The 72,089-nt window shown below is 35.2% G+C and overlaps 3 protein-coding genes and 2 pseudogenes across 4 annotated transcripts; 2 read left to right on the top strand and 3 right to left on the bottom strand.

Moving 5' to 3' along the window:
- The window catches only part of LOC126689849 (uncharacterized), a 4,025-nt pseudogene extending 786 nt beyond the window's left edge, over positions 1-3,239 (bottom strand).
- A 4,858-nt stretch (positions 3,240-8,097) lies between these two features.
- LOC126732739 (uncharacterized) lies at positions 8,098-22,999 on the top strand. Its single transcript, XM_050435735.1, has 12 exons — positions 8,098-8,531; positions 8,721-8,822; positions 15,617-15,697; positions 16,744-16,853; positions 16,980-17,115; positions 17,319-17,417; positions 18,291-18,396; positions 18,485-18,936; positions 19,011-19,187; positions 20,621-20,818; positions 21,813-22,139; positions 22,642-22,999. The coding sequence occupies exons 1-12, from the start codon at positions 8,259-8,261 to the stop codon at positions 22,732-22,734; spliced, it is 2,154 nt and encodes a 717-aa protein (XP_050291692.1). The 5' UTR covers positions 8,098-8,258; the 3' UTR covers positions 22,735-22,999.
- An 863-nt stretch (positions 23,000-23,862) lies between these two features.
- Positions 23,863-28,474, bottom strand: LOC126732740 (patatin-like protein 1). Of its 2 annotated transcripts, XM_050435736.1 has the most exons (7): positions 27,857-28,474; positions 27,540-27,721; positions 27,224-27,410; positions 26,337-26,498; positions 25,938-26,240; positions 24,342-24,517; positions 23,863-24,093 (listed from the first exon to the last, which is right to left on the bottom strand). In XM_050435736.1, the coding sequence occupies exons 1-7, from the start codon at positions 28,001-28,003 to the stop codon at positions 24,021-24,023; spliced, it is 1,230 nt and encodes a 409-aa protein (XP_050291693.1). In that variant the 5' UTR covers positions 28,004-28,474; the 3' UTR covers positions 23,863-24,020. The 2 variants fall into 2 exon arrangements, with proteins under 2 accessions (XP_050291693.1, XP_050291694.1); XM_050435737.1 differs by lacking the exon at positions 27,224-27,410 and having other exon boundaries at positions 27,545-27,721.
- A 28,740-nt stretch (positions 28,475-57,214) lies between these two features.
- LOC126689848 (uncharacterized) lies at positions 57,215-63,247 on the top strand. The gene is made up of 7 exons (XM_050385020.1): positions 57,215-57,238; positions 57,325-57,426; positions 59,125-59,234; positions 59,366-59,501; positions 60,675-60,773; positions 62,426-62,531; positions 62,624-63,247. Exons 1-7 carry the CDS (start codon positions 57,215-57,217, stop codon positions 62,890-62,892), a joined length of 846 nt encoding a protein of 281 aa, XP_050240977.1. The 3' UTR covers positions 62,893-63,247.
- A 1,831-nt stretch (positions 63,248-65,078) lies between these two features.
- On the bottom strand, positions 65,079-69,631 carry LOC126732741 (patatin-like protein 1; annotated as a pseudogene).
- Positions 69,632-72,089: the final 2,458 nt, after the last annotated feature.

Raw genomic sequence — 72,089 nt, 5'->3', positions numbered from 1 at the left:
AATTCCATCACCAATGCGTGTTATGTACTCTGAAAACTGTTGATCGTTAATAGATCTCATGTTTTGAGTTAAATGTAAGATCTTGATATATCTCCATAATGGGGAGTTGACTATACATGCATCTATCAACTCTGCCTTTGTGCCTTTGGGAATAACAGGAAGTACTTGACGAAAATCTCCTCCCAGTATTAGCACCTTTCCACCAAAAGGTGAATTAATTTCCATAAGATCCTGCAATGTTCTATCTAATGCTTCAAGTGCACGTCGATTCACCATAGGAGCTTCATCCCAACTAAGCACTACCGCACGTCTAATGAGTTCAGCCAAATCAGATTGTTTACTTATAGAGCAAGTTGATGACGCTTCAGGAATTAAAGGTATTTTAAATCTTGAATGTGCTGTTCTTCCACTAGGTAGTAATGTTGCTGCAATACCAGATGTTGCTGTGGCAATTGCGATATGACCATCACTTCTTAAAGATGCTAGTAATGCGCGATACAAAAACGTTTTTCCAGTTCCTCCTGGACCATCCACAAAGAATGCCATTGTTTGTTTAACTCATCCATTATTGTGTTATAAGCAATTTTTTGATCGTTATTCAACTTGTCCACTAATGTCAATTCTTCATCATCCATAGGAATGGTAAGCTCATCTTGTATGATTCTAGGCATGGATGAACTTTCATCAGATGTTGCCGTTATTGTCGACAAATCAAATTCTGTGATACGTCTGCCATGTTGCAATAGTAATAGTTTTAAATCATTTAGAAGCCTATTTGTACGAACTACATCCGTTGTGATAGATGATGATGGATAATCGTCAACCATATGCAGGTAGAACTCATTCCACAAATCTCGTACTCCAGTTGGATCACAGAATACCAATATAGTTGCAAACAATCTTCTCAAAGCTAATGGCATTCTAATGTTTGCCGCCTCAAGCATACATTGTCGTATGCTATTATCATTCTCTAATAAGCCCCTCTGTTCAGCTGCTTGCTTAAAAGTTGAGTAGGTTATCCCATTCACAGTCAACAAATCTTGAAATCCTGTTGGACCTTTCACATGGTTCAAAATGACACGCAAATAAAATCTTTCTCCCTCTGATGGTGAAACAGTATATATCCTGCCAATTACCTTTTTATGAGATATTCTCCGTCTCCAACTTTTACTATTCCTATTCCAACAATAATGCTCAGGGAATTCTCTATATAAGTATTGTCTTGCATCTGCATCAATGGTATTCATAGTAAAAAATTCAGTGAGCATTGTTTTTTTGTTTTGTTCCAAAATATTTTCAATAGGTTGTTGCCTTCGAAACCTCACTTGATGTTGGTTTTGTAAATGAATTTGTAACCGTTCCACAGAAGGGTACATTCGATACATTGAAAAAGTGAATATCTTCCAGAATGCTTCTGAAGCACATATCCATCTTGCATCGACATATTGTTGTACCTCATCATAATTTGGCTCTGGCCTCACTTCAACAGATACACGATCAGGACCCTTATACACATATTTGTATAAGTACTTCACACTTTTTATGCTAGAACATATCTCTAAATTAATGTGACAATTATATTTTAGAAGTAACCAAGGATTATACGGAACAACCCAACTATTGTCAACCATCACATTTCGTTGATTGTTCAAAGGCACTGGGTTATTTGTGTCACGTCTTCTGTAGACAGGATATGAGTCATTACCTTGGTAAGTCTCTCGAGAGAAAGGCTTTGGGTAGGATTTTTTACACTTCCCATTTTTCATGCAAGGTGATCTTTGATTTTGTGTTCCACAGGGACCATGTATCATATGTCTGAGTACTGCACTATGCAATTGAGGCTCATCATCCTTAGAAGGTATTTCAGCTCGTACAATGCGATCATAATCATCTGGGCTATGTAACTTATCATTGTCATCTAAAATTAGAAGCATGTGGACATGTGGTAAACCCCTTTTTTGAAATTCAAAGACATGCACATGAGCAACAACTCTTCCAAGAACCCTTTTGTTAATGATATCATCCTTAAACTCTTCAAATTTTGCTTTAAAAATCCTTGCCAATAAATCTGGTCGATCTTGCGAATTTTGTCCTGGTAAAAGCTCATTTCTTATTTCCTCCCATCCTGGATTGCACGTCATTGTGATGAATAAATCTGGTTTTCCAAACTTTTGAACCAAATTCATAGCATCTTGAAAGCGTTGAATCATATCGCGTGGACTTCCCACAAATGATGATGGTAGAATGGTCCTATGCCCCACATTTCCTATTATTAGATGTGCAATTAACATTAGTACTATTAAGATGAAATTTCCATTCATTGGTAAATAAATTGTGCATAAAATTAAATGGCACAACATAAATGTACATTACCAGCATAATTTTCTCCTGCTTGGAAAGCATCTTGTAGGCCTTGGTATTGTTCTGCCCAAAGAGCTTCTTGATTTTGTCGTATCCATCTAAGCTTATGCGATTCTATCTTCACATGCATATCAACACCATATTGTTGCAAAAGACGCCCTCCATGTAAGAGTGTTGACATAGGTCCTGGGCGAATCTTTTACAATAGAAATTGAAGAGAAACAAAATATTATTTGCATATTGTAGTTAGATACATATTAAGTAATTAGAGCAGAAGAGTTAAAAGTATAAACCTGAAACCTATATGCATAAAATTCACGACATGTGAGCGCATTATTATTTGCACAGGTGGTATTAATATCCCATCCATACGTTCCAAATGGAAATAGCAATGGATATTGTAGTGGATCATAATATCTTGCTACATCTGGAATAGTAATAGGCTGTCCAGATATCGTTTCTACCAATATATTCCTTCCATATAATTGTCCAGCTTCATCACCTCCTACGACAACAGCTGCGACTTGAGAAGCTATGGGAAGGCAATATTGAGGTTGATTTGGATGTTGTTCTTTGATTATGAGTTTACATTGATGTAAATCTTCCCTCTGAGCTAGTTGACGAAACTCCTTAACAAATGGATTTTCTCGGTCTAAAATAGTTCTTACATGTTGGACAATATGTGCACGAAGGTCTCGTGATTCACTCAGTCTATGCTCAATTTCATTGTCCGTGTCATAGATGTATAATTGTAAATAACGCGGCCTATCATTTGTTGGCAAAAGACTACCAATTTTGTGATATATGGAACCTTGGGCTCGAAAAGTATAAATTCCGCGACTTGTTGATGCCATACTGTCATCTACATGAACACCCATTGAGGTGAATGCAAAATTGTGATTGTAAGACCGTATAAATTGCCTAAAATGTTGACCTTGTTTAGATTGCTCACAAAATAAATCCATCAATGGTTCTGAGATTGGTAAGCTGGGAAAAGATATTTTTCCTTTCATACAGCACATCGTGGAAGACTCGCTGCAAAAAAGTCGTGCGTTACAAAATGGACATATCTTTGGCGCTGGTAGGCTGAATCTTATCTCTTCCCTACATTCATAAAAGTCTCTTGCACAATTGTATCTACCTTGCATGTTTGCTTGAACATGCACATTAATCTGACATGTGTTGGCACCTAAGAAAATTGTATAAATAAAATGTTTAAATACATGTCATGACATGTAAACTTTATTAATAGACTGTAATGAGCTTACCATAATTAATGTCAAGATTCAAGTCACTTGGTTCAGCCTCAATGTCATTTGGCATTATATTTGGATCTTCTAGAATGAAGCATATATTTAAATTCATCAATAAGTTAATAATATTGTTGATCTTGACATTAAAAATATTGTAACATTATATGCAAAATTATGGTTAAAAATGGTTGGGTATTGAAGAAAATTGTATAAAATATTTAAATACATGAGATGATGTTAGACTGTAATGAATATACCATCATTAATGTCAGGATTCATATTACTTGGTCCAGCCTCAAAGTCATTTGGCATTATATTTGGATAATCTGGAATGGAAGTAAATATAAGATGAGCAGTGAGTTAGTAATATTGTTTATCTTGATATTAAAAATATTGTAATGATATATGCAAGATAAAGATTGGGAATGGTTGGATACATTAACATTACCATGAGAGTGGCGTATGACATTAGTAGGGTTTGAAATAGTTCAAGCCTCTCGTCGTATGGTAGTTAATCTATTTCTCCGAGACATTTGAAAATGTGTTTGCTCAGTTGGTTCATCTGTAACAATATTATTATTATATGTATATATATAAAGGTTAGAATAACTCTAACTCTAATAGAGTGGGACCAATGAGATCTCAAAAAGGCCATCCTCAAATAAAAATTAAAAAAAAAAAAAAGATTAATCTGATTAGCTAAATTCTCACCACTACTAAGTTGGGCTTCATTTTGCGCAATTGATATATTGCGAGCCAAACGACGAATATGTGTAAGCCGATTTATGCCTACCACTTGCACAGGGTCTTCATTTAAATTTATTTGATTTGTCTCTAAATCAGTTTGATCGTGCTCAATGCCTGTTGTTCCATGTTCTCTATTATTTATAGGATGCGCTTGTGTATTTTCGGAACTCATATCTAGTTAATACAAATTGGATTAAAAATAAAATCAATGCTTCCCATTAGTGAATTAATAGACAACCAAAGTGACATATTTCTTAGTACTTTATAAAAATCCGATGGTACATAACAAAAATATTATATGGATTCGCAACAAAAAAATAAAAATAAAAAAGATAGCCAAAACATTTTTTTTTTTTTTTCACATAGGAAAGACATCCATTAACGATTTAAAATTTAAAATAATCAACTTCTACACAAATACAAACTTCCACCACCACCACACACACGTTCTCCCATTTGAATTGGGCAATTCAAGCTGTACTCTTAGTCTTAACTTCTAATCCTTATAATTTCTTTTATTTTTCTAAAGTTTTTTAATAAAATAAAACTTTTAAAATTGTTTAGAAATTTGTCTTACTCGGTTACTCCTTAACTAAAATTTAAAATTTTAGATAAGTAACAACTTAAAAATCTTAAGTTTTAGCTTATGTAAAATATCTTTCTCATTAAAAAAAAAAAAATTAAAACAAAAACTTATCTAAAATTTAAGAGTTTTAACTGTTCATAAACACATCTGCTGATATTAGCAAAAAAAAAAAAAAAAAAAAAAATCCTTACACCTACACGTTGAAGGCTTAATAAAAATTGGTTAGGATAATCAATTAACACTTTTTAAAATATCACTTCTAAAGTTTTTTAATAAAATAAAACTTTTAAAATTGTTTAGAAATTTGTCTTACTCGGTTACTCCTTAACTAAAATTTAAAATTTTAGATAAGTAACAACTTAAAAATCTTAAGTTTTAGCTTATCTAAAATATCTTTCTCATTAAAAAAAAAATTAAAACAAAAACTTATCTAAAATTTAAGAGTTTTAACTGTTCATAAACATATTTGCTGATATTAGCAAAAAAAAAAGAAAAAAAATCCTTACACCTACACGTTGAAGGCTTAATAAAAATTGGTTAGGATAATCAATTAACACTTTTTAAAATATCACCCGGAATACATGGTTCTTACTCGGTTACTCCTTTTAAAATTTTAGATAAGTAAAAACTTAAAAATCTTAGATTTTAACTTATCTAAAATTTATTTCTAAAAAAAAAAAAAAAAAAAAGTTATCTAAAATTGAAGACTTTTAACTGTTCATAAATACATCTGCTGGTATTAGCCAAAAAAAAAAAAAAAATTCCTTACACCTACACGACTAAGAAGAAAAAAAACCCTATATCACACAAAATTTCAGTTGTCATATAATTTGCTAAACCTAAATACTACAATTCTTTCTACTCAGACATGTAAAGGCACCAATGTTAATTTAGAAATAATTTTGTAACTTATGTTGGATGTAACGGTTAGTGAGTCTATCTAAATCGGTGGAGCAAAAAAAAAAAAAAAATTTCCTTACACCTACACGACTAAGAAGAAAAAAAACTCTATATCACACAAAATTTCAGTTGTCATATAATTTGCTAAACCTGAATACTACAGTTCTTTCTACTCAGACATGTAAAGGCACCAATGTTAATTTAGAAATAATTTTGTAATCTTACGTTGGATGTAACGGTTAGTGAGTCTATCTAAATCGGTGGAGAATTGCAATAAGTATTTAACGAACGAATTACCTAAATCTTGTAGAGAAGCGTGAAAGTTCAATTTGAGAGCAGAGCGAATCACAAAACTAAGCAAAGAAAAATAAATTAATTGATTAATTAAACAAAAGAAAAATCTTACCATTCGTAAAATCTTCTTCAGTTTGTCGCCTCCGGTTCCTTAGTTCGTTCTTGTTGAAGGACAGAATTTTGAAAAGTTCCACGGCACTAATAAAAAGTAAATCAATTAAACCATACGCATGCTCCTTTTATATAAAGATGTAGCCACCTGATAGAAACTATATTTCAATTAGGAGTAGGAATGGTAATGATTGAGAAGAGTTTTTGTTGATGTGCAAAAAAAAATTCTATTTCAAACCGGAATAATAGGAGTAGACGTGGGTTCAACTGAGAAGTTCTTTTTTTTAGGAGAAGTTCTGAAAAAATTCTTTTTTTATTTTTTTTTACGTGGGGTGATAGATTTTGCTTATTGTATTGGAGGGGTAGTTATTTTCTTACAAACGTCCTGACAATTTTTATCACCTTTTTTTTTTTTTTTTTTTTTTTTTTTTTTTTTTTTTTTTACGTGGGATAATGTTTGCTTATTTTATTGGAGGGGTAGTTATTTTCTTACAAACATGAGTAGTGGGAAGTTATTTTTTTGAGGAGAAAAGTGGGGAAGATTTATTGTACACGTTTCTTTATTTTTTTGACATCACTGTTTTTTTTTTTTTTGACAACACGTGGGGAGTTTTTTATGCTATTGAATAGAAGCAGGAGTTTATTAATGTACTATTTTAACCCTATTTTTAAGTTTTAGATAGGGGTATTTTTGACAATTTAAAAAGCAATAACTAACTTTCGTTGGCCAATTTACTATTTTAACCCCATTTTTAAATTGTTGATTAATTAATTTAGGGGTATTTTTGACCGGGAAAAAAACAATAACTAACTTTCTGAATCCTCTTAATATATACAAATATATATAGATAGAAGATAGATTATAGATTATTATTATTATTATATAATAAATAAATGTATGATCAATGGCTCAACCAATAACATAAAACATACAATATATAGGGAAGATTATCCATTTATCACGCCCACACTTTTTAAAACCTAAATTTTAGTATATAATCAATAAATATAAGATCATTGGTTCAATAACATAATATACTCTCCCAATATTTAGGTCCTTTTGGATATATACTACTATAAGTTTCTTTAAAAAACTTTCTCCCCTCTCCTCATTTGTATGTTAAAAATACATAGTATTCTAAAAAAAAAAAAAAAAAAAAATTCTAAAACCTAACTTTTATTACACAATAAATAAATATATGATCAATTGCTCGACCAATAATACAAAACATGCCATTCTTCCGTTTGAAACTATTTATAAAAAGGAAAAGGCTTTATAAAAAGAAGCTATTATTCAAAAATTAATTAATTATGGTCTCAATTAGTGCCAAACAATGAATAGTGATTCTTTTTAAAATAAGAAACAATATGATACACCAATTATATATATATATATATATATCCAATAAAAGCTTTATAATCAATCGAAATCTCGTGATGTTTTCAATATAGAAGTTGAAATACTTTTTTCCTCAATTATCGGATTATTAAAAAAATATCATCTCACACGTTAGAAAGAGCTTACACAAAAACCAATTATCAACAATCCAGGAAAAAAAAAGAAAAAAAAAAAGAAAAGAAAAGAAGAGAGAAGATAATCAACGATCAATTATTAATGAACAATTATTATTCGATAGTTGCACTTCCACGTCGCCGTCATTGAAATAGAAATTTCACACAGCAGGTGGTTTGCCCAAAGCTTCACATCCAATTTAAAAACACCTGTCACCTATATAAAGTCCAGTTTCCTTTCCATTTTTTATTATTTAATATTTATGTTTTTACCTCACATTTCAGATTTCACATATATTAATCACAAATGACAAATAAATAATATAATATTATAGCCGCCTTTCTGGCTTTCTTTCTCTCCGAGAATTTTATATCCTCACGGAACCGAACAGAAAGATTTTTAATTTTCTCCCTCACTCTCGCGCATACTCTCAATTCTCACAAATTTTCCCGAGAAAATTTGCAGAAGAAAAATAAAAAGAAAAGCGAGCGATATGGATTCGACGCCGGTGAATTGGGAAGCCCTGGACGCTCTAGTAATCGATTTCGCCAAATCAGAGAAGCTCATCGAAGACTCATTCTCTTCCTCTCCACCTCCTCCTCCTTCTTCTTCGATTTCCTCTTCGTCTTACCATTCGAGATTGATCATCTGGAGGATTAGACGGTCGTTGGAGGCCGGTGACATTGATATCGCCATGGATCTCCTACGCTCCCACGCGCCTTTCATTCTCGATGATCATCGCCTTCTCTTCCGCTTACACAAACAGGTGAGTGTCTTATGCTCCGCTTGGTTGCCGAGAAAATGCTGGAGGCATATATACAATTTGAATTCTATTTAATATTCTTGTTTGTTTCCTTGCTTTTCCGGGCAACCAAACGCTGCGTTTTGTTTATCTGTTTTAAATATTTGATTAAATTTCTGAATTTTGTTTGGTTTGGCCAAAATTTTGGTGAAGAAATTCATAGAGCTGTTGAGGAAAGGGACCGTCGAAGATCGCGACTCTGCAATTGCTTGTCTGAGGACAGCTCTCGCGCCTTGTGCTCTTGATGCCTATCCGGTAATTTCAATTCCATTGTTTTTTGCATTCTCTATTTTTCTTTCAATTTCATTATATATACGGTAATTCTTATTTCCTAGTGTAGGAATTGTGTTAGCCATGAATGCATATATCAAACTTGCTTTGGGAATAGGAAAGGGATGTGTAAATAAACTAGGTCTGATTCAAAATTGAGCTTCCTAAATGGCACTTCCCTCTTCCATAAAGAATGGAATGGAGAGTGAGGACTATGTGGAACACTAGCTGTTCTTTTTTTCTTTTGTGGATGATAAGTACACAAGAGAACACTATTTTTGAGACTGGCACTTCCCATGCCACTGATACCGGCCTTTCCTAAGTTCAATCTCAGATTTTGGAAAAATACAAATAATTCCAAACTGCAAGAGTAGCATTCCCCAATGTTGGTGCAAGCATGAGGCACACTTAGGTGCAAAGGTTTTTTTAATGGATTTTTTTTTTTTTTTTTTTTTTTTTAAAGTAAAGTACACACCTAATTGATGTAAAGTTCACATTAACATTTTCACAACGAATTCTAGGTGATAAGTTATTACTGATTTTAATCTGGGTCCACCACTAACATCAATTTTTTACTCACTAATAACAACTTGCCAAGTAAGATTTGTTGTGAAAATGTTGTGGACATAGTATTACTCAATTTGAAAAAAATTATTGATAGACAATATGAGTATTAAGTGATCAACTAATGATATATAGTTTTCTTGTGCTTTACAAGATATACATAACCATGATCAAAATAAAGTGCATGGTTAAATAAAAAAAACCAATGCAATGCAATCCTAAATCACTAGCCTCATCATCCTCATTAATTATAGGACTATCATCATTAAGATCACACCTTCATCATATTACCCATATGTACTTCATCTAAATTAAAAGTCTCTTTGATATAGGATAAATCCAAATCGGAAGCAATACCAAAATTGAAGAACTGAAAAAATAAAAATAAAAATAAAAATATCCTAGGAATGAGCACATAGGCTTGGATTCATCACCATGCAAGAAAAAAAAATCATGAATTAACACTTGGGGTTGGCTGAAATCAATAACAGACCATTGAGAGAATTTCAATGGAAATTTTATTGATCAAGTAGACGGTTTCGTTGGAGTACACAGTTAGCCCTAATTTTAGTTGATTTAGGAAAGCCCAATTATTGAATTAGAAAAATATACTTGAGCCTAGTAAATTAAATAAAATACTAATAACCTGATGAACTAATATACTTAAAATAAAATCCAATGTACAAGTAGTAAACATACAAGTTACTTATAAAATTAAACAAAAATTAATTAAAATAATTTTTCTTCGCGCTGCTTGCATCATTGTCCTTTGGTTGGGAAAAAAAAAACTTGTCCTTGAGTTTTGAAGTGTCGAATGATAAGAACTCTCGCATGTCGTATTTGTACTACCTCTTGAAGTACCTTTAGCAATACTAAGAACAAAGTAGCTTTCTGTTTCACCATATCTTTAAATTTTTTTGGACTGATAAAATGAATGGGTGGAATCAATGTTGCAAACAATATAGATTTGTCTTGATCTATAGGAACCACCATTGTATCGAGCATTTCCACTTCATGCACTATGGAAGGTTGATGAGTAGCAGATGCATCAAAGTTATTTTTCACATTTGCACCCTCTAATTCTTTGCTCTCTTGTTGAATTTTCCCTTTATCAAGTAGTAGGAAATCTTTCTTAGCAGTGGTAAGCATTATGCTTGACTTTTCAACAGGCTTTATCAAGTTTTTTTACCCATGGTTTAGTTATTTCAGCTTGCTGTTTAGACTTTGTGGTATGCTCTTCTTGCTGCACTGGTGATATAGAAACATCTGTTGACAATATGTATGGAAGACCATGAGGTTTAATATGGTGTGCTAGTGCAACTTGTTCTTTCACTTAAGTTGCTAGTTTTTGTTCCATGATAATAAAAAAACTGTGTGCCTGATTCTGGTACACGTTAAATTTGGCTCTGGTACCAAACTTTGGTGTAGGACAACCAAAAGTAAAATAAATTCTAGGAATCAACACCTAGCCTTACCTGGAAGCAGCACTATAAGTAAGAAGAAACAAAATTTAGGAATCAGCACTTTTGGTTAGTTGGAACCTAAGAAGCATGGGTACATTTTCAGGTATGGTACAATATGGGATACTGTGATATGACAATTTCTGGAAACATAGGATACAATACAGTGGGGATACTTGTTTTAATTAAAATTAAAATATATTTTTATTTATATTTGTTATATTGTTAAGCATATATCAATTTAAGCGCAATAATGGATAATAAATTGAATCCATGACTATTAAATGATGTTTATAATACAAACCAAGATCCAAAAGAGTAAATAAAATATAACTAGAATTCAACATTGAACCAGTATATATAAAATATAAATTAAAATCCTCATAAATTTGGGCTCTCTCTCACTATCGGGGTGTTGGGTTACGACCATATCTGGGCCGTATCAAGGACTATCATGGGTGTATCCTGGACGTATTGACACTAAAAAAAAAAAAAAAATTTGGGACACACATGCAGAGGTATCTGGTATGGATGCATATTAGATACCAGTACTTGAGCAAAAATGGAGTATCTCTGTATCTGTGCTTCCTAGGTTGGTATTAGCAACAGACCATTGTGAAAATTTCAACGAAATTTTTTTTAATCAAGCAAACAGTCTTCCTTGGATCATAATTGCATGCTTATTATAGACTACTATAACTCAACCCTAATTCTATTTTGTTGATTTGGGAAAACCCAATCACTGAATTACAAAAGTACTTGATTTTGAGAAAGTAAATAAAATACGAATAACCTAATTATTTAATAATACCTAAATAAAATCCAATGGGAAAATTGTAAAAGTACAATTGCTTTTTAAAATTAAATAAGACTAAATTAAAATAAAATTGTCTCCACATTCTTTGCATCACTTTCTCTCATTAGGAGTATGTTGTGAACAAGAACATGAACCTATTGCCCTATTAGTTACCTCACTCTTGATTTCATGTTGAATCTTTCTTCCTCAACTTCAGCAGCTCTAAGACTCTGGTCCACTCTGTGTGGTGAGATAGCTTGGTCACTAGATATTTTTAATGTCTTCTTGAATTTGTGACTAGGGATTGAAAGGTAGGCTTATGTGTATTCTATTAGACCATAAGATTGGTTTTTCTATAGCAAATCAAGGGCCTATATCAATAACATTAAGATACATTAGGATCTAACAGTTAAATTTACTGAGTGATTTATTTTTAATAAATAAATTTAAAAAAGCGCTTTTTTGTGCTTTGGGCTTATTAGAAAAGCTCACTAAAGTGCCCTTTTCCAAAGACGCTTGCTTGTGCAAAAAGTGCATTTGACTTGGGTTTTGCACTTTAAGTATACTTCAACACACTTTTACCAACACTAGTAATCCTTGCAACTCTCTTTCTACCAAGCAATGAAGTAAAAGATAATCCATTGATTTTTCCATTTACCCTAAACTTGGGGCACTAATTTGGGCCAAATTAGCTCTCTCTCAAATTATTATCTGGCTGTATTGAGGAAAAAATTGACCTCAGGAGGCACAAATTTACTGTATTACCCTTACAAGGGAACCTTTATGTTCTACCCCTTAAGGACCTTATGGTAGGACTTTGCCTTACTTGAGTTCCTAATAGTGCAGTGCCATTTTAAAACATCCCCCAATTGAACCCATGAATATATGCACTTTAGAAAAATTTGGAAGAAGATAGATGTTTCAAATGGTGCCAGTAGGCTTTATTATTAAGAAATGGAAGTTAGCATGCTTGGAGTCAGCACTCATTTCTTAGAATTTTATTGGGAGCATTAATGCCAATATATATATATGGGTTGAGTTCAAGTTACACTTGATGTAACTCTAAATAATGTTACACCTTTGTTTGTTTTTTGGGATGTTATATATAGAGTCTCATTTAGAGGTATTGGTGAGGATAAGATGTGTTGGACACGAGTAAGGACTTTGAGGTAAGCAGTTATTATCAGGCTTTGTTGGGGGTATGTACTCAATCCTTCCCTTGGAGAAGTATTTGGAAGCAGAATGTTCTTTCCAGAGTCGCGTTTTTTGTTTGGACTACAGCTTTAGGAACTATCTTGACTATTGATAATTTACGTAAGAAGAAGGTGTTGATTCTAGATTGGTGTTATATGTGCAAAAGTAATAGAGAATCGGTAAACCATCTTTTATAACATTGTCCTATTGTTTATGAGTTGTGGTCTATGGTGTTCACCTTGTTTGGTATCTATTGGGCAATGCCAAATACTGTGGTTGAGTTCCTTGCATGTTGGCAAGGAAATTTTAGTCGTCATCGTACTAGTGTTATTTGGATGGCTGTCCCTTATTGTTTAATGTGTTGCATTTGGCAGGAGAGAAACAACCGGTGTTTTGAAGATTCTGAAAGGACTATAGCTGATTTAAAATTTTCCTTACTTATCAAAAAAAAAAAAAAAACTTGTTATGGAATTTATATTTTGGAAATCTTACCATTGAATTACATGTTCTATATGTTCTTAATACTCATGTCAATTGGATATTATTTACCATTCGATCTATAAACTCATTTTTTATGTATTATTTTAAACTACAAAAACTTGAATATAAACAATTGATTGACATGGCTATTAATCTTTTATCATCTTGAAATTTTGCAAGCATGGAGAATATACAAATATAATGTAATTTAACAGTGGATTTGTCAAAATTCGCATCCAATTAAAAAATATTGAGTGGTGTAACATTGCTTAAAGTTACACCAGGTGTAACTTGAATCTAACCTTATATATATATAAATGCCCATTGGTCTGAAACTTTGTAGGCATATTACTTGCAAACATTCATAAAGTGGAATTATTTGGTGGGAGAGGAATGCTCGGGCTTTTGAGGGTTATGAAAGATCTATTTATTACTAAAGTTTTTATTCCTCAATACTTTGTTTGAGTGGATAAATGCTTCTGGGCTGTTTTCCTTTACTGCTTTGCTTGAGTTGCTAGATCAATGTACTTAATAGCATTTAATTTTGGAGTATTGTTTTACGCTCCCTATGTACATGGGTGGTGCCCTTTTAGTCTTTTCTTTTAATGAAATTTTACTTATAAAAACAAAAATCATGTGAAGTGGAACTTGAAATCATATGAAATGTTGCAAGCTTATTGTTTTTTTCAATTCCTCCCATTGGTTGAGGCGTCTTTTCTTTCTTACTCTCTCTGTCTCTGTCTCTGTTCATTTTCTTTTGTTGCATCATTTGGAATTTACAACTGTATTTGAGCACATTTAATTTCTCTATTCTTTAAATAAGAGGGTTGTCATCATAGAGGATGATTAGTTGAATTGCTACCTTTTATCATGTGATTGGAAGATCACTCCTTCAACCTGTCACTGGGTCTTATGAGGAATCCAATATGACCTTCTGGATATCTAAATTGCTAGCTTTCATTCATTGTCACCTAATGTATCTGTAAGGGCATTGAAAAAGCAATCAGAGTAGATTCCATCTTCAAGGCTATTTTAGATTAGTGAATTATATCTTTAACCCACTGTGGTTACATATGTTGTAGACCCTACAAAAAAATTCTGAAAGCTCAAACTATTTGGTTTTAGGATTTTCCTTCTTGTTGAAGATTGATTTTAAAATGTTGTTTTGACCACGTAAACTTTATGAACTTTGTGTTGTTAGTAGCTCTAATACATGAAATTGGATTGTAGTTTATTATGTGTCATAAGTATGTTATTATGACTAAGAAGTTGGCTCATGTTTTTAGCGTACACTAATCTACCAAATTAGAATAATTATTTAACCTTATAGGTTGAGGTGCTATTTTAGAACTTTACCCAGTTTTTGTATTGGCTTTGCCCCTTGTTTCCAGCTCTGCTTCTTCAGCCAATATGCCTACATTGAAGCACCCTCTTGGAGTTGAATAATTTTTTAGCCTTGTTTGTTGGTTTTTGGAAAAGAAACCAAAGAGCAAGAGTTCTCAATATCTTGGATCAATAATTCATAAAGATGGAGAGACTGAAGAAGATATGAATCATAGGATGAAATCAGGTGGATGGAGTAGAGAAGTGCACTACAAGAATTGCGTGATAGTAGAATATCTATTTAGTTAAAGGGAAAATTTTATAAAACATCTTCCCCAATGTACTCGGGTTAGCTACTTTTTAAATAAAAGTATTCGTTACCTATCAATTTTTTTTTTTTAATAAAACATCTGTAAAGATCAGCTATTCTCTATGGTATTTTAATGTTGGGCTGTTAAGGAGAAACATTTATATAAATTAAGTGTAACTGAAATCAGAATGTTAATATAAATAAGTGGAAATACAAGGAAATATAAGGTTTGAAATGATGAAATTTGCTTAAAGTTGGGAATGTCCCCTATATATGAATGGATAAGGGGGATTTGCTTAAGATGGTTTGTTTCATGTGAAAGTTAGAAATTAATGCACTAGTGAGGAAGAGTGAGTTGAATCAAGTTGAGGGAATGAAAAACGGTAGAGGAAGGCCTACAACAACATTAGTAGAAGTAGGAAAAAAGGACATGTCAATTTAGGAGGTAACAAAGAGTTTGACTTTCTGTAGAATAGATTAGTCTATTGAGGATCTAAAGCTGACCAAATATTTTGAGACTAAGCTTGGGTTGTTGTTTGCTGTGGTTTGGATTTATTTTTTTATAACAAATTTTTTGGAACCTATTAAGTTGAATTTAATAGTTCTCTTGTTTAGTAGTGAATTCTGACAGAGGTCTGTATTTGTATTTAAGGAAGCATATGAGGAGTTCAAACATGTTCTTCTGGCCTTTATATATGACAAAGCTGATCAAACTTCTCCAGTGGCAAATGAGGTGCGATGTATTTGATATTTTTATGGATTTCTTTTACTTTTTGTTGTTTTTGTAGACAGTTGTAACTCTTTGATTTATCTGTTATTTGTTTATATTTGTGTTAGCCCTTATTTATCAAAGATCAATTGGTTGAGTCACCTATTAATCACATGATATTGTAATTCATATCAATTCTGTTTTTTCTTCCCTCTTCCAAAAATAAATATCCACCAAAAATGTGGATACAGTGTGACTTGCGATGCGTTCAACAATCTTGAAAGCTTTACAATAATAATGGTGTTCTAGAATTTGTTGCATGTAAAATGTTTATAAATAGTGATTGCATATTTGTTTTTCTCGCCAACTTGTCAAGTACCAAGATGAGAGATTGTTTAGAATATCATGGTAATAAGTGAAGAAAAAGGTACTTTTGTGCAGTTGGTTCTTTGGTTTCAATTGTTCTTTATTTTTGCTGCTAAGTCTACCTAGACTTGCGGAAGAATTTAATTTTTGAATTGTAGATTTTGTTATTTGCTTTATGATTCCACAATTTAGTGTGGGTGGTTGTTAAAGTGATTCTGTGTTTGCTGGTCTTTTCTCTTCCGCAAAAATGATAGGGATCTTAGATAATAATAATGAATGTTAAGTGAGCATATGATGTTCTTTTTCCTTAGCAATTCCTTGGATTCCTTGAATTTGGTTAATGTGATTCTTTATGACGTTTTGAAGCAAATACTTAACCAAACTTATGTGCGATGTGGAAGGCACAAGGTTTTTTTCCATACATTTGCTGCATCAATTTGTGGCTTGTATTTGTATCTTTGTGTACATATCCCATAAGTTATTTAATTTTAGGCATGATTGCTTTTGCTTCAACATTACTAAATACTCAATACTATTCTTTCTCTTCCAATTAATTTCTAGACGACGTTTATAATCATATGATGTTTTAGTTGAGAGTTGAAGTTTGGTATTGCCATTAAAAGTGTACATTATATTCATATATTAAGCTTTTAATAGACAGTATATGTGTTAGATGTATAAACTTTCATCCTTTATTTTTTCAGTGGTCAGAGAGGAAGAGATTTGACATTGCGGGATTGATGTCATCTGTCTTAAGAGCTCATTTACATGCATATGATCCAGTCTTTTCCATGACATTGAGATATTTGATAAGGTTATCATTGAGCTTTATTCTTAATTCACTTTCACTTTATTACTATTATTTCCTCAGATGCATGTGTTCTTGTGATGCATGTGGTAGATTGACTCTCTATTTTTCAATTTTCTCTGTGTTATGCAGCATACACAAAGTATATTGCTTTCGTCAAGGAATTGTATCACCCATTTCAGATCTTACTCAGAGGTTGCTTCTTGAGGAACGTGATCCCCCTGCAACCCCACATGAGAGTCTGTATGAAGCACCTCCTTTTGATGAGGTGAGGTTTTGAAATTACAGCTAATTGTCCTTGGTTCCAAATCACAGCTATTTGTCCATAGATGTTAGATAGAGGTAAAATGTGGATTATCTTATAATGTTAGCATCTTAATGGGCTGACACATTGAGAACAGTATTGAGTTTGCATGTTTGATTTTATTATTATTAAGTTTGTTTATTTGCATGTTTGATTTTAAAAACCAGGTGGACATTCAAGCTCTCGCACATGCTGTAGAGCTCACAAGACAGGGGGCAATTGATAGCTTGAGATTTTCGAAGGGTGATTTATTTCTGGCATTTCAGGTTATCTAATATTAGTCTATCTAGACTTTATTTCATCATATCCTGAATTTCATCTATCTTTTACTACCCTGATCCTGAGGCTTAATAATGTCTTTTACCCACAATAGAATGGCTAATTGATTTCACTAAGAGGTTGTTGACTCCCAATGTTTGTACTTGTGGCTCTCTTTGGAGCACCCTGTGAGGAGGCATGGGAGAGGCATATATATTATGATCTAATACTAGTTGTGCATTTTGAGAATTAAATCAAACTTTTCCATCATCAGTTTTTACCATGTTTCCTCTCTCTCTCTCTCTCTCTCTCTTGTTTATTAATAATTGAGTCATCTACAGTGGTGTTCCTAATTCGCCTAGCCTTTATTCAAAGGTTGAGCCAATAGAAACCTAGTAGTCAAGCTCCCTAGGAGATATCTGTAAAGCTTCTTCTTTTGAAATTCCTTTCCTAGAGATCACGTTCAATCCTATCCCAGCATTACCCTTAGTTTTACCAGTAATTTTAAGATGAGCATCTTAACATTTCTAAAATTGACCTACCAATGCTAAAATTGTATATATTTGTTTAATACCTGGAAAAGGACACATATACCATCCGAGCAACCAAAGAAGAAGAAACAAAAAGGGCAAGCTGGAAATGTTTATTTCATCTACTCATATCTATTTGAGTTGTATGTTTGCTGTTCCTCTGCATTTAAATCTTTAACGCAAACATTTTTTGTTTTATATCATTTTAAACAATGTGCTTTCTTTATGCTCTTTAAATCAATTAGTAGACTTATAGGTTTCTTGTTGGGAGGTGGGACTACCTTATTTTTGATTGGGAGGCTGGTCTATGTTGAGCCTGAAAGATGTTATTATTGTCTCTTTTTGTTGCAGAATGAATTATGTACGATGAGTTTGGATGTTTCCATGCTTGATGAGCTTGTTTGTGAGTATTGTGTTTATAGGGGAATTGTGGATTCTAGCCTGGCATCCACTTCAGGTAAAAATCAAATTTTTCTGCTTTTTTATTCTTATTCTTTTTCCAATACTCTGATTATTTCCTACCAACCTATTCATCATGATTTCAGCATCAGACATGCAAACAGTTTCCGAACCTAAAGTTAATCAACCAGAGCCTGGGTATTGTTCATCAAGAAATTGTTCTCTTGAAGCGGATTCTGGTGCCAATAAACATTCCGACGGTGAGACCTCCATTAATAATACTCACATGGATGCTTCTCCTGAAAATAATGCTGATGTGAGTAGTAGGCAAGGAGTGGATGTTGAATTACGGTATGCTTGTGAGCCAACGCGCAACCATGAAGACTGTAGCACCAGTGGGTTGCATCAGCCTGAAAATCCAAGAGTTCTGCAGAGACATAGAACCCATGGAACTGGAGAAAGGAGTAAACGCAAGCGTTGGAGGGGAAGACATGATGACCAAGGTTTAATATATGGTGTTCCTTTTGACCTATGCAGCAAGCAAGAACTTAGCACGACTACCCTGTTTTCCAGCACATATATCTCAAATGAACAAGAGGTACTTGCGTGATAATTTTTCTTATTCCTTGTGTTAAGTGTTAAGTTTATTATTGACAGAATACTGTTCTGTAGGGCTCAGGGAGACCCTCCATGTTAGATATTAGTAGCAGGGAGGATAAGTACGATATTGTGCTATGGATGAAGGAACTAGCTAGCAAGGGAATGGCTGCAGAGGTTGTGGAAGAAGTTAATGCTATGGATCCAAACTTTTTTGAGCAAAATCCTATGCTGTTGTTCCAACTTAAGCAGGTTAGTGGATAACATATGACCTATGGCTTCTATGAAAGAAATATTTTCCATTAATATAAAGTTTAGGCTAAAGTTGATTTTACACCCTCCAAGTTTGTGGTAATTATCATTTTAGTCCCTGAAGTTTCAATTTTTTCAATTTCTTCTGCCAAGTTTGCCACTGTTGTCAATGTGGCCATTGCAATTAGAAAATTTTCTGATAGTGACATTAAAAGGATGTAGTTTTAATTTTGTATGATTTCTATTCATTACAAAATGTTTTCCAAAATTTATAATATTTAGGAAATGAAATAAAAAAAATTATTTTTTAGCCCATTCAAACCTAGCCCCTCTTCTCTTCCTTGCCGCTCCGCTGTTACTGCTCTTCTCTTCCCTATTGCCACCTAAAGCAACATGCTGCTCCACCTTCACCCAAGCTCGTTGCCCTAAAACAATTGGATCCTTTGATCAAAGGCTCCTCTTTTATCATCCTTGAAGCCAAAACCCATTTGGGGCTTTCCTTGAACACTTTTTCCCAGCCGTCCTTTCCTTCGCATCTCAACCCCAAGGCCAGACCAAGCAATACCAACCCATTTTTTCACTCCTCCCCTTAAGACTCCCAAATGGTTTTGACTTTCCCAACACTACTGCCCCTTGTGACTACCTTTTCATCACGATCCATCCCTTCTCTACCACACTAACCAAACAACTGACCCCACTCCATGAACCCACCTCACACTGCGGATTTGTGTATGTGAGTGGCTTTATGTATGTGTTGTGGCTTCAATTGGTGCAGAAAATGGGTTATGGTTATATCATTTGTGGATCTTGTGGCTTTGATTGGTGTGTGGATCTTAGGAGTTTTGGGGGATTATGGCTGTGTGCTATGGGTGGTGTTTTGACCATGGGTGTTAATGTTGGGTACTATTGGTGGTGTTGGAGTTTTAGATATCAGGTCTTTGGGGGATGGGTTTGGTCACGGGAAGAGGGGTTGCTTTGGCATGGGGATGGTTAACTGGGAAGGGGGTGATTTTCTGTTGCTTTGGGGTGGTTCATGGAATGAGTTGGGGTGATTTTTGTTTTTTTTTTTTTGGGTACAATCAATAGTTGTATCTAATGCACAAAACTCACACTTTTGCAAGGTCTTAGAGATGATTGGTAGACAGCTTTACCCCTAATTGCTTTGAGAAAATCCAGTGCACAAAGCTCACATAATATAGATGGAATGGCCACAATGATAATGATTGTAAACTTAGAGGACCAAATTGATAAAATTTAAACTTGGAAGTCCAAATGACAATTGATCCAAACTTAAAGGGTGTAAAATGAACTTTGTGCTTATGTTTATATGAAATTTCTATGAGTTCTAGCTAAAATGGCATCTCCTCTCGTTGAGGGTGAGGTTGTGTTACTTACCAATAAAATGTAACTGTTTGCTCTATTTGCTGCTTTAGGTTGAATTCCTTAAGCTGGTCAGCTCTGGTGACAATTCTAGTGCTCTGAGGGTTGCATGCTCCCATTTAGGTCCTTTAGCTGCTCGTGACCCTGCCTTGCTGAAGCCCTTGAAGGAGACATTGTTGGCATTTCTCCAACCTAACGAAGATGCACTTGGGAAAGGCTTGCCTTTGCATGCCCTTTCAACTTCACTCCAGGTATGGTTTGATTTGCAGAACTAATTCATTTCTCTTTAGCATTGATGCATTGTTCAGCTTTAATGATGTCTAGGAAATAGTTTGATAGAGTTTTGATACAAATGAACTCTAGCTCAAATTAAATATTCTCTCATTTGCAAGCTATAACAGAGTGCATGGTATTGTCATGGGTTCAAGATCCACCAGGCACATCTAACTTACCAATCAAAAGATATAGATAGAATTCTGATAATATACTGTGATTAGTTTTTTTTTTTTTAATGACTTTTTCTTGATCATATTGTGAATAAGTGTCCTTAGGTTTTATTTATAGTTCGTATTTTTTTCAGCTATGCATTACAACCAAAGGCACAGGTGGAAATATTGAGGGAATTCATACTTCTATTTTGGCAATCTATTACGAGTCCTTTGCAATTTCAGCAAAATGTCAGTCTATTAGTGATAGTTCTCTTTGATATGGGGAAGGTCTGGGATTCATCATCTGTACATGCGATCAGGCAATTGGCATTTCCCATTTTTGTAATGACAAACCTCTGATCTTTTGAATTTTAACAACTAATTGGGGGTAAATGTTTGTGGTTTGTAGTATTGACAATGACAACAACCAAGCCTTGTTCCCAAAGTTTTGGGGTCAGCTATGGAACCTCAACAGGCTAGTTAGGGTCGGCCACATTGACTAGAAATATTTAAGTATAAAGAGATTAGATTAACCATGGAGTTGCATTGTGGAAGTTTGAATTTTTTATTTTTTATTTTGTGGGACATTTGTGGCAAAAAGTTGTAGGTTTTATTATGTTTTGCATGAATTTAAAATTTTTGCAGATTATTGCTCTGTTATAGATCTTCCTTGGCTTGCTTTTAAACATAGTCAAATTTTAGTATATTTCTATGTGGGAATAACCTTGGCAAGTGATGCTATGAATGTACTTATTTATCCTCAGCATAAGTACGAATTTAAATGCTTTTTTTTTTTTTTCTTATAAATCTTGGATAGGTTGCAATTGGTAGAAGGCTTGGTATTGAAGAACCCCGGCTAATGAAAATAATGAAAGCAACACTTTTCACTCATAATGAGTGGTTTAAACTTCAAATGTGTAAAGATCGATTTGAAAGCCATTTGAAAATTGATTCCTTGAAAGAGGTTAACACTGCCTTGCTCACTGCTGCTGCTATGTCGAATTCAAATGTTGACAGTTCTGCCCTTGGATCTTCTCAAGTTACAATATCTTCAAGCACTAAGATTTCAGAAGATGGTAGCAGTCCAACTCAAGTATCATCTAGAGATGTTGTCTGTGATGAAAATGCCATTCTTAAAGTAATGGTGAGTTGTGGATATATCTTACTGGTTAATAATGTGAAGTCTAAATAATTTTTTCTTCTGCAAGCTCATTTAATGACACTAGAAAATTTCATAATGACTTCCTTTCCATTCTACAACTTAGTAGTGCAACTGTGCAAGGGCAAAAGGGTATGGAGCTTTCTTTTTCAGAGTCAAAAAGGATTCTCTTTTCTACACAAAAAAATTTTAACGCTGCACATATGTAGGAATAATTCAATTACTATCATCACCCGAAAGCATTAGTGTGTTCTTGGCATCAGGGCCTATGCCTGTGCTCGATTTTTTCACATCTTTGTGGTGTTTCTAGTTCTGAACCACTTTGTCTTTAAACCTCTATTTTTAACTACATTGAGGTTTTTCTAAGTGCTTTCACCTTTTTTTAATTCACATAATTGACCCCCTGCCCCTCCTTTTTCTAAACTTATATTAGTATCTTTTGTCAGAAATTTGTTTCTTACAAGATTTTCTCATATTTTGGTTGCAGGAGTTTTTAGCTTTGCCAAGGGCAGACGCTATTCATCTTCTTGCACAGTACAATGGAAATGCTGAGATGGTCATTCAGCAAATATTTGCGTAGTCTGGAGTGTAAAGGAGTACTATATCTGAAATACATTTGTTAATATTATTTTGTAAATATTATTTGATTCAATTTGAGCCATACATTTCCATTTTGCGGAAGTAGTTGAAAGGGCAAGCCTCGCATTATATAACCTCGGTTAAATTGCATTTTTGGCTCTCCAAATTTCATTAATGTTCATTTTTGTACACTACCATACGGTGTTGATCTAGTTTGAAAAGTCTGCCACTGATGAAATGAATAGATGATTGATTCAAGTGTTTAACGGGATTGTGATTCCTTTTGTGTAGCCACTTGCAGAACTGGTCTAATCTGAGTCATATTATAATAATTATTTGCAGGCTTGCACTAGTATTTGTTATGCAGATTCATGGAACCACTGCCCTTGATATTATCACCCGGATAAAGGGCCAGAGATTGGCGGATGATCAACAGTCCTTGGGAATGGCTCCATCTATTGTGTTTTGTGGAGTATTTGCTTCTCATTTCAACTAGGCTCCTGAAGTGGAAATATAAACCAATACCATCTAAGACAGGAGGGGCTGATTGCATCTTTAGAGATGGTAGGAGATGTACGTACCATTGGGCTTAAATAATTGTAATATTTATTCATATTGCGTCCAAGGAGATGTCAAGTGTTTTCAACTGAGACGTCCCCGGTGCAAAGCCCTCTTCCCCCAACTATATATATATATATATATATATTCATATTTCATGGAGTTTGATCTTTGCATGAAACCTTCTGCACATATTTTATGGGTTGCAATAGAAGATTGAAAAACATCTAACACTATGGATTCCATTCTCAGGCCTCACTATTCTGTTTAAGGAACCAAAAGCTCCCTAATGTCACGGCACAGTTAAGGGAAAAGGAAATTGTCAAAAATGTTACTCATGTATCTCAAGAAATAGGCTCTCTTTCTAAATGAATAAATAAAAATAGCTTCTTTTAAATCATTGGTCTTTCTGAGATACCAGAAAATGAAAAATAGGAGAATGTCAATTGTTCAGCATGCATATTGATGTTGGGAGTGGGGGAAGGGGAAGCATATTAGGAGTAAACTAGTGCAACAGATTGATTTTCTTAGCCTGGGCATTAAGCCCTAGAAGGCCGGAGAGAAGTGCTACTTATTGTAAATTCCTAGTATTATTATTGTCTGTAATTCTTGCTTAGCAATTAAAAAATTACAAATTATTCTGATCCATCAGTTTATGACTGAAGTAAACAACAAATCAATTTATAACTTTTATTCGTCCCATTTGTAGCATAAAAGAAACGGAGATCACTAATTTGCGCCTTTGTTGCTTTGTGATTTTGAATCTCGGAGTTTCTTCTCATCCGAAAGTGATTTTGCAAACCTGCAAGCATTGGACCCGATGCTTAGAAAATCAGTATAAGAGATGGATGCTACATGCTTGGCTGGTTTGCTTGTTCAACATTTATGATCAATTCAACTAGCCAAAACCTTAGTATCAACTAAATTATGGTCAGTTCTATATGTCCCTTTTTCAGCTAATTGATGTCTACTTTCAAGTATGAATCATGGAATATGGATCCTTAATTTATAGAAAAACTTAAAAGGTCAACAAAAGGAAAGTGTTACCACCTTTTTAGTGCTGCCTCATTGGTTCCACCATTTTCAACTGGTTCATAGCGACCAGTATCCAAATTTAGGCGAGTAACTGGATTCTCTAGCAACTGTTCGCCCACTTTCACTAGATTTCCCAAGTTCTCCTTCGTAGATACATCAACAGAAGACAAATTACCGTGTAACGTATCGATCTGGTCCAGCATTCAAGAACAAAGTCACTAGTTACTCATATGTCATAATATGTGAAATTGGAAAAAGTAGTACTTCAATAAGAAAACAGAGAATTTTCTGAGAGTTTCTCCCTCTCTTTGTATTGACTGATTTGTGTGAATATCTTTATTCTAATCTATGATCAAACAAGGGCACACCTATTGTCATCGTTATTATTACTTTATCATTGATCTCAAGTCAATGAAAGAGCGAGATCTACTCTTTGGGGACATAGGGGAAGTTCACCTATCAAAAAACCAAAAATGCTAAGAATATACTTTTGTTACAATTTGTCACGTACGCAAATTGTGTGGAGTAAAAGTGGTGGGTCTATATGAGTACACAATTCTACAATTCACAACTTATCATATAAACAAGTTGAGATAAAGTTGTGTCAAAAGTTATGATCCTAACACTACTTATAAAATAGGTTGAGAAATAAAACTATCCATGCCAGACATTAAAAAAAAAAACCCAACGAATATGCTGATTGAGAAAATTGTTTCTTTTAGAAGTAAGAAGTTAAGTTTTCAAAGTATGACTAATTGTTTGTTGACATTCGTATGTGCTCATTTTGACATTATATGCTTATTTATTTAGTAATAATGATGATGTAGAGATTTTTTTTTTCAAAGAGCATATAAAGGAACAAAGAAAATAATTAAAAGTTTATGACTTTACTCTAAATATAATACCGATTAAATCTCTTGCCAAATTCAAAAATAAATAAAAGACTTCATAATAGTCAATATATGTAAAAAAAAAAAAATTATTTGGAATTAATTCACCCAAAAACAAATAAACAAATTTGAACCATTCGAAAGATAAATTTAATACTATACATACAATAAACATATTTTGAGGTATTGCGACAATTTTATATATCAATGAACAGTTTGGGGAGGCCATATTATGTATTGGCTACAGGGAATTTTAAAACCATAAAACTTACAAGGGAGTTTTTCAAAACTCTCAGGAGTAGGTAGGAGGGTCATTGTGGCTCGGCCACTAACTAAATTATTATTGTATGTTCATAATCTTCTTATTGGAGTGTACATTAATTCACAGACTTGCTATAAATTTTGGCTTGATTGCCTGTCTAGCTATCACCTATACACCCTTTCCTTGTCAAGGATTTAATTTTCTCTTGGAATTTTTGTCCCTATTGAATAAGTGATATGGATTTTTTTGGGTTAATAATCGCCACCAAAAAGCAAGATGCACTTGTTCAACTAAATACAAAAGGAATAATTCTATCCTTGTCGGAAGATATCATTCACACAAACTTTAATATTCACCATTGATTTTAATTTCAAGATTAAAAATAATGGTTTTTGTGAACGAGAGTTTGCAACAATAGCATTATTATCCATGCAAGAGAGAATATAAATGCTGACTTACATCTATTCGAAGGTAGTTATTTTCAGAATGAAGAGCTTGAAAAATCACACTATTGTGGTAATCAACCATATCCTTGCTTGAATCACTGTAACAATCTATCAATGGACTATCTCCATCTTCATATAACCAAGATATCACACCCCACTTTGAAGCAGTTTTAGAATTGTATTTTTGTTCACTCGTGTCTGAGCCCGTCCCTATTGAGATCACAAGCAATTGATCATAGGCCATCGGCTTAATTGGCAAGAAATCTGGGTTCTTGTTAATAATCTGTTTGGTCACTTCACTGATGGCGATCAGTGTCTTAACTCAGCACAACACCGAGAATATTAGTTTCATGATTGATAAGTAATTATGCATGCAGGAATTTGATTCTTGTAAAAAAAAAAAAGATTTTACCGGATTATTGGCAGCCACACCACCATCAACAAGGTTGAAATCTCGCACGCTTCCATGTGTATCTTGGTTACTAAAATAGTGGGCAGGAAAATAAGTTGGGGCTGCTGAGGTGCCTATACATATGTCTGATAATGCAGCGTCTAAGATTGGATGGTTTGTCAACTGCATGAAAATTTTGCAATTCTATCAGGTTGCGTACAAGGATTTGAAGGAAGAAATTTAGATTTAAATTTAAAGTAGTGCTAGAAGAGGTTTGAAATATGCACATATTGTTTATGTTAATTTCATGAAGGGAGTGCTAATGACTTTTAGGTCTTTATTTTTAGTGTATCCAATAGAGACCTATAAGGGTCAAATCTTTCCTCTCCAATTAAAATGTTGAAAATAAAATCATGAACAATATGATCCCTTTGAAATATGTGTAATTGAAATTATGGAAAATCTTATTATACGCTCATTTTACGTACTTCAAACACACTCTTTTGAAATCATGTTTAAAATTGTGAAATTATGTTTTTAAAACATGAATTCCTAATCTTAATTGAAATCATGTTTTTGATTCATATGGCAAACTAATAATATGTGTATGTTGATTGATGTGAATAATAAAAAGTATGTGAATATCATTATTTTTAAAGTAATTAAGTAGAACGTGGTACAATGGTATTTCAAATTCACCTTTAACCTTTTTTTTTAATTGGCCTGGATAACTTCTAAAACTTATGCCATTTTGCTAAAACTTCATTAAAGCAATTTGTAGAAGGGACTACAACACATAACCAACTATAATGGTTGAAGTCTTTTCTTAATATGCTAAGCAATAAACAATAAACACAACAAAAAACCATTAAAAAAACAAACAAACAAAACATAGAAACCACCACAACCTGAAATGAGGAAAAAATAGTAGGCTGAAGTTTCTTGATGTCAAATGTTGGAACAACTAGATTTGTCAAGGTTTGGTGAAACTTCGTATCCCCTAATTCTTTTCTTATGAGCTTGTGAAGATACTTTCCATCATATTTGGGACCCGTTAAAATTTTCACTAGATTCACAACTGACGCAAATATTCCACTGTGTTCACGAAAACCCAAGAGCAAAACATCCTTAGTCAATATATATAAATATGATTTGCATGGTACAAAACTTTGACCTAGATACTAATTAGCACAATATGAATGAATAATCCATTTCAAAATTTACCTTACCTGCGGGAAGATTTTGGGACAGTTATCAAGGTAAAATGGTACTATATCTTTGCCAGCATATAAAGGTCGATTATTTTCATTTGGTGCTACCAACATGCCTGCAATGAGACCACCTGTACTTGTCCCAGCAACTACATCAAAGTAATCGGCAAGCCTTACTTCCTCGCCATCTAGCTCCTACGACCACGAAATCCATAGAGTTACTTGATTAGAACCAAATATACAATAAGCCTTAATGGTCTTAGAATTTCTCAAATGTACTAACTTGGGAAATTCCATGAAGTAATTCCATGAAATCTTAAGGAATATTACCTGAAGTTGAGACTCGAGGTAAGCAAGAATGACTCCAGGAATGATCCCTCTAACACCTCCTCCATCAATACTAAGAATTGTAACAAGATTTCCATGTGATGGAGGTTGAATTTTGAAGGATGATGATGATGATGCAGTTTTGTCCATTACTAATATGTTGAAGTTTGGAGACAAAATATTCGTAGAAAAGGAGTATGTATGATAAAGAAAAATGCAAAGGATTTGCTGAGGCAAGAAAACGAAGAGCTTATAGAAGTTTATCACCCAAAGTAGTAAAGTATATATAATGTAATGCTTGTTTGAGTGTACATTGTTTAGTCTATTTAATTGGTTTACGACTATTGACCTGAATGCAACTGTGCTAATGAGAGCCTGAGGCTGCTGTGATTCAATTTCTTGTTACCATTATTAGTACGTAGTTTGTTTAGTCAAATTAGCAAAATCCTAAGTAAACAAAAAGGAAAATCTAGCTGACTTTGTCTGTGTCTCTCTCAGAGATCGGGGATAGGTTGCTGATTGCTGAAGCTTTGATCTAGTTTGATTTTGGGTTTTGAAAATCTTGGTAAGGAAAATTATCTCACATGGATATGTATATACTCTGGCATATCTATGACACAGTAATTAACATGGAGAAATAGTTTCTCATGAGAACGTTGTTTTCTTAATAATCTTCTCATAGTCTTATATAGCTAGGCCTACGTACGCACCTAGGCCTTATAATCACTGACCACATCTTTGTACATTTTAGAGGCAAAGTCAAATTGAGGAGTCTTTACTAGCTCTAAGTTATTTTCTTCTTTGACATCTTGTCCGGTAAGTCTAATGACAACATAATTCACAACTATCTAAGGTGACATGTTGTTATAATGGTGGATAATAAAATTGTATCAATGATGAACCCATATAAATTAAAATTAATAATAATTTGTCAACTTAAAATTTGTGAAATTTGTTGTGAAAATTATTATGTTTGTAACATTATCCATAATATATATTTGACATCAATTGTGAGCTAGGTCATGTTTGAAATCACTGTTCCTTCATGCTTGTAATAGCCTCTCATTGGTCCTTTGAAATGCATGGTCATGTATGTTTTAGGATATTTAGGGTCTGTTTGGTAAAAGAGTTTGAGTAATGTTGTTTGTATTTTTTTTAAATACATGTGGGTGAAAAAGTGTATAGAAATGCGTGTAATGTTGTTTAAAAACTGAAAACATGTGTTTAAAATGCTCTACCAAATGGGCCCTTAGTTTCAAATAGTGGCATAGCATTTCACTAGAGTCCTTACTCTCACACTGACCTAATTAACTTTGCTGCAACGGCAATAATCCAGTGAATTTGACAAAAATAAAAAACAATTTGAAGAAACAACCCTTCTTCATTATATTAGTTGTTCAAATGGTAAGACCCTATGAAAATAGGGCTTTTGTAGTTCTCGCTATCTTGTGTATCTTAGGCATGAACAGAACGGTCAGGCTATTAAATTATTAATGACAGAAGAATTGATTTGCGAATTTATATGTGTGGCTTTAATCTAATAATAACTCACATCTTTGTTCTTATTGTTCTACTTTATATTCCATCAATTTCCTCATAAAATACTTAAGTTCATAATAACACATAACATATATTGTAATTTGTTGAGTGTAAAGTGGAATATAAAGACTTGTTCGGTTTAATCAACATAAAGCCATTATCTTCTCAAAACAACAACAACAACAAAACATAAAGCTATCACATTCTTCTGGCATTATTTATTTAACTCAACATAAATTAAATTAATATCCTTAATTGAGTGGTAGAATTTCCCAAAAATGGTATAATATTGTTGTAGTTGTTGTTAGTCTTTCAGGGATGGCCGCAACCACCTAACATTAGGCTCTGCTTGAGAGTTCATAAGGGAATGGAATGAAATGGAATGAGATGGTCATAAGGAAATAGAAAGGAATGGAATGGAGGGGAATGTATTTAAGTAAGGGAAAGGAATGGAAAAAAATGGAATGGAATGGAATTAAGTAACATTGATTGGATGTTTTAAAATAAAGGAATGGAAAAGAATGAAAATGAATGGAATGTAAGTAATCCTGTTTGGGAGTAACATGGAGATAATGGAATAGAATCATTTTATGACAATATTACTATTAGATCCCTATTTTAAATAAATGGTTGAATATATAGGGATATTTTGGGAGTTTTAGTAAAAAAATCATTAAATCTAATTTCATTCCCTCCCATTCCTCCCAATTTCGAGAGGAATGAAAATTTGAGGTTTAAGGGAATAGAGAAGAATGAGTGTTCCTTCCTACCCATTCCATTCCCTCTCACTTAAACTCTCAAACAAGGGAATGGACTTTCTATTCCCTCCATTAAAACTCCCAAACAAGATAAATGAAGAATATTCTAAAATTATTCTTTTTATTCATTTCCATTTCATTCCATTCCCTCCTCCCAAGTGGACCCTTAGTAGATTGTATTTTTATATATCTTTTCCAGTTCTACAAGAAATGTTATGTTAGGATTAGGATTAGGAATAGGCTGAAATAAGATTATAAAAAACGGTCAGGCTATTAACAGAACGGTCAGGCTATCACATTCTTCTAGCATTATTTATTTAACTCAACATAAATTAAATTAATATCCTTAATTGAGTGGTAGAATTTCCCAAAAATGGTATAATATTGTTGTTGTTGTTGTTAGTCTTTCATGGATGGCTGCAGCCACCTAACATTAAGTAGATTGTATTTTTATATATCTTTTCCAGTTCTACAAGAAATATTATGTTAGGATTAGGATTAGGATTAGGAATAGGCTGAAATAAGATTATAAAAAACGTTGAAAATTCCAGTACCCTATGACGTCACACCATTTATCATTCCACACTGAGAATATGACAGGCATGAGTTGCCAACTTTACTAGTTCAAGTTATTGAATAATTAGGATAGGTTTCTATATTGAAATGATGATTGTTTGAGAATAAAAATAAGTATTATAAAGAATATTAGATTTTGTAATGACATTTGTTTAGTGATAACAATGAAATAAAATTCTGAATGAATCTCATTAGCTAGTTTGGTAGAGTATTATTTTTATGATTGAATAAGAATCAAATAGCAATCTAATTTCCTAAAATATATATAATTATATTTATACTTTTTGTAGGTCTCGCATAACATTAATTCTATCATGCATGCATAATGCAATGTCATAGTCTTTTGTTCAAAATTGCTATAGCTCCATATATGTATCTTAAATATTAAATTCTAATAAATGATAATAAAATAGGTTTGAATTAAAAAAAAAATCATTAAAAAATAATACATATTTGTTTGTTTAAAAATATATATGTTTTTCATTAAAATAAGTTTGTAATTTGTTAGTTTGTTATATATTAAAGTTCAAACCATGTATAATTTAACTAGGCTTATACCTATCCACGTTTTTTTAATTAAATTATTACAATCAAGAGGTTCTTAAAAAAAAAAAAGTCACAATCAATAATTATAAACGTTACCTTTTATTGAAAAAAAAAAATTAAATATATATGTTATGAAATGAGAGAGAGAGAGAGAGAGGGCCAAGGATGGTTTTTGAAATTTATTTATAGCTATTACATTATTTAAGAAATATCTTAGTAAAGAATAGTTATTCCTCAAATAATAACTCTACAATGAAAACAAGACTGAATAATAATTATAAAAGAATAGTCACTTCATTGCTAGGTGTTCTAATTGTAACTTGACTAATTTTTTTGGGTATAAGCGTATATACAGCTAGCGCCTAACGCTTTTCTCGAGTTATTATAAATAATATTAGGCCAAACTTAACAATATCATCACGTGATTTGGGGGCATTGTCGCACAACGTGGACCCTGATAAGAACAACAAGAACCTAGTAATGGAAAACTGTGATACCCACAACTAAATGATGATTGTGTATTAATAAGTTCCAATAAGAAAAAGTTTCTTTGATCTAATGGTTTTCAGGTCTCCAACACCTGCTAACATTAGACTGTAGAATGTTCTTGTGAGTGTTTTTGTTTGAATCCTTGAAGTAACTAGCTTACTATCAAGGCTTGTAGGGCTTTGTTTCTTGGGGTTCCGGGAAACAGTGAGTGCTTTGAGTGTTTGCTCGAACAGTTTTTCTCTATGGAGGATATCACGAATGGGTGGAAAAAACTATCCCTCTCAGACAGAGAAGGGGGTGAATTCAAATTTCAGGCGCAACACAAATCCCAAGAGTTCTCGATTGTGGCGAAGTTCTTCACACCTAGAGCTCTAAATGTGGAAGCAGTAGCACGCACCTTTAACCCTATCTGGAGATCAAAGAATGGGTTTCAGATCCAAAATCTTGGTGACCATTGATTATTGTTCATATTTGAAAATAAATCAGATGTGGAAAGGGTCTTACGCAATGAACCTTGGAGCTTTGACAAGCATGTTATTGTACTACAATACTTTAACAAAACCCTCCCTTTGCGTGATGTGGTGTTTAAGGAGACCGTTTTTTGGGTTCAAGTGCATGACATACCGATCACATACATGAACCAAGCTACGGCTGAAGCTTTGTGTGCATTGATTGGAGAGGTGATACATGTGCCGGGGAACTCTACCTTGGGCGGACAAGGTTTTATGAGGGTCCGGGTTCGAGTGGATGTTACTCAATCCCTTTGTCGCGGGAGAATGGTGACTTTGGAAAATGGTGAGCAGTCATGGGTGGCCTTTAAGTATGAGCAGCTGCCAATTCTTTGTTATTGGTGTGGACGTCTAGACCATACTGATAAGGACTGCGAAGAATGGATTCAGAGTAATGGCACCCTCAAGCTAAAGGACAAAAGGTATGATTCTAGCATTAGAGCCTTGCCTTTCTATCCCTCAAGCAAAAATTCTGTTTGTGTGCCTGGTTATTTTGAAACACAGAAACAGAAAATCAAAGAGAGGGCGACTTTCACGATGAATTTCAATCGGAAAGGAGAGCCGGATGTCCAGTGCTGGCATCAAGGAAAACCAGATACGGAAGGTGCGCATAGTCCGGATGAATTTAATGCTAACTTGAATACAGACAAGCCGGTTTCACCGCTTATTTTTCGGAGTCAACATGAGGCCGTTAATGATGATACAATCAATCCCATTAATTCGGAGCGCACGTCTAGGGATTTTGATCTGCATGGGGTTAGCCAACATGCTGATAATGTATTGGATGACATGGTGGAGTCCACTGGATGTAGTGAGGCCCGTGTTGGGCTAGGCCCAACCAGCATTGGAAACAAAAAGGACCCACTTGTGAGACCGGGCCTGGTAAGGGAATTTTTAGCCAAATGGGTGAGGATGGCCCGGCTCAACAATCATTATGTAGAAGTAAAAGACGCTGCACAGCTGGGAAAGCGCCATGTTGAAGTTTCTTCCTCTGAACATCCAGAAGCAAAGCGTCGTTTGCAGCAGAATGAGGCTTCACAGCCACTCTCTTTCTCAACGGTGGAGGCTGCCCAGCAGCCCCGCCGACTCCAATGAGTTGGCTATGCTAGAACGTGCGGGGGCTTGGGAACCAACGCACCGTTCATGAGCTTGCATCGATAATGCGGGCGCAAGATCCTGCTGTCTTGTTCTTGGCCGAGACATGGGCAGACGATGATAGGCTTTCTAAGATTTGTGATGACTTGCATTTTGATGAGAAATGGGTAGTTCCAAGAGTGACAAGGGCTGGCGGTTTGGCCCTTTTATGGAAGAACACAATTCAGATTGATGTGGACTCCTCTTCTCTTAATCATATTGACATTATAATCAACAGAGGGAAGGAGGATTCATGGAGGTTCACGGGTATTTATGGGTTTCCAGAGGCTAGCCGGAAAAGTGAGACTTGGAATTTACTGCGTAATCTCCATCAGAAATACACCCTTCCGTGGTTGTGCGCCGGTGATTTCAATGAAATCCTACTGTCACATGAAAAGCTTGGAGGGGGACTTAGAAGTGCAGCAGCAATGAGTAAGTTTAGAGAGGTTGTGGATGACTGTGGGTTCATGGACTTAGGGTATGTGGGGAAAAAATATACTTGGAGAGGCAAGAGAGGTGATACCATGGTATTGGAGAGACTTGACCGTGCTCTTGCTACTCATTCATGGCTTGCTCAGAATCCAGCTACTAGAGTTCAATGCATTCTGTAAGGTTGAATTTATTCAACCATCTAATTGGCTTTATTCCGTGCCAAATTTGCTTGTAATTCAGCATTTAGTAACCCTGTATTTAGGTGGGATTATTGTAAGGGTAGTGAGTGAGATAGAGTGAAGATTGCTCAAGAGTGTGCAAGAAAACAGAGTGTCGCGGCTGGGACTCGCGGGTGGACTCGCGGCTTCAACCCGCCAGAAGATGCACACGTGCCAAGCATGCTGGAAGATGAACAGTCATGCTAGCTGGAGCACTACAGGACAAAACAGGACAACTGGCCATACGGTTAACTCGCGACTGGATCTCGCGACTTGGTCAAGCCGCGAGGTCAAGCCGCGAGCCACCCCTGTTTTGGAAAAACCTGACGTTTCACATTCCTCTTCACTCCAGTATAAATACCCTTTTAACCCACGATTGAAAGAGAGCTTCCAGAGAGAATTTTGAGAGAGAAACCCTAAAGAAAAACCAGATTGTTTCACCCACAATCTCTACCTTAGAGTCTCATCAAATTCCCTCACTCTCTTCCTCTCCATTGTCAAATCCTTGAGAGGCATTATACCAAACCTGGTTCTCACCATTATCATCTCTGTGAGACAGTCGTTTGGAGTTCTGGGAAGCAGTTAGGAAGGAGCCAATCTTCATTGGTTGATGCTACGGTGTAGTAGCGGAATCCGGAAAGCTAGAAAAGAAAAAGGTTCGGCGCAACCTCGTTGGAGCAAGAAGCTTGGAGGGCTTAGGTGCATTGGGTAGATTAGGCTTAGAGGGTCTATTGCTGTCCTTGTATCCCAACTGTATTTTCTAGTGGATTGATTACCGCTTGGAGGGCGGCGGAGAGGTTTTTCGCCGAGGTCTTCGGTTTCCTCTTCGATAACACATCTGGTGTTATCTCTGTGTTTGCATCTTCCTTCCTCTCTATCTCTGCCTTTACATTATCTGCTGTGGTTTATTTTGTTATGGCTTAGATAGTTGTTTAACCAATTCCATATTATAGCATATGTTAAGTTTCCGCACACTAGTTGTTTGACATATTGCTTGTGTTGGTTAAGTTGGTTTTTGGGGGTCTAAACGTTCAAAAGTGTTTTTGTACACGTTTTTGAACTTTCACATTCGATCCTATGTTTCTGATCATTACCCCATTATTATTAATCCTGAAGGGATTGCAGATAGACCTTGCAAACCCTTTAGGTTTGAACACATGTGGTTGAAAGAAAGTGGGTGTGATGATACCGTCAAGGAAGCATGGCTGTCTCCTTCCCCTGTTTCAAGCTCTCCGTTGATGCATGAAAAAAATAAAGCTTTGTGGTATTAGGCTTATGGAGTGGGGCAAGAGATCCTTTGGCAGCATGAGGAAGCAGTTGGAGGAAAAATCAAAACTTCTGGAAAAGGCTGAATTTGCAGCAGCAAGGGGGGCAGAATATGAACCAGTGAGATTCCTAAAATTGGAGGTCGATGAATTGTTGGACAAGGAGAGCTTAATGTGGCAGCAGAGGGCTAGAGCTTTGCATCTTAAGTGTGGTGATCAAAACACACGATTTTTCCACAACAAAGCTTCTCAGAGATTTAGGCGCAATAGGATTGTGGGTTTATTGGATGACTCTAACTCATGGTGCACAGATACTAAGTAGGTGGCTGATATTATAGTTGGGTTTTATTCGAGGTTGTTCACATCTGAGAGACCATCCACTGCCCAAGGTATTTTGGAAGTGATACAACCAATAGTCACTGAAGAGATGAACACCAACCTAACTAGAGATTTCACTAGACAAGAAGTTGATCTTGCTTTGAAGGAGATGGCCCCACTTAAGGCTCCAGGACCCGATGGTATGCCTCCTCTATTCTTTCAGTCTTTTTGGCCTTTGATTGGTGATGATGTCTCTAAAGCTATCCTGGAATGTTTACAGTCATGTTATATTCCTAAAGAGTTCAATTACACTTATGTGACTCTTATTCCTAAAGTGAAAAATCCTGAAAAAATTGCTGAGTTTAGACCAATAAGTTTGTGTAATGTTATTTATAAATTGATTTCAAAGGTTATAGCAAACCGATTGAAACCTTTATTGCCTTCTATTGTGTATAAGAATCAAAGTGCTTTTCAAGCTGGGAGGGTGATCACAGACAATATCCTCATGGCATTTGAAACTTTACATTACATGAAAACTCAGCAAACTGGTTCCATAGGTTTTATGGCTCTCAAACTCGACATGAGTAAGGTGTATGACCGAGTTGAATGGTCTTTTCTGGATTGCTTGTTGAGAAAGTTGGGTTTTCATAACCGTTGGGTTGATCTTATGATGGAGTGTATTACTACTGTCTCTTACTCTATTCTGATCAATGGAGAGCCTTCACAAACCATCTACCCTAGTAGAGGATTGCGACAAGGGGATCATATCTCTCCTTACCTATTCCTCCTAGTTACAGAGGGTTTGCATGGCCTAATTTCCAAAGCGGCCACTTCTGGTGATATTAGAGGTATATCTATTTGCAGGAATGGACCTCGTTTAACCCACTTATTTTTTGCAGATGATAGCCTTCTTTTCTGTAGAGCTTCTTTACAGGAATGCAATCACATACAAACCCTTCTTGCTACTTATGAACAAGCTTCTGGGCAACAACCGAATCGGGAGAAGACAACGTTGTTCTTCAGTAAAAATACGGGCATTGAGGTCCAAGAATCTATCAAAGATTTGCTAGGGGTTCCAGAGATTAAGCAGTATGAAAAATACTTAGGCTTACCATCTTTTGTGGGCAAGCGAAAGAAAGCAAGTTTGGCTTACATTAAAAATCAGATTTGGTCTAAGCTCCAAGGGTGGAAAGAGAAGCTCCTCTCCCAAGCTAGTAGAGAAGTCCTTCTAAAGGCAGTGATAAAAGTGATCCCAGCCTACTCTATGAGTTGTTTTAAACTCCCCATTTCACTTTGCCAGGAGATTGAGATCATGATTCGACAATTTTGGTGGGGACAGCGTGGTACAAGAAGGCGTATTCATTGGGTAAAATGGCGCACTTTGTGTAGGCCAAAAGCTTATGGAGGTATGGGGTTTCGGGAGCTCAGAAATTTTAATGACGCCATGCTAGCCAAGCAAGTATGGCGCCTATTAAACAATCAAGACTCCCTTTTTTATAGGTTCTTTAAATCAAAATATTTCCCACATGGGTCTATTTTTGATGCTAAGGACACTAAAGGGTCTTTTGCATGGAAGAGCATTTTGAAGGGTAGAGAACTCATTAAGGGGGGATTGATGTGGAGGATTGGGGATGGTGCATAGGTGCGTATTTTTCATGATGCTTGGCTGCCTGGGTCTCAACATGGTAAAGTGTTCTCCCCTGCCCCTAAAAGCCATGCAAATGCCTTGGTTTATAGCTTAATTAACCATGAAGATAGGAGTTGGAATGTGGCTGAGATTGACAGAATGTTCTTACCTGATGAGGTAGCCACCATCAAGGCCATCCCACTTAGTTTGTTTGCTCAACAAGACCTCCCTTTTTGGCCGTTCTCCCGTGATGGAAGGTTCTCGGTTAAGTCTGGTTATCACCGTTTAATGGAGCTTAAGGATACAGAGCAGAATGGTACGGCGCACACTGGGACTGCATCTCCGGTTTGGAAGGCCATTTGGCGCATGAATGTGCCAAACCGTGTAAAATCTCTTGTATGGCGAGCTGGGAGAGATGCCCTTCCTACACGGATGAACTTGGTCCGACGAAGAGTCCTTACTGATGTGTTATGCCCGGAATGCAAGGTACAGGCAGAGGACACGCAACATGCTCTCTAGTCCTGCCCGATCCTATAGGATGTGTGGAAAGTGAATTTTGAAAAGCTTGTGACAGATGCGGGCTCTTGCTCCAGGTTTCTTGAAGTTCTGGAACGTGCGATAGCGGAAAAACCGTCATTGGACTTGTTTGCTATAACGTTAGCGGAAATCTGGCTGCGCCGAAACAGAGCTCGTATGGGAGAGCTTACTGTACCGGTCTGCCAGGTTGCTCCTAAGGCCGCTAGTGCGTTCAAGAATTCCAGCAGCTCCGCCCCGCTCATGCTGTGATACCAAGAACAGCCTGTGCAGTAAAATGGAGGCCTCCCTCTGCGCCATGTGTGAAGGCGAACTTCGATGGTGCTATCTTCTCCCAAGATGGACTAGTTGGCACTGGCGTGATTATCCGAAATGAGCAAGGATTGGTTATGGCTGCTTTATCACAACAAATTCCATCACCTGCTTCGGTGGAGATGGTGGAGGTGTTAGCGGCTCGTCAAGCTTTGGTTTTTGCTAAGGAACTTGGGTTTGACAGGATAATCTTGGAGGGTGATTCTGAGACGGTTATCAAGGCTATTTTAGGTGACTATATGGACTGCTTTTATATGGGTCATGTACTGCAGGATATTAAGTTGTTGTTTTCTAGTTTTTCTTTTATTTCAGTCAAGCATATTCATAGGGAAGGGAATTGTGTTGCCCACAAACTTGCTAGACGGGCTATTAGAGATCCTTTTCTTGTCTGGATGGAGGATGTTCCTCCAGATATTTTTGATGTTTATCAACTTGATCTTTTAAGGATGCAGTAATAAATTATTAACCCAAGGGGTTGTTTCGCAAAAAAAAAAAAAAAAAATGATGATTGTAATGAAATAACTACTCTATTCATAAATTTATTCATACGCAATCACATTGGTTTCTTAGTTTATTCACTTTATTGTGTTAATTATGGTTGCTTAATTCATTGAATATTTAGGTCTTCCTACCTAATTCCATCCAAGTAAAGAGAACCCTTCTCTCTCTCTCTCATCCTTGGGTGAGAAAAGGCCAATGCTGACTAGCTCCTTGATTTTACTATTTTAGTCCAATTTGCTTAATTAGAACACATGTTGCGTAGGTAAGAATTAATTACATTCGACGTCAACGTTACCTAGCTGATGCACATGCATGCGTTAATGGCTTATAATTATAAGAATCAATGTCAATGATTTTTTTTTTTTTACTAAACTTATGTACGGTTGCACAAATGACTACATATTCTACACAAAAACTTCCCAATTTCCCAGTTCCTGGCTTTAGTTAGAAAGTAAATTATCCCCCTGTAGAGTCCATATATATTTCTTGTGAGAGGAGGAAAGACAATTTCCGTGAAGAATTTTTCGTACGGCATATTTTGCTAGACAAAACCAAATTAACGTGACAATTGTGTTACAAAATATTTTAATGCTCTTATTATATAGTCCTAAATTTGAAACGACAGTGATAGATAGATAGCAAGAGTACTCCATCTTAGAATGGAGCTCTCACCCCACCACCCCCCCCCCCCCCCCCCATCTTAGAATGGAGAAAGAAGGAGACCTGAATGGGGACATAAAATATTTAAATTATATAAATATGGAGAGGTCCCACATCATTATATTTTGGGAATGAAAGTTTCTCACTCTTCCTTGCTTCTCAGCATTAACATATTACATATACCAAAAATATAATAGAATTAACCAAAGATAATTAATTATAGAAATTTGATAAATGAGTTAAGCAATCAAATTCAATATCCTTAAGAAACTCTTTTTCCATTATTTTGAAATCCATTTCTATCTTCTTTGTTTATAAATCTAAACACCCCACCGCCCCCCATAAAAATAAATAAATAAACTCTTTTTCCATTATTTTCAAGGTTGTCAAAATCGGCTTACGTAGGATCGTTGAAGGTAAGTAGGATTGTAGATCGTAGGATCGAATCGTGAATCGTAAGATCCTACATATTTTCAAATTTAAAGCAAAAAACACATTAATAATGACTTTGTATGTTGAATAATCACGTAAATTATAAATTCATCCATAAAAATAAATTAAAAAAAAAAACTAAGATTTGCATCATATGATGTAATTTGCATGTCATACATCGCTAAGTCTATTCTAATGAAACAAATATATTTAAATTTTGATCCAATATATCTAAAATGTTCAATAAATGTTTAATTAGCAACCAAATACCAAAATATTTATCAAAACATATGAAAAATATTTTCCAAGTTCTAAGTTCCAAGTTTGAAATCCAAAATAAATTAACAAATGGAAACTAGCTAACTATAATATAAAATTCGAAAGTAAGATGAATATTAAGGTGAAGTAAACATTTAATTATTCTCATTTTAAGACTTTTATAACCACTGTCATAAATCCTTAATCATTATCATCCATTTGATCATATATGTAAACAATATATATTTGTATACTAGAGCTACAAAAGACATCAAGATACAATTTCACATTCAACTATTTAAGTTATACCACTTAGCAACAATTAAAGAGTATGCTCAAAAAAATCAATCAATCAATATACAAATACAAGTATAACTGATAAAATTATATATAAACAAATATTTTAGTAATATTATAACACAAATTAGTATATTGATCAAACAAATTTAACAACATTATAGCTTAAAAGATAGCAAAGCCAACATCAAATTCTTCATTTAGAAATGATGAAGCATTCCTTCATTTTGATTATAAGTGAACTAAAAACTAAAAAATATTTGCTTAGGTTAACATAATTTTATAAGAATAAAATAAAAGGTCATATCATCATAATATGAAAAAATAAAAACCCTTAAAACTTCATCAAAACAAAAAATTTATCCTATAAAAAAAATAAAAACCAAAATTTATATTTTTGGTAGGATCGGTAGGATCCTACGTACAAATTTACCATTTTTACGATCCTAGTGCGATCCTAAACGTTTTGGTGAGGTGGGATCGTAAAATCTTGCAATCCTACAATCTAGATCGCGATTTTGACAACCATAATTATCTTGAAATCCATTTCTATCTTCTTTGTTTATAAATCTAAACACCCCACCGCCTCCCATATAAAAAGACAAAGACTAGTATTTTCTTTTTCTTTTTCTTTTTTCAAATTAATATTCTTAGGTGCTTAAATCATACTCGCTCATTGAAAAAAAATTGCAGATTGTTCAAAATAAAACTACTTAGAGTATTCCATTTCACAATAAGTGTGGGTCTCAAACTTGTAGTTAGAGGAGAGAGGACTTGTCTCAGAAGAGTGAATAATTTCTCCTCTTATTTCAACCAAACAATATTTTGCTCAAGAAAAATTATTCTAGACAAAAATTTACAAAATGAATTTCCAATAGCACCAATTAAAAAGAAAATAAGGCATTCAATAGTATTATTTTAAAAAAAAAAGCTTTTAATAGTTAGAGATAAAAAGTACAATTAAAATAAATAAATATCAACGTATACGTACCATTTTCATTTTTTCCCATTTTTTCCAAAACTTTTTTTTTTTTTTTTTTTTTTAATGGAGGCCCAACAAGGTGTCAATTAGCAAACCCACATACGAGACTTGTCACTTTCTGATCGCCAAAAAGGCCCAGAATAACGATCCCAACTTAAGCTTTTAATTGGATAAACAAACTTAATTTGTACTATCTTCGAAATGGAGCCCAACATATACGTATATACAAAATAGTTGAATTGTTTTCTCCATGAAACATTTGGCTGTGGGATGTTTGGTTTGTATTTTCAAATAACAATTTTCAATTTTTAGCCAACGGGGCTTGGCTGAGTGGGTAAGGTTCGGTCACTTCGTGCAACACATCTAAATTCGAGTCCCGCTACCCGCAGGAGTCCGTTGGTGGGCACCCTTGGTGGGGTTAAAATCCCACACAGGCTGACATGGTGAAATTCCGAGGTTAGCCTGGCGCCTTGCACAGGGATGTAATATAACCATAAATCCCCCCATTTACATTTACAAAAAAAAAAAAAAAATTCAATTTTTAAATAATATTATACGTATTTTTACATACTTTTTTCACTTACACGTATTTTCACACATGTTTTCAAACAACAATTTTCAGTTTTTAAACACATGCACCAAATGGACTAGAATCCACCAAATGAAAGAAAAAAAAATTTAAATCTATTTTAAGCTTATTTGATTGAAACATTAGAAAAGTGAAAAGATATAAAATAAAATATTAGAAGTAAGAAAAACATACTTTCACATATGTTTAAATATGTTTAATAGAAAAGTGGGAGGATATAAATGTATTGTATATAACTTTCTATTATTTGATTAGGAAGAAAAAATAAAAGAAATAAATAATTAATTTGAATTAATTTCTATTATATCCATATTAGATATATTTTTATATTCTTACAATAATCAAATTTTAATACAAAAATATATTCTATTAACAAATTGATGCTCAAAATTTATCATGTGTTAACAATAAATACGTCAAATATGTTTAATAATATATAATTATTTTATTTATTAATACCAAGGCATATATTTTTGACAAGTAACCAAAAACAAAAGGCTTTAGTAATCCTAAAATAAAGCAATTTAAGAGACATTATTCAAAAAAGAAACCCCGGGGGGGGGGGGGAAGCATATAGTTAACGGAGGGCAAAAATATAATTGGGCTCGGATGAAAAACATCACACATCTCAATTTTTATTCATATCAAACAAATAAAAACATCGATCTCTCATCCATATTCCATCCACTTTAAAATCACTCTAGCCAAATGAAATAAAAGTAAAGGTATATGAATTTCTTTTTTGAGAGAATTTCAACCTATGGCATCCGCTTCTGATAATAGCTTTTTATTATCAGATCAAGACACTAATCAGTTTTTGATGTAGGCAGAGATTGAACCCCAGATCTCTTATACAACCATCAGAGATTTTATCAGTTGAGCTAACTGAAACCCACAAGGTATATGAATTTTTAGATCCACTTTACAATTTATTTTAAAGTCCATAAAACCTATTTTCCAAATAAGTATATTCTTAAATAAATTATAACTATTCCAATATCATACAAAGTAGTTTCACCATGGTTTTGTTGAATTGAAAAAAAATAGAGTCAAAGGAGGGCAAAAATATAATTTGGCTCGAATGGAAAACATCACACATCCCAATTTTTATTCATATCAAACAAATGAAAACCTTGATCTCTCATCCATATTCTGTCCACTTTAAAATTGCTCTCACCAAATGAAACAAAAGTAAAGGCATATGAATTTTTAGTTCCACTTTACAATATATTATTTTTTTAAGTCCATAAAACCTATTTTCTAGATAAGTATATTCTTAAATAAATTATAATTAACCCAATATCATACAAAGTAGTGTGGCCACGGTTTTGCTGAATTAAACAAAAAACTAAATTAAAAAAGAAAAAGAAAAAAAAGAGTGGTTCTCTCTTTCTACGTCTGATTGGTGATATAATAAATTATTTAATTTATAACTATTTAATGATATAAATAAATATAATAAATTTATATGGGACTTAGATTTTTATCTAGGTATGCCCTCAAATATTTTTCAAAAATTCATCTTGATTTTGAACCTAAAATAGAGATTTATAAAAAGTTACCTATTATTATTATTTTTTTTTTTGAGCAACAAGTTACCTATTATTAATTACCATGTAAATTTTCAATACGGTCCATTTGCTCTTAAGAATGAAATATAAAGAAAAAATTAAAACAGCTCATCTATGACGACTTTAAGTCAAGGCATTCTTCATATCATTACCAGTGTGGGACTTGTTGCTTTGTGAGAAAACTTTATATCCCAATTTGGAAAAATGAAAGAGAATGTTAGACTTCCTACCCTAGGCTCGTTCAAGAATTTTAAAGTTAAATGTATTATGGGCCTGAGTGCCTATCATTCTTTTTAGTCCAATGTTGCTTGTGGGCTAACATTTTTAGTTAGATCACCTTCGGTAATTCCAGTGTAACTCTATATAATCTTATACAATTCTATAACTTTTTATTAAAAGAGTATTTGGACAAATTAATCATTGAATTACATTAACATAAAATTTAGCATGCATATTAAAAACAAATAAAATATTTAGGAGCATCAGGAGGTACTGTTAAGGCAGTGCTAACTGGGCCTATGGCCTAATCCGAGGACGTTAAACTATCCAAGGAGGTTTAGATAAGATTATAAGGAGAATAGAGTGAAGAAAGGAGTAGAGATAATATGAAATAAGTCCAACGAGCGTCCGAGGATAAAAGCCATCTCGACAACAGGTGTCCGAGGTCAGTACGAGTGCCATATCATCATGGATTTACTTTAAAGATACATCATCACTAAGAGTTAGACGTCGGACAAGGGACAAGAAAGGAGAAGGGTAACAAATATCTTCAAAAAGCTGCTACATCCGCATTAAATGACTCCCAACCAACTCTCTGGCCGCATTAATGTGGAAGTGACGCCTGAACAATGATCAAGCAGCCTTACAGCTACTAGTTGATAGTTCTAGGAAGTGCTGGATGGGACAGGAAGGAGTTCTCCGAATCTAACCTACACGTGTGTGGTAGGGATGACACCAAGACTGGAGTATATAACATGGAAAGATGTACTAAAAGAGGGGATCGGAAAAAATCAAGTAATTTGAGAAGAAGACTGTGAACTCTTGTATGATTTTATTGTTTAACAAGTACAATATAATATGAACCCCTCAAATTACTCCGAAGATAGTTTTTTTTTCTCATCTTACGTGTGTCTAACAATCTTAAATTACCAAATTTAATTGTTTTTCATCTGGAGTAGATCTAGTTCTTTTATCCACGCTCTACAAATTTATTGTTTGGGCCGCTTAGGCTAGAACCCAATCCTATTTTGGGCCTAATCCCATTTCAGTCCTTACAATTGGCGTTGTTTGTAGGAAGAGCTTGATCTAGTTTAAAGGAGATTCGGTTACAACATTCACGATGGAGGAGGCAGGTCCACACCAGACAATAGCAGGACCACACTAGGTAGATGTTGATCTACATCAAGCAGATTCAAGGGGTTCCCAGCATGGCAATCAACGTAAAATCCTCGAACGTAGAGGGGGCCATAAGGGAAGTGTGCACACAGCTCATACCGGTAAAAGTCAATCTCGAGGGAAGAGTCATGTTTCCCATGCAAAGAATGACAGAGACATGCAACATGAAATCGACGAGTTGAAGAGGGAGTTGCGTCATGCATGGCGAAGACGTTCACCGCCCAGCTTTGAGTCATCCTCTGAAGAGACAGATGGTGCTAGTTATAGACGGAGGTCCAGAACTCCGCCTAACGAGACCTTTTCCTATGAAGAGGAGTACCACCATAGACGTAGGTACAGAAGCCCACCTTGCAGAGGCTTGGGCAATGATGCCATGAACAAGGCGCTAAGTTAAGTTTCTAAATCACCCTTCACACAGAACATTGAAGATGCAAGCCTTCCTCAACGATTTCATCAACCCACATTCACCATTTATAATGGTCGGACTAACCCGGTAGAACACGTTAGCCATTTCAATCAGAGGATGACTGTTCACTCCAAAGATGAGACCTTGATGTGTAAGGTCTTTCCATCTAGCTTGAGCCCGGTGGCAATGAGGTGGTTCAACGGTTTGAGGGGGAATTCTATCGATTCCTTCAAAAAACTCATCTGGGCTTTTGGTGCTCAATTTATTACTTACAGCAGGGTTCCTCGACCTTTGGGGTCCTTATTGTCTATGTCCATGCGAGAGGGTGAGACTCTAAAGGCTTATTCGGATAGATACTGGGAGATGTTTAATGAAATAAAAGGAGAGCACGATGATGTGGCTATTAGCACTTTCAAGGCTGGTCTTCCAGCTAAGCATGATTTGAGGAAATCTCTAACTGGTAAACCTGTTACTAGTGTACGCCAATTGATGAATTGGATTGATAAGTATACAAGAGTAGAAGAAGACCAACTACAGGGGAAAGGAAAGGCTAAGGTGATCCCTCAGGAGAGGATGGATTTCAGGTCGGACCAGTACAATAAAAACCGACCTCAGAAAGACTTTGTAGGGCAGTCAGGATCTGCCAACACCCAAGCGGTTAACGCTGTGTTTCGAGAGACATTGCAACAAGTACTAGAGAAAATTAAGAATGAGTCGTTCTTTAAATGACCAAACAAGATGGCAGGAGATCCTATGAGACGCAACCAGAACCTTTATTGCCACTATCATCAAGATCATGGACACACAACGGAGGATTGTAGGAATTTATGGGACCGTTTGGACCAGTTAGTCCAAGAAGGGAAGTTGAAGCAACTCTTGCATCATTCCAGTGGTCGGTTAAGCTAGGCGGGCTCAGAGCTTCGTGGGGATGCTTCTTCAAGACTCCTTCTTGGCACAATAAACATTATCTTTGCTGTCCCGGGAAGGACTGGATCTTGTCCTTCCAGGGTAATGTTGGTATCCCGTTCTCCTGCCGAGGAGTCTAGCTCAATGCTTAAGAAAGCCAAGATGGGCGCCCCGTTAGTGTTGGGTTTTTTAGATGAGGACAAAGTTGGAACTATACAGCCCCATGATGATGCTCTTGTAGTTACGCTGAGAATTGGTGGGTACGATGTGAAAAGGGTGATGATTGACCAGGGCAGTGCTGCGGACATAATGTACCCTGACTTGTATAGAGGGCTAAATTTGAAACCTGAAAACTTGACGGTCTACATTTCTCCTCTGGTGAGTTTTGAGGGAAAGTTGGTTGTCCCAAAAGGTCAGATCAGATTACCTGTGCAAATCGGTACGGATGTGGTGGAGGTGGACTTCATCGTTATAGATGTCTTCTCTCCCTACACGGCCATCATGGGCAGACCTTGGCTTCATACCTTGGGGGCTGTCTCCTCTACTCTACACCAGAAGATGAAGTACCCATCTAGAGAGCAGGTTTTGGAGATAGTAGGAAGTCAAACTGCAGCCCAACAATGCCTGGTAGCGACTATCCAACATCGGCCTGAGGCGGAAACCTTGGCCACCACTGATAACGGTTTATAGCAATCAGAAACCCCGACGTTACCCTTCAACGGACTAGCCAACGAGGCGGAGTGCGAAGATTTGGAAAGGGTAATCGTCGGCGATGATTCGGAGAAGTTCTTTCAGATTGGAGTTAAACTGCCTCTGCAGGAGAGAGAGCATTTGGTTGAATTCCTCAGAGAAAATGTTGACGTGTTTGCGTGGAGCGCATATAAAGCCCCAAGTATTGATCCAAGTTTCATCTGTCATCATCTAAATGTTAATCCTTCCATCACCTCGAAGAGACAGCTACCTCGGCGTTCGTCAAAAGAGCATGCCGAAGTTGTCAGAAATGAAGTGGCCAAGCTCAAGCAGGCTGGGGCTATCAAGGAAGTTTTTTACCCCCAATGGTTAGCCAACACGGTGGTGGTGAAAAAGAAGACTGGGAAATGGCGAGTGTGCGTGGACTTCATGGACCTCAATAAGGCCTGTCCCAAGGACCCTTTCCCTATGCCTAGGATAGACCAGTTGGTGGATGCAACAGTAGGTCATCCTCGGATGAGCTTTTTGGATGCCTTCCAAGGATATCACCAAATACCGTTAGCATTGGATGATCAAGAAAAGACAGTTTTTGTTACTCCCATTGGAAACTATCATTACAAAGTGATGCCCTTTGGTTTAAAAAATGCGGTGTCTACTTATCAACGGATGATGACTAAGATGTTCGAACCACAATTGGGCAGGAACATTGAAGTCTATATCAATGATATGGTTGTAAAGAGCAAAGTGGTGTCTGGGCATGTGGGAGATCTTGCGAATATTTTTGGAATTCTGAGAAAGCACAAGTTACGTTTGAATGCTTCAAAGTGTTCATTTGGTGTAGGCTTTGGAAAGTTCTTGGGCTATATGGTGGCTCACAGGGGAATCAATGTGAATCCAGATCAGATTAAGGCTATTAATGGCTTACAAGCACCTCGGAATCCCAAGGAGGTGCAGAAACTGACAGGGATGACTGCTGCTTTGAACCGATTTATATCTAGGTCAGCCGATAGGTGCAGACCCTTTTTCCTTTTACTGCATAAATGGAAAGGATTTGAATGGACTGAGGAATGTGCTGTAGCGTTTCAGCACCTAAAAGAGTATCTATCTCAGCCACCTATCATTTCCAGTCCTGAGGTGGATAAGGTTTTGTTTGCCTATATGGCGGTAGCCTCTCATGCAGTAAGTTTTGTTTTGATACGAGAAGACAATGGCATCCAAAGACCAGTCTATTATATAAGTAAGTCACTTTATGAAGCCAAGGTGCAGTACTTATCACTGGAAAAGGCTATCTTGGCGGTAGTACATGCTACACGAAAACTCCCCCATTATTTTCAAGCGCACACCGTGGTGATTCTGACTCAATTACCGCTCAAATCCATACTTTGAAGTGCAGATTATACTGGGAGGATTGCTAAATGAGGCACGATTTTGGGGGCTTTCGGCATCAAATATATGTCTCGTACGTCTGTGAAAGGCCAGGTCCTCGTCGATTTAGTAGCCGAGTTTGCTGAACTTCTATAAGAAGCAGAGGTGAAGCGACATGACATGGATGAAAAATCGTTTGGCCTAATCTCCACACAGGACACCTCATCCTGGAAAGTATATGTGGACGAAGCAGCAAACCAACGGGGAGCAGGAGTGGGGCTAGTTCTGGTATCCCCTGAAAAGATCATCATTGAAAAGTCCTTGAGGCTGGGATTCTCGGCTACAAAAAACGAAGCGGAATATGAAGCTTTGCTGATGGGAATGACTATGGTCCAGAAAATGGGTGGAAAAGCAGTGGAAATGTTCTCAGATTCAAGGCTAATCGTGGGTCAGGTAAAAGGAGAACTGGAAGCCCGAGATACAAGAATGTAGGAATATTTGGGTCAAGTTAGGAGTGTACAAATGAAATTTGAATCCTTTGATTTGTCACATATCCCAGAGGTGAAATACCCATGCAGATTCCTTGGCTACCCTTGCCACCTCCTCGGCACGGAATTTGCCCCGAGTGATAATTGTCGAGGATTTGTGCATTCCCACCCCAACAAGGAAAGATTTGCTCCAGATCCATCAAGTTAATTTGAGGCCAAGCTGGATGGACCTTATACTATTATTCCTCGAAAAGGATATACTGCTTGAGGAGAAACCAGAAGCTGAGAAAATACGAAGGAAAGCTCCTCGATTTTGGTTGTCCGAGGACAGAAAGTTGTATAAACATTATTTTTCTGGGCCATATCTGCTTTGTGTACATCCCGAGACATCAGAGTCACTTCTAAAGGAACTACATGAAGGAATTTGCGGAAGTCACACGAGGGGAAGATCCCTATCTCACCTGACTATTACTTAAGGATACTGGTGACCAAATATGCAGAAAGAAGCGCAAGAGTATGTTAGAAAATGTGACCAATGTCAAAGATTCGCTCCAAACATCCACCAGCTTGGAGGAGTTCTTAATCCTCTTTCCAGCCCTTGGCCTTTTGCTCAGTGGGGTTTAGATATTGTAAGTCCTTTTCCTAAAGCACTAGGGAACAAAAAGTATCTGCTGGTCGGCACAGATTATTTCACTAAATGGGTCGAACCTGAACCTTTGGCTAATATTAAGGACTTAGATGTTAAATGGTTTATCTGGAAGAATATCATTACAGGATTCGAGGTTCCCCATACCCTTATCTCGGATAATGGCCTTCAGTTCGATAGCAAAGCCTTTAGGCAATACTATTCCGACCTGGGGATAAAGAATAGGTATTCCACTCTGGCCTATCCTCAAGGGAATGGACAAGCTGAAGCTGTCAACAAGGTTATAGTGAGTGGACTTAAAAAGAGGTTGGACGACGCAAAGGGAAAATAGGTGGAGGAATTACCACATGTCCTTTGGACGTATCAAACAACGCCTCGACGATTAACAAGAGAGACCCCTTTCTCAATGACATATGGAGCCGAGGCCGTAATCCCTCTGGAAACTGGTTTCCCAACGTTGAGAACTAGCGCATTTACCCCGGGCAATAATGACGAGATGTTGGAAAGGAGTCTGGATTTGATCGAAGAAAGAAAGGGAGAATGTGATGGTCCAACTGGCTTACTACCAGCATAAGCTCAAGCAAGGTTATGATACCAATGTAAAGCTGAGGCCTTTGGTTGTAAGAGATCTAGTACTAAGGAAAGTTCTGAGAACCACCAAGAATCCAGCCTGGGGAAAATTGGAGCCTAATTGGGAAGGACCATATTAGATCACTTTAGTGGCAGGAATAGATGCCTACTATTTGGAAGATCTAGATGAAAAAGCTATACTCCACCCTTGGAATGTAAACAATTTAAAAATGTATTATTATTAATAAAAGTAGTCCTGTTTAGTTTTCCTTTAATTTGTTCCAATCATATGTCATGTGTTTCCTCATCTATTGAAGTATGAAATAGAAACTAAGTTATGTCAGGTTCCTTGGACCACAAACTTAGTGGAAATTAATACCCTATGACATCTATTGAAGTATTAAACAGAAATTAAGTTATGTCAAGTTCCTCAGGCTACAAACTTAGTGGAAATTAATACCCTATGACATCAATTGAAGTATTAAACAGAAACTAAGTTATGTCAGGTTCCTCGGACCACAAACTTAGTGGAAATTAATACCCTATGACATCTATTGAAGTATTAAACAGAAACTAAGTTATGTCAGGTTTCTCGGACCACAAACTTAGTGGAAATTAATACCCTATAACATCTATTGAAGTATTAAACAGAAACTAAGTTATGTCAAGTTCCTCGAACTACAAACTTAGTGGAAATTAATACCCTATGACATCTATTGAAATATTAAACAGAAACTAAGTTATGTCAGGTTCCTCGGACTACAAACTTAGTGGAAATTAGTACCCTATGACATCTATTGAAGTATTAAACAGAAACTAAGTTATGTCAGGTTCCTCAAACCACAAACTTAGTGGAAATTAATACCCTATGACATCTATTGAAGTATTAAACAGAAACTAAGTTATGTCAGGATCCTCGGACCATAAACTTAGTGGAAATTAATATCCTATGACATCTATTGAAGTATTAAACAGAAACTAAGTTATGTTAGGTTCCTCGGACCACAAACTTAGTGGAAATTAATACCCTATGACATCTATTGAAGCCCTAAACAGGTTCAATAGAAATTAATACACCCTTGTACTATTAAAATGCTAGTTCAACTCAAATTTGAGCGCTTAGAGGGAGTAAACCCTTAATTTCCATTCTCGGATCACAGGGTTTGTGATCACCTAGTAAAGATATAAACCTTAATAAGCCTACGAGCATCATTTAGAGCATACTGAGGCACTCCAGATTTAACTTTATTTAATCAAACGCTTGAATGTTTACTTGAGGTTAAACTTGTTAGAATAGATGTATATGTATTCAAAATATTTCTGTGTAATGTTACGGGTTCAATGGTTATCATCCATTTTAACTGCTAATTAAAAGCATGTGTAAACTATGTTTTTTCTTTTGTACAAACAAAGGGTAGTCAAGATGAAAACTACTTAAAACCAAAGTAATAAAACAGACAAAATAAAAATGAAATGAATACTAACTCAAACGAATTCAAGATGTTAAAAATACATACTTCATTAAAATATGTCTAAAAAAAAAAAAAGGACAAAATCCCTTACAAAAGTCATAATTATATTACAAAGGATGGCTTATTTTTTCAACTTGATTTGAAGCTTAGAGGTTTTGTTGGTTGGGTTATCTGCCTCTGAGGTAGTTGTCCCTTCTTTATCTTTGGAGTCTCCCTCAATGGGCAGGATAGTTGAAGCCAAGTCTTTCTGGAAGCCCTGGGAAACTGCTCCTACCTCTGGAACAACTGCAGCCTTGTCCAAGGGTACTACTTAGGAAGCATCGGTTTCTTTTGCTGGCCCTTGCTGGATAGGAAGAGAAGGGTCCCGAGGCTCGTATGGCAGAAGGGTAGAATACGTTTTCAGGTTTCCTCAGCTTAGAAGAAGCCTCAACCCCAGCTTGGTTAAGGGCTTCATCCCAAGTCTGGGCGCAGTAAATACGACACACAGCTGGAACCTCTGCCCTAAGGGCTTCCTCGGTCTCAGCTACTCCAAGGTCGTAACCCTTTTGCTCGGCCTCATCCCTAGCCTTCTCAGCCTCAGCCCTTGCCTTCTCAGCCTCAGCCTTGGACTTTTCAGCCTGATCTTTCAGCCTTTTGGCTTCCTCAAGTTGCTTCTTGAGCACTGCCATTTGGTCCCTGGTAGCAGTTAATTGGTCAGTTGTCTCGCGTAGGCGCTTCCTCTGGTCCTCGGCTTGCCTCTATGCGCCTTCCAAGGCCGAGTCAGCACTACGGCAAGCATGCTCCTCCTCGGTCAGCTTTTTCTTTAGTTCAGCAATGTTATTTTCAGCAATTGTAAGTGTTTGTACAACTGACGTTCGTCTTTTCATTTTATCTTCTAATTGCTGATAGCAGTTATTGGTAATTTCCTCCAGCCTGAAAATGGCTTGGACAGCCTAAAAGAAAAGAATTAATACCATAGCCAACAAAAAGTATATGTCTACAAATAATTATTATAAAAAAAAAATGAGGTTAACATTTTACCATGCCCAAATATCTTTTACAGTTGAGGAAGACCTCATTCTTCCTCATGCTCCTCAGGTCAGACATATCTTTTGGGAGCAGCAAGGCCTCCTCCATGACCAAGGTAACGTGGCACCCAATGCCCCCGTTGAAGTCCCTGAGTGATGCATCATTCCTCAGGGGCTCCTCGCCGTGCATGGGTGCTGGGAGCTAGGCTCGTGGCTCTGGAGGCTGAGTGTCCGATCTCTCCAGGCCCCGTTGTGATGTGTGGTTGACCTTTTGCTACTTCGCAGCTCGTTGGGCCTCGTCTTCTCAAATCGGATGGGATCTTCCAGCCTCAACCACATCTTTCCCTTTCTGCTCCCTTTTCCTTTTTGGATCATCAGGTTTGGGTCTGATTGGTTGAGGTTGATGAGGAGTAAGAGAAGGAGATTTAGGAAAAGAAGGGGGAATCTGAGACTGTGTAGATTTCCCCGGTGCACCTTTTCCAGGTTGATTTTCTATCAGCTCCATTAAACTCTTCTGGGGTTTCCTCTGGAGACCCATTTCATCAAATACGTCCTCGAGGGATAGAGTTTGGTTAAAAACCTCAAATTCATCCGAGGAGTTTGACAAGTCCACAACCTTTTCTGGACTTCTTTCTTCTTCTTCTTTTCCTTCTTCCTCTTCCTCGAGAATGGGCTGGGATGAGGATGCTCCAATTGAAGGAGTGGCCATAAAAAGTGGTTGGGTGCACTGAGTATCTTTAGGAAGTGGAACACCCTCTGGAACGATGAACCCTTGGTAGGCAACACTAATACGGTGGAGCCGAGGGTCGCGAGCTTTGATTACATACTTAGGGGCTTGGAAGGCGAACGAGAGGGGTGTGTATCCAAGGATTAAATGTGTTGCTCGGAGTTGATCATCAGCCTCGTTCACATACACCTCGGCTTGTAATATCCTGTCCAAGCTCGCTTTGTTAACTAAGTTGAGCTTGGGTTTGGTAGCACGCTTGTCTGCAAAATCATTGAATTAAAATGGGATTTCATTAGAAACAAGAATATTGAGACACGAAAAAGAAATGTAAACCAAAATTCATGAATCTACGGCTATACCCCTACCTGGTTCTCCCTCCTCCATTGGACAGGGTAGACCGTCGTGCCATTCCCCAAAAAAGATAAGGAAATCCTCCTTTAAATTTTTGTTTGAAGTGGGGAGGCACTGGATTAGCCTTATTTCGGGATACCTCGACTTGAGGTAATATCTCTGCCTCTTCAAATTGTGCAGATTGTATACCCAATTTACATTGTGGTGGGTCAAGTTTAGGTTCATTCTCTCATTTAAAGTTTCTATACTCTCTAAGACCCTAAACATATTTGGGGCACACTGTGTGGGAGATAACCTAAAAAACCTAAGGTAATTTCTAGTGATGGTTCCCATGGGAATGGTCATCCCTCCCTCTATGAAGGCAATCATGGGAATGACCACCTCTCCAGTTTTCCTAACACCGACCCACTCCCCCTGGGTAGCGTACCTCATGCCTACTGTTGGTGGGATCCTATACTTAGCCCTGAAACTTCTCATACCCTCCTCGAACTCAACCAAACATTGGAACTTACCCATTTTCCTAAGAAGTTTCGAAGAAAAATTAACAAGTTTAAAATGAAAGCTAAAAAAGTTTTAAGAAGACTTACAGGTTTGAAAAAGGGTCCTCGGACAAATTCTAGTATTTGTAGATGCACTAGAAAATGAAAGAGAGAGAGAGAGAGGTTCAGTGTATGAGCTCTAGGATTGTGTGATTGCTGAAAGTAAGAAAAAGAATTGATTTGAAAAGCTATTTATAGTAGCGCGGAAATTACAAGCGAGAAAGTTCCCGCTCGTAAAACAAGAAAAACCCTCTACTATTAGATTTACATCTTACCGTTGAACGTGGGGGACAGGGGTGTTGCCAAAATTTAATGCTAGAGCGCTCTAGATGCCGAAGCGTCAGGAGCGTGCCTTGAGCAGGTAAAAAGACATATAGGAGGTTAGGAATACGGAATAGGGCCATAAACAAGATGGGCTGAGGACGTCAAAATCATCCTTTCCTCTCGAGGAGTCAAAAAGCAAGTTTTTGAGGGGCTATTGTGGGGGCCAGTTAATCAGGAGGTACTGTTCAGGCAGTGCTAACTGGGCCTATGGCCCAATCCGATGACGTTAAACCATCCGAGGAGATCCAAATAAAATTATAAGGAGAACGGAGTAAAGAAAGGAGTAGAGATAATATGAGATAAGTCCAATGAGCGTCCGAGGATAAAAGTCATCTCGGCAACAAGTGTCCGAGGTCAGTATGAGTGTCATATCATCATGGACTTACTTCGAAGATACATCATCACTAAGAGTTAAATGTCGGACAAGGGACAAGAAAGGAGAAGGGTAACAGATATCTTCAAAAAGCTGTTACCTCCGTATTAAATGACTCCTAACCAACTCTCTGGCCGCATTAATGTGGAAGTGACGCCTGAACAGTGATCAAGCAGCCTTACAGCTACTAGTTGATGATTCTGGGAAGTGCTGGATGGGACAGGAAGGAGTTTCCTGAATCTAACCTACACGTGTGTGGTAGGGATGACACCAAAACTGGAGTATATAACATGAAAAGATGTACTAAAAGAGGGGATCAGAAAAAATCAAGTAATTTGAGAAGAAGACTGTGAACTCTTGTATGATCTTATTGTTTAACAAGTACAATATAATATGAACCCCTCGAATTTCTCCGAGGAAAGATTTTTTTTCTCATCTTACGTGTGTCTAACAATCTTAAATTACCAAATTTAATCATTTTTCTTCTAGAGTAGATCTAGTTCTTTCATCCACGCTCTACAAATTTATTGTTTGGGCCGCTTAGGCTAGAACCCAATCCTGTTTTGGGCCTAATCCCATTTCAGTCCTTACAAAATATATAATCCAATTGTGAGGATTTTCAAAATATTCATCCATTAAAAATTAAAGAGCCAATTTGGGATCAGCTTTAATTTTTAGCTTTTAGTTTTTGGTTTTTATATGACATCGTTTCTTGTCTGAGTGTATTTAAGATGGGATAGCATGAAAGGTTATAGACATATGTATATAAATGAGTAGAAGTGGAAATGGTGAATGGAAATGCAAAGAGTTTTTGTGTGTGAGAGAAAAAAAAAATCTTGAAACATTGAACCAAATGAAACAAATAATAGTTTTAAAACATTGACTAAAAAACATAACAAAAAGTAGTCTGGAAACATTGAACCAAAGGAAAGAAAGAATCTCTATTTTTAAATTTTTTCTTATCTTTGATATGACTTAAGAGTATTTCAATTATCTTCATAGAGTGTGCCACATGACAGAACCTCATATTTTCCTGCATGGGGTCTCTGCTTTTATATATATATATATATATATTGATTGGTTGATTGATGATTATTACAATCAAGAGATTCTTAAAAAAAAAAAAAAAAAGTCACAATCAATAATTATAAACGTTGCCTTTTATTGAAATTTTTTTAAAATATATTATGAAATGAGAGAGAGAGAGAGAGGGCCAATAATGGTTTTTGAGATTTATTTATAGCTATTACATGATTTAAGAAATATCTATTATGAAATTAGGAAAGAATAGTTATTCCTCAAATAATAACTCTACAATGAAAACACGATTGAGTAATAAGTATAAAAGAATAGTCACTTCATTTCTAGGTCTAAGTCCCATATAAATGATTATTACTAGGTGTTCTAATTGTAACTTGACTAATCTTTTTGGATATAAGCGTATATACGACTAGCGCCTAATGCTTTCCTCAAAAAATCCTAAAAGCTCAAACTATTTGGTTTTAGGATTTTCCTTCTTGTTGAAGATTGATTTTAAAATGTTGTTTTGATCACAAAAACTTTATGAACTTCGTGTTGTTTGTAGCTCTAACATATGAAATTGGATTGTAGTTTATTATGTGTCTAAGTATGTGATTATGACTAAGAAGTTGGCTCATGTTTTTAGTGTACACTAATCTACCAAATTAGAATAATTATTTAACCTTCTAGGTTGAGGAGCTATTTTAGAACTTTACCCAGTTTTTGTATTGGCTTTGCCCCTTGTTTCCAACTCTGCTTCTTCAGCCAATATGCCTACATTGAAGCACCCTCTTGGAGTTGAATAATTTTTTAGCCTTGTTTGTTGTTTTTTGGAAAAGATACCAAAGAGCAAGAATTCTCAATATCTTGGATCAATAATTCATAAAGATGGAGAGATTGAAGAGGATATGAATCATAGGATGAAATCAAGTGGATGGAGTAGAGAAGTGCATTACAAGAATTGTGTGATAGTAGAATATCTATTTAGTTAAAGGGAAAATTTTATAAAACATCTTCCCCAATGTACTCGGGTTAGCTACTTTTTAAATAAAAGTATTTGTTACCTATCAAATTATTTTATTTTATTTTTTATTTATAAAACATTTGTAAAGATCAGCTATTCACTATGGTATTTAATGTTGGGCTGAGAAACATTTATATAAATTAAGTGTAGCTGAAATCAGAATGCTAATATAAATAAGTGGAAATACAAGGAAATATAAGGTTTGAGATGATGAAATTTGCTTAAAGTTGAGAATGTCCCCTATTTATGAATGGATAAGGGAGAGTTGCTTAAGATGGTTTGTTTCATGTGAAAGTGAAAAATTAATGCACTAGTGAGGAAGAGTGAGTTGAATCAAGTGAGGGAATGAAAAACAGTAGAGGAAGGCCTACAATAACATTAGGAGAAGTAGGAAAAAAGGACATGTCAATTTAGGAGGTAACAAAGAGTTTGACTTTCCATAGAATAGATTAGTCTGTTAAGAATAGATTAGTCTATTGAGGATCTAAAGCTGACCAAATATTTTGAGACTATGCCTGGGTTGTTGTTTGCTGTGGTTTGGATTTATTTTGTATAATAATTTTTTTGGAACCTATTAAGTTGAATTTAATTGTTCTCTTGTTTAGTAGTGAATTCTGACAGAGGTCTGTATTTGTATTTAAGGAAGCAAATGAGGAATTCAAACATGTTCTTCTGGCCTTTATATATGACAAAGCTGATCAAACTTCTCCAGTGGCAAATGAGGTGCGATGTATTTGATATTTTTATGGACTTCTTTGACTTTTTGTTGTTTTTGTAGACAGTTGTAACTCTTTGATTTATCTGTTATTTGTTTATATTTGTGTTAGCCGTTATTTATCAAAGATCAATTGGTTGAGTCACCTATTAATCACATGATATTGTAATTTGTTAAGAAGATCAAACAAAGAAGTAAACCTGAAGCAGTGTTGAATAAAGGAAGACAAACTCGTGTAAAGAGAATTACAGAACAAAAGAAGAAAAAGAGATTAAACGACAGTAGCAACAGTAGCTTTAGTATATTGCTGAGAAAGCTACTTGTAGCATTGAAAGGAATAAGTTAAGCACGAGAGATGCACATGGGTATCTGAGGAGCTGTTACTGGACAGATGGCTTAAGGTTATTGGAGGAGTGGAATTTGGGAAGTCGTTGGGAAGTTGTTACAGATGGTTAGGAAGGTTGTTAGTTTCCCGCTCTTTTATTTTTCTGGTACAGTAGAGATTAGTTGTATAAATGTAAAAATATCTTTTGTAAATCATTCATTCCATTGTAATCACAAAACAGAGCAATAAAATCTCCCTTTCATTCAGAGAATTTTCTCTCTTCATTGTTGAAGATTCTCACAAGTTTCTTTGATATTTTGCTTGATTGTGATGCTCTGTTTTTCGTTTCTGATCTTTAATATAATTCATATCAATTCTGTTTTTTCTTCCCTCTTCCAAATATAAATATCCACCGAAAATGTGGATAGAGTGTGACTTGTGATGCGTTCAACAATCTTGAAAGCTTTACAATAAAAATGGTGTTCTAGAATTTGTTGCATGTAAAATGTTTATAAATAGTGATTGCATTTATGTTTTTCTCACCAACTTGTCAAGTACCAAGATGAGAGATTGTTTAGAATATCATGGTAATAAGTGAAGAAAAAGGTACTTTTGTGCAGTTGGTTCTTTGGTTTCAATTGTTCTTTATTTTTGTTGCTAAGTCTACCTAGGCTTGCGGAAGAATTTAATTTTTGAATTGTAGATTTTTGTTATTTGGGGCAGAGCAATGGAATTCCATTCAACTGAGTCTATTAAAGTGAGTTTTTCATTTTCAAAAATTAAAATATTTTAAAATAAGATCCAAAGTGATATTTCCCTTTTTTGTTTCCTTCGGAAATATATCTTTTGCTTTATGGTTCCACAATTTAGTGTGGGTGGATGTTAAAGTGATTCTGTGTTTGCTGGTCTTTTCTCTTCCGCAAAATGATAGGGATCCTATATGATATAATGAATGTTAAGTGAGCATAAGATGTTCTTTTTCCTTAGCAATTCCTTGGATTCCTTGAATTTGGTTAATGTGATTCTTTATGACGTTCTGAAGCAAATACTTTATAACCAAACTTAAGTGCAATGTGGAAGGCACAAGTTTTTTCCATACATTTGCTGTGTCAATTTGTGGCTTGTATTTGTATCTTTGTGTACATATCCCATAAGTTATTTAATTTTAGGCATGATAGCTTTTGCTTCAACATTACTAAATACTCAATACTGTTCTTTCTCTTCCAATTAATTTCTAGACAACATTTATAATCATATGATGTTTTAGTTGAGAGATGAAGTTTGGTATTGCCATTAAAAATGTTCATTATATTCATATATTAAGCTTTTAATAGACAGTATATGTGTTAGATGTATAAACTTTCATCCTTTATTTTTTCAGTGGTCAGAGAGGAAGAGATTTGACATTGCGGGATTAATGTCATCTGTCTTAAGAGCTCATTTACATGCATATGATCCAGTCTTTTCCATGACATTGAGATATTTGATAAGGTTATCATTGAGCTTTTATTCTTAATTCACTTTCACTTTCACTTTATTACTATTATTTCTTCAGATGCGTGTGTTCTTGTGATGCATGTGGTAGATTTACTCTCTATTTTTCAATTTTCTGTGTTATGCAGCATACACAAAGTATATTGCTTTCGTCAAGAAATTGTATCACCCATTTCAGATCTTACTCAGAGGTTGCTCCTTGAAGAACATGATCCCCCTGCAACCCCACATGAGAGTCTGTATGAAGCACCTCCTTTTGATGAGGTGAGATTTTGAAATTACATCTAATTGTCTTTGGTTCCAAATCACAGCTATTTGTCCATAGATGTTAGACAGAGGTAAAATGTTAGCGTCTTAATGGGCTGACACATTGAGAACAGTATTGAGTTTGCATGTTTAATTTTATTATTATCAGAGCATCTGTAGCAGTTGGTGCAAATATTATGCCATTTTACCACATCAAATGCCTACTTTATTATTTTACCACATCATTTTGCAACATCTCATTTATCAGATATTTTATAATTCAATTCTATATATTAAAATAATATTTACTACACATTAAAATAATATATTATCCCCTCCCCCATTATCATCAACAACAGCAACAGCAACAACAATCCACACCGCAGATCAACCGCCACAGCCCACAACCACCGGCCACCCCCACAGATCAACCACTGACCACCAATATCAGCCACTGCTACCAAAAAAAAAAAAAAAAACTCAAACAAACACTACAATCAAAACCCGATCAACCAAAATCAGCCAACCCGATCAACCCAAACTCAAACACCAATATCAACCCAAATCTCACACCCACAACCCATTCAACCTACCACCATCAACCAAAATCAGCCAACCACCAACAATCAAAACAACCAACCACCAAAAAAGAAAGAGAGAGATCAGCGAGATCGGAGCGACGATGACGATGGTGATGACGATGGCAATGACAACGGCAATGACGATGTGGATGATCGGAGCGGCCTCGCCCATGCTGCTTGCGCCTCCTACGACGATGACGATGGCGATGATCCGATCGGAGTGGCCTCACCCATGAAGATGATCTGCTTCTCCTTGGATTCGATCAGAGTGTCATTTTGTTCTTTCTCTGTTGAGCTGTTGAGGGAAGCTTGGGTCTGATGTGAGAAGAGAGAGAGAGAAGAAATCAAGAGTCAAGACCGGAAGTGAGAGGAGAGAGAAAGCCAAATATAAAACATTATTTGGTTTTACCACATCTGTCCGTACCGTTGCAAATTTGCAACGGTACGGACACAAATAGTATAATTTTGGCACATATGCCACATCTGATGTGAGTCGATTTTTGTGTTTGGTGTGAGATATGTGCCAAATATTTAGCATTTGGCACATATCCCACATCTACTGTGGGTGCTCTTAAGTTTGTTAATTTGCGTGTTTGATCTTAAAAACCAGGTGGACGTTCAAGCTCTCGCACATGCTGTAGAGCTCACAAGACAAGGGGCAATTGATAGCTTGAGATTTTCGAAGGGTGATTTATTTCTGGCATTTCAGGTTATCTAATATTGGTCTATCTAGACTTTATTTCATCATATCCTGAATTTCATCTATCTTTTACTACCCTGATCCTGAGGCTTAATAATGTCTTTGGGAGGCCAGTTCTTTACCTTGGTACTATTTCAGAGGCTGGAAATTTAGCTACCCTTGGGTGGTTGAATTATTTGTATATAATATTTATATGCTAACAAAAAATAGTAGTTGATCCCCAGTAATTCTACCATTTTCAGATCAAACTGGTGCAATTGGGTTGCATCTTTTAACATTGACATCAGTGAGGGTCTGGATTCTGATCAAGAATATATTTTTTTAAAGTTGTGTTAGAGTGAGAGAGAGAGAGATAGTGAAAGCAACATGTACTTGAAGTGTACAAAACTCTGACATTATATTATTATTATATATATACTCTTTGGGGGAGAGGGTCATTCAATTTGAGCTTATTTATATTACCCACAATAAAATGGCAAACTGATACTCACTAAAGAGGTTGTTGACTCCCAATGTTTGTACTTGTGGCTCTCTTTGGAGGCACCCTGCGAGGAGCATGGGAGAGGCATATATATTATGATCTAATACTAGTTGTGCATTTTGAGAATTAAATTAAACTTTTCCATCGTCAGTTTTTGTCATGTTTCCTCTCTCTCTCTCTCTCTTGTTTATTAATAATTGAGTCATCTACAGAGGTGTTCCTAATTCGCCTAGCCTTTATTCAAAGGTTGGGCCAATAGAAACCTAGTCAAGCTCCCTAGGAGATATCTGTAAAGCTTCTTCTTTCGAAATTCCTTTCCTAGAGATCACATTCAATCCTATCCCAGCATTACCCTTAGTTTTACCTGAAATTTTAAGATGAGCATCTTAACATTTCTGGAGGTCTTTTTTTATTAAAAAAATGACAATATGACCTACCAATGCTAAAATTGTATATATTTGTTTAATACCTGGAAAAGGACACATATACCATCCGAGCAACCAAAAAAGAAGAAACAAAACGGGTAAGCTGGAAATGTTTATTTCATCTACTCATATCTATTTGAGTTGCATGTTTGCTGTTCCTCTGCATTTAAATCTTTAACACAAACATTTCTTGTTCTATATCATTTTAAACAATGTGCTTTCTTTATGCTCTTTAAATCAATTAGTTGACTTATAGGTTTCTTGTTGGGAGGTGGGACTTGTTGGGCTTTATGGAGTCTAGTTTTGTTTGATCTGGTTCGACGACCCGACTCAACCCAAATAATATTGCGTGGTTTTTAATGGGAGATTTACTGAGGCTTAGTCCATGGCCCAAGCCCGGGAAAAAATTTTTGGCCCATTTTGTATAATAGAAACCGACTTTGATTAGGGTTTTTATTGTGGGTTGGGTTGCCGTGTTTTTAATCATGAGAAATAATTGTAGCCGCATCTTATATTTTCTTCTTCTCTGATAATAGTGAAATCCCTGTAACTCCGTGGACGTAGGTAAATTGTTGAACCACGTAAATATTGTCTTGTGTGTGTGATTGTTTTTCTTTGGCGTGTGTTTTCTCTTTTTTTTGTTTCTCACAGGTTGGGATTTTGGTTAAATTCCCTACAAGACTACCTTATTTTTGATTGGAAGGCTGGTCTATGTTGAGCCTGAAAGATGTTATTATTGTCTCTGTTTGTTGCAGAATGAATTATGTACGATGAGTTTGGATGTTTCCATGCTTGATGAGCTTGTTTGTGAGTATTGTGTTTATAGGGGAATTGTGGATTCTAGCCTGGCATCCACTTCAGGTAAAAATCAAATTTTGCTGCTTTTTTATTTATTCTTATTCTTTTTCCAATACTCTGATTATTTCCTACCAACCTATTCATCATGATTTCAGCATCAGACATGCAAACAGTTTCCGAACCTAAAGTTAATCAACCAGAGCCTGGGTACTGTTCATCAAGAAATTGTTCTCTTGAAGCGGATTCTGGTGCCAATAAACATTCCGACGGTGAGACCTCCATTAACAATACTCACATGGATGCTTCTCTTGAAAAAATTGCTGATGTGAGTAGTAGGCAAGGAGTGGATGTTGAGTTACGGTATGCTTGTGAGCCAACGCGTAACTACGAAGACTGTAGCACCAGTGGGTTGCATCAGCCTTAAAATCCAAGGGTTCTGCAGAGACATAGAACCCATGGAACTGGAGAAAGGAGTAAACGCAAGCGTTGGAGCCTTGGAGGGGAAGACATGATGACCAAGGTTTAATATATGGTGTTCCTTTTGACCTATGCAGAAAGGAAGAGCTTAGCACGACCTGTTTTCCAGCGCATATATCTCAAATGAACAAGAGGTGCTTGTGTGATAATTTTTGTTATTCCTTGTGTTAAGTTTATTATTGACAGAATACTGTTTTGTAGGGCTCAGGGTGACCCTCCATGTTATATTTGTTAATATATTTTGTAAATATTATTTGATTCAATTTGAGCCATACATTTCCATTTTGCGGAAGTAGTTGAAAGGGCAAACCTCGCATTATATAACCTCGGTTAAATTTCATTCTTGGCTCTCCAAATTTCATTACTGTTCATATTTGAACACTACCATACGGTGTTGATCTAGTTTGAAAAGTCTGCCACTGATGAAATGAATGGATGATTGATTCAAGTGTTTAATGGGATTGTGATTCCTTTTGGGTAGCTACTTGCAGAACTGGTCCAATCTGAGTTTTGTTAGAATAATGTGGCCCAACATGATATTTTATTATCAATAACTAAATATTCAAAAATTTTTGTGAAATTTTGCAATATTTTTATCATGTAAAATATTGGAATATTGAAATATGTCTACTTGATATTGTAGACTAAGATTATGAATCATTTCATTATAGTCTTTGACTTGACCATATCCATCATGATGTAGCCTATTCTAATAGGTACATTGTTGGACCATGGTGGAAGGTAGGTGCAAGTTAAATTTCTCAGACTATGGAAGACAATAAGGGCTAGTCTTTCGATAGTTAGTGCATAATAATCTCGGAAGTTCTTCCACAATGAAATTCATGCACATTGAGTGTTGGCCTTAATAAACTTATCGCGTCATTGCCAGTAACTTGGCCTCCTATAAGAGGTGTTGTTATTTATAGTGATTCTGGATATGAACAATAGATGAATCCATGTGTTAGTATGGAGTTAGAAAGGTAATGACATGTTAATGAACTTATTCGTTAATGAATCTAATTAATGAAGTTGTTTATTAATGAATGTAACATATCTGTTACATGAATTGTTATTACAATAGAAAGGATTTTATGGCTAGTCATGTCTTTTCTGAATATTATATATATTGTAAAGGCCACACTTGCAAGGGGTGTGAGAAGAGAAAAGAAAGCTCCTATTAATCCTAACCAGTTAGGGAGAGTATCCTAATTGCTTATAAAGTCATTGAATAATATAATTTAGTACGAAAATTTCTCACATCTCATTGTTGATTTTTATTACACATGAAATAATTGTTAATTGATAGATGTGTTATATTTGTTTCTCTTGAATTATTACTTTTTAAGTATAATTCCTACAAGTTTTTGCAGGCTTGCACTGGTATTTGTTATGCAGATTCATGGAACCACTGCCCTTGATGTTATCACCCGGATAAAGGGCCAGAGATTGGCGGATGATCAACAGTCCTTGGGAATGGCTCCATCTATTGTGTTTTGTGGAGTATTTGCTTCTCATTTCAACTAGGCTCCTGAAGTGGAAATATAAACCAATACCATCTAAGACAGGAGGGGCTGATTGCATCTTTAGAGATGGTATGTACCATTGGGCTTAAATAATTGTAATATTTATTCATATTGCATCCAAGGAGATGTCAAGTGTTTTCAACTGAGACGTCCCCGGTGCAAAGCCCTCTTCCCCCAACTATATACATATATTCATATTGCATGGAGTTTGATCTCATAAACCTTCTACACATATTTTATGGGTTGCAATAGAAGATTGAAAAACATCTAACACTTGGGATTCCATTCTCAGGCCTCGCTATTCTGTTTAAGGAACTAAAAGCTCCCTAATGTCACAGCACAGTTAAGGGAAAAGGAAATTGTCAAGTATGTTACACATATCTCTCAAGAAATAGGCTCTCTTTCTAAATGAATAAATAAAAATAGCTTCTTTTAAATCATTGGTCTTTCTGAGATACCAGAAAATGAAAAATAAAAGAATGTCAATTGTTGAGCATGCGTGTTGACGTCGGGAGTGGGGGAAGGGGAAGCATATTAGGAGTAAACTAGTGAAACATATTGATTTTCTTAGCCTGGGCATTAAGCCCTAGAAGGCCGGAGAGAAGTGCTATTTATTGTAAATTCCTCGTATTATTATTGTCTGTAATTCTTGCTTAGCAATTAAAAATTACAAATTATTCTGATCCATCAGTTTATGACTGAAGAAAACAACAAATCAATTTATAACTTTTATTCGTCCAATTTGTAGCATAAAAGAAACGGAGATCACTAATTTGCGCCTTTGTTGCTTCGTGATTTTGAGTCTCGGAGTTTCTTCTCGTCCGAAAGTGATTTTGCAAACCTGCAAGCATTGGACCCGTTGCTTAGAAAATCAGTATAAGAGATGGATGCTACATGCTTGGCTGGTTTGCTTGTTTAACATTTATGATCAATTCAACTAGGCAAAACCTTAGTATCAACTAAATTATGGTCAGTTCTATATGTCCCTTTTTCAGCTAATTGATGTCTACTTTCAAGTATGAATCATGGAATATGGATCCTTAATTTATAGAAAAACTTAAAAGGTCAACAAAAGGAAAGTGTTACCACCTTTTTAGTGCTGCCTCATTGGTTCCACCATTTTCAACCGGTTCATAGAGACCAGTATCCAAATTTAGGCGAGTAACTGGATTCTCTAGCAACTGTTCGCCCACTTTCACTAGATTTCCCAAGTTCTCCTTTGTAGATACATCAACCGAAGACAAATTACCATGTAGCGTATCAATCTGGTCCAACATTCAAGAACAAAATCACAAGTTACTCATATGGCTTAATACGTGAAATTGGAAAAAGTAGTATTTCAATAAAAAAAATAGAGAATTTTCTGAGAGTTTCTCCCTCTCTCTGTATTGACTGATTTGTGTGAATATCTTTATTCCAATCTATGATCAAACAAGGGCACACCTATTGTCATCGTTATCATTACTTTATCATTGATCTCAAGTCAATGAAAGAGCGAGGTCTACTCTTTAGGGACATAGGGGAAGTTCACCTATCAAAAAAACAAAAATGCTAAGACTATACTTTTGTTACAATTTGTCACATACGCAAATTGTGTGGAGTAAAAATGGTGAGTCTATATGAGTACACAATTCTACAATTCACAACTCACCATATAAACAAGTTGAAATAAAGTAGTGTCAAAAGTTATGATTCTAACACTACTTATAAAATAGGTTGAGAAATAAAACTGTCTATGCTAGGCATTAAATAAAAAACCCAACGAATATGCTGATTGAGAAAAATTTTTCTTTTAGAAGTAAGAAGTTAAGTTTTCAAAGTATGACTAATTGTTTGTTGACATTCGTATGTGCTCATTTTGACATTATATGCTTATTTATTTAGTAATAATGATGATGTAGAGATTTTTTTTTTTTCAAAGAGCATATAAAGGAACAAAGAAAATAATTAAAAGTTTATGACTTTACTCTAAATATAATACCGATTCAATTGTGAGATTCAATCCCTTGCCAAATTCAAAAATAAATAAAAGACTTCATCATAGTCAATATATGTAAAAAAAAAATTGAAAATTGAATTAATTCACCCAAAAACAAATAAACAAATTTGAACCATTCGAAAGATAAATTTAATACCATACATACAATGAACATATTTTGAGGTTTGGGACAATTTTATATATCAATGAACAGTTTGGGGAGGCCATATTATGTATTGGCTACAGGGAATTTTAAAACCATAAAATTTACAAGGGAGTTTTTCAAAACTCTCAAGAGTAGGTAGGAGGGTCATTGTGGCTCGGCCACTAACTAAATTATTATTATATGTTCATAATCTTCTTATTGGAGTGTACGTTAATTCACAGACTTGCTATAAATTTTGGCTTGATTGCCTGTGTAGCTATCACCTACACACCCTTTCCCTGTCAAGGATTTGATTTTCTCTTGGAATTTTTGTCCCTATTGAATAATGATATGGATTTTTTTTTTTTTTTTTTTTTTTTTTTTTTTTTTTAATAATCGCCACCAAAAAGCAAGATGCACTTGTTCAACTAAATACAAAAGCAATAATTCTATCCTTGTCGCAAGATATCATTCACACAAACTATAATATTCACCGTTGATTTTAATTTCAAGATTAAAAATAATGGTTTTTGTGAACCAGAGTTTGCAACAATAGCATTATTATCCATGCAAGAGAGAATATAAATGCTGACTTACATCTATTCGAAGGTAGTTATTTTCAGAATGAAGAGCTTGAAAAACCACAGAATTGTGGTAACAAATCATATCCTTGCTTGAATCACTGTAACAATCTATCAATGGACTATCCCCATTTCATATAACCAAGATATCACACCCCACTTTGAAGCAGTTTTGGAATTGTATTTTTATTCACTCGTGTTTGAGCCGGTCCCTATTGAGATCACAAGCAATTGATCATAGGCCATGGGCTTAATTGGCAAGAAATCTGGGTTCTTGTTAATAATCTGTTTGGTCACTTCACTGATGGCGATCAGTGTCTTGACTCAGCACAACACCGAGAATATTAGTTTCATGATTGATAAGTAATTATGCAGGAATTTGATTCTTGTCAAAAAAAAAGATTTTACCGGATTATTGGCAGCCACACCACCATCAACAAGGTTGAAATCTCGCACGCTTCCATGTCTATCTTGGTTACTAAAATAGTGGGCAGGAAAATAAGTTGGGGCTGCTGAGGTGCCTATACATATGTCTGATAATGCAGCGTCTAAGATTGGATTGTTTGTCAACTGCATGAAAATTTTGCAATTCTATCAGGTTGCGTACAGGATTTGAAGGAAGAAAATTTAGATTTAAATTTAAAGTAGTGCTAGAAGAGGTTTGAAATATGCACATATTGTTTATGTTAATTTCATGAAGGGAGTGCTAATGACTTTTAGGTCTTTATTTTTAGTGTATCCAATAGAGACTTATAAGAGGGTCAAATCTTTCCTCTCCAATTAAAATGTTGAAAATAAAATCATGAACAAAATGATCCCTTTGAAATATGTGTAATTAAAATTATGGAAAATTTTATTATACGTTCGTCTTACGTCCTTCAAACACACTCTTTTAAAATCATGTTTAAAATTATGAAATTATGTTTTTAAAAAATGAATTCCTAATCTTAATTGAAATCGTGTTTTTGATTCATATGGCAAACTGATAATGTGTGTATGTTGATTGATGGGTGTCTAATAAGAAGTATGTAAATATCATTATTCTTAAAGTTATTAAGTAGAACATGGTGCAATAGTATTTCAAATTCAACTTTAACCTTTTATTTTTTTAATAGGCCTGGATAACTTCTAAAACTTATGCCATTTTGCTAAAACTTCATTAAAGCAATTTGTAGAAGGGACTACAACACATAACCAACTATAATGGTTGAAGTCTTTTCTTAATATGCTAAGCAATAAACAATAAACATGTACAACAAAAAACCATTAAAAAAACAAACAAACAAAACATAGAAACCACCACAACCTGAAATGAGGAAAAAATAGTAGGCTGAAGTTTCTTGATGTCAAATGTTGGAACAACTAGATTTGTCAAGGTTTGGTGAAACTTCGTGTCCCCTAATTCCTTTCTTATGAGCTTGTGAAGATACTTTCCATCATATTTGGGTCCCATTAAAATTTTTACTAAATTCACAACTGACGCAAATATTCCACTGTGTTCACAAAAACCCAAGAGCAAAACATCCTTAGTCAACATATATAAATATGATTTGCATGGTACAAAACTTTGACCTAGATACTAATTAGCACAATATGAATGAATAATCCATTTCAAAATTTACCTTGCCTGCGGGAAGATTTTGGGACTGTTCTCAAGGTAAAATGGTACTATATCTTTGCCAGCATATAAAGGTCGATTATTTTCATTTGGTGCTACCAACATGCCTGCAATGAGACCACCTGTACTTGTCCCAGCAACTACATCAAAGTAATCGGCAAGCCTTACTTCCTCGCCATCTAGCTCCTACGATCACAAAACCCATAGAGTTACTTGATTAGAACCAAATATACAATAAGCTTTAATGGTCTTCGAATTTCTCAAATGTACTAACTTGGGAAATTCCATGAAATCTTAAGAAATATTACCTGAAGTTGAGACTCGAGGTAAGCAAGAATGACTCCAGGAATGATCCCTCTAACACCTCCTCCATCAATACTAAGAATTGTAACATGATTTCCATGTGATGGAGGTTGAATTTTGAAGGATGATGATGATGATGCAGTTTTGTCCATTACTAATTTGTTGAAGTTTGGAGACAAAATATTCGTAGAAAAGGAGTATGTATGATAAAGAAAAATTCAAAGGATTTGCTTGAGGCAAGAAAAACGAAGAGCTTATAGAAGTTTATCACCCCAAGTAGTAAAGTATATATAATATAATGCTTGTTTGAGTGTACATTGTTTAGTCTGTCTAATTGGTTTACAACTATTGACCTGAATGCAACTGTGCTAATGAGAGCCTGAGGCTGCTGTGATTCAATTTCTTGTTACCATTATTAGTACGTAGTTTGTTTGGTCAAAACAAAAAGGAAAATCCAGCTGACTTTGTCTCAGTCTCTAAGAGATCGAGGAGAGGTTGCTGAATGCTGAAGCTTTGATCTGGTTTGATTTTGGGTTTTGAAAATCTTGGTAAGGAAAATTATCTCACATGGATACGTATATACTCTGGCATATCTATGACACAGAAATTAACGTAGAGAAATAGTTTCTCATTTGAACGTTGTTTTATTATAATCTTCTCATGTAGTCTTATAGCATGGCCTACGTACGCACCTAGGCCTTATAATCACTGCCCACATCTTTGCACATTTTAGAGGCAAAGTCAAATTGAGGAGTCTTTACTAGCTTTAAGTTATTTTCTTCTTTGACATCTTGTCCAGTAAGTCTAATGACAACATAATTCACAACTATCTAAGGTGACATGTTGTTATAATGGTGGATAATAAAATTGTGTCAATGATGAACCCATATAAAAATTAATATAATCTGTCAACTTAACAATTATGAAATTTATTGTGAAAATTATTATGTTGGTAACATTATTCATAATATATATTTGACATCAATTGTGAGCTAGGTCATGTTTGAAATCACTGTTCCTTCATGCTTGCAATAGCCTCTCATCGGTCCTTTGAAATGCATGGTCATGTATGTTTTAGGATATTTAGTTTCAAATAGTGGCTTAGCATTTCACTACAGTCCTTACTCTCACACTGACCTAATTAAATTTGCTGCAGCGGCAATAATCCAGTGTATTTGACAAAAATAAACAACAATTTGAAGAAACAACCTTTCTTCATTATATTAGTTGTTCAAATGGTAAGACCCTATGAAAATAGGGTTTTCTTCTTCTCGCTGTCGTGTATCTTAGGCATGAACAGAACGGTCAGGCTATTAAATTATTAATGACAGAAGAATTTATATGTGTGGCTTTAATCTAATAATAACTCACATCTTTGTTCATATTGTTCTACTTTATATTTTATCAATTTCCTCATAAAATACTTAAGTTCATAATAACACATAACATATATTGTAATTTGTTGAGTGTAAAGTGGAATATAAAGACTTGTTCGGTTTAATCAACATAAAGCCATTATCTTCTCAAAACAACAACAACAAAACATAAATCTATCACATTCTTCTGGCATTATTTATTTAACTCAACATAAATTAAATTAATATTCTTAATTGAGTGGTAGAATTTCCCAAAAATGGTATAATATTGTTGTAGTTGTTGTTAGTCTTTCAGGGATGGCCGCAGCCACCTAACATTAAGTAGATTGTATTTTTATATATCTTTTCCAGTTCTACAAGAAATGTTATGTTAGGATTAGGATTAGGAATAGGCTGAAATGAGATTATAAAAAACGTTGAAAATTCCAGTACCCTATGACCGTTCACACCATTCATCATTCCACACTGAGAATATGACAGGCATGAGTTGCCAACTTTACTAGTTCAAGTTATTGAATAATTAGGATAGGTTTCTATATTGAAATGATGATTGTTTGAGAATAAAAATAAGTATTATAAAGAATATTAGATTTTGTAATGAAATAAATATTCCTAAACATTTGTTTAGTGATAACAATGAAATAAAATTCTGAATGAATCTCATTAGCTAGTTTGGTAGAGTATTATTTTTATGATTGAATAAGAATCAAATAACAATCTAATTTCCTAAAATATATATAATTATATTTATACTTTTTGTAGGTCTCGCATAACATTAATTCTATCGTGCATGCATAATGCAATGTCATAGTCTTTTGTTCAAAATTGCTATATCTCCATATATGTATCTTAAATATTAAATTCTAATAAATGATAATAAAATAGGTTTGAATTTAAAAAAAAAATATTTTTTTTCATTAAAAAATAATACATATTTGTTTGTTTAAAAATATATATATTTTTCATTAAAATAAGTTTGTAATTTGTTAGTTTTTTATATATTAAAGTTCAAACCATGTATAATTTAACTAGGCTTATACCTATCCACGGTTTTTTAATTAAATTATTACAATCAAGAGATTCTTAAAAAAAAGTCACAATCAATAATTATAAATGTTCCCTTGTATTGAAAAAAAATTAAATATATATATTATGAAATGAGAGAGAGAGAGAGAGAGGGAGGGCCAATGATGGTTTTTGAGATTTATTTATAGCTATTACATTATTTAATAAATATCTTAGTAAAGAATAGTTATTCCTCAAATAATAACTCTACAATGAAAACATGACTGAATAATAATTATAAAAGAATAGTCACTTCATTGCTACGTCTAAGTCCCATATCAAATAATTATTACTAGGTGTTCTAATTGTAACTTGACTAATTTTTTTGGGTATAAGCGTATATACAGCTAGTGCCTAACGCTTTCCTCGAGTCATTATAAATACTATTAGGCCAAACTTAACAATATCATCATGTGATTTGGGGGCATTGTAGCACAACGTGGACCCTGATAAGAACAACAAGAACCTAGTAATGGAAAACTGTGATACCCACAACTAAATGATGATTGTAATGAAATAACTACTCTATTCATAAATTTATTCATACGCGATCAC

Source organism: Quercus robur, chromosome 6 (assembly GCF_932294415.1).
Source record: "Quercus robur chromosome 6, dhQueRobu3.1, whole genome shotgun sequence".
In the NCBI taxonomy this organism is placed as follows: domain Eukaryota; kingdom Viridiplantae; phylum Streptophyta; class Magnoliopsida; order Fagales; family Fagaceae; genus Quercus; species Quercus robur.
The sequence above is the reverse complement of the archived record's forward strand: the minus strand, read 5'-3'. Positions and strand labels throughout refer to the sequence as shown.

What these genes read in the sequence shown, in the direction of transcription:
- LOC126732739 (XM_050435735.1), top strand. Translation starts at nt 8,259, where the DNA reads ATGGATTCGACGCCGGTGAATTGGGAAGCCCTGGACGCTCTAGTAATC. An exon ending in TCTTCCGCTTACACAAACAG is followed by an intron (nt 8,532 to 8,720) that starts GTGAGTGTCTTA and finishes ATTTTGGTGAAG; the next exon opens with AAATTCATAGAGCTGTTGAG. An exon ending in ACATTGAGATATTTGATAAG is followed by an intron (nt 16,854 to 16,979) that starts GTTATCATTGAG and finishes TGTGTTATGCAG; the next exon opens with CATACACAAAGTATATTGCT.
- LOC126732740 (XM_050435736.1), bottom strand. Translation starts at nt 28,003, where the DNA reads ATGGACAAAACTGCATCATCATCATCATCCTTCAAAATTCAACCTCCA. An exon ending in ACCTCGAGTCTCAACTTCAG is followed by an intron (nt 27,722 to 27,856) that starts GTAATATTCCTT and finishes TCGTGGTCGTAG; the next exon opens with GAGCTAGATGGCGAGGAAGT. An exon ending in GTGTGGCTGCCAATAATCCG is followed by an intron (nt 26,241 to 26,336) that starts GTAAAATCTTTT and finishes TGCTGAGTTAAG; the next exon opens with ACACTGATCGCCATCAGTGA.
- LOC126689848 (XM_050385020.1), top strand. Translation starts at nt 57,215, where the DNA reads ATGCCTGGGTTGTTGTTTGCTGTG. An exon ending in ACATTGAGATATTTGATAAG is followed by an intron (nt 59,235 to 59,365) that starts GTTATCATTGAG and finishes TGTGTTATGCAG; the next exon opens with CATACACAAAGTATATTGCT. An exon ending in ATTTATTTCTGGCATTTCAG is followed by an intron (nt 60,774 to 62,425) that starts GTTATCTAATAT and finishes TGTTTGTTGCAG; the next exon opens with AATGAATTATGTACGATGAG.